General features: G+C 40.2%; 1 protein-coding gene and 2 pseudogenes across 4 annotated transcripts; all 3 read right to left on the bottom strand.

Moving 5' to 3' along the window:
* Window positions 1-7,062: 7,062 nt before the first annotated feature.
* LOC148351272 (U2 spliceosomal RNA) lies at window positions 7,063-7,187 on the bottom strand (annotated as a pseudogene).
* A 20,997-nt stretch (window positions 7,188-28,184) lies between these two features.
* maco1b (macoilin 1b) lies at window positions 28,185-62,339 on the bottom strand. 4 transcript variants are annotated; one of them, XM_088354101.1, is made up of 11 exons: window positions 61,914-62,339; window positions 53,143-53,284; window positions 52,414-52,540; window positions 49,873-49,996; window positions 48,750-48,928; window positions 46,538-47,087; window positions 44,151-44,309; window positions 39,391-39,573; window positions 39,191-39,314; window positions 38,933-39,107; window positions 28,185-30,288 (listed from the first exon to the last, which is right to left on the bottom strand). In XM_088354101.1, exons 1-11 carry the CDS (start codon window positions 61,991-61,993, stop codon window positions 30,086-30,088), a joined length of 2,046 nt encoding a protein of 681 aa, XP_088210227.1. In that variant the 5' UTR covers window positions 61,994-62,339; the 3' UTR covers window positions 28,185-30,085. The 4 variants fall into 4 exon arrangements, with proteins under 4 accessions (XP_088210227.1, XP_088210228.1, XP_088210229.1 ...); XM_088354102.1 differs by having other exon boundaries at window positions 39,191-39,311; XM_088354103.1 differs by having other exon boundaries at window positions 46,538-47,084.
* LOC148351271 (U2 spliceosomal RNA) lies at window positions 60,570-60,706 on the bottom strand (annotated as a pseudogene).
* Window positions 62,340-72,089: the final 9,750 nt, after the last annotated feature.

The following is a 72,089-nucleotide window of genomic DNA, read 5'->3' as shown; positions in this document are numbered from 1 at the left end:
ATAATGGATGGAATGGAGTCTCTATTTTTAAATTAAACTCAATTCCAAGTGTTTATTGTCATATGCACAGTAAAGTTGCAAGCGAAAAAGAAAATAGAAACTAAGTAATGGTTGGCATTTCTTGAATCCCAAGACTTTAACCTTCCGAATGATATTTGGAACAATGCATTTGAGTGACATCGTACGGACACCGCATCCGCACGTGTTCTCGACACGTATTTGCTTCTTTGCAAGCTTTCGGAATGTTAAGGGGGTAATAAGTTTGACTGAACTATCTGACTGTTTTGTCGATGTTCCCATTGTAGCGCCTTATAATCCGGTGTGTCTTATGTATGTCAAATATAGGACCAAAAACCATTTTTTCGGGGTGCGCCCTATAACCCGGTGCGCCTTATAGTGCGGAAAATACGGTATGTATTTGTCGCTGATTTACAATTTCAACCTCGATAAGACTAAATTTTGGGGACCCATAGATCTCTGTTGGGACCCATAGAATCTTGAACATGCGAGTCCCCGGGACCCATCACTTTTCAGAGGTAAAATGAACACTGCATACCATTCATCCATAAAATTGTCACAGACCAGAAACGGACACAGGACTCAATAGCGCTTGTTTTCTCAGTTTTTATTTAAAAACAGAGGGAGAGTAAGGCTTGTTTGCTTGATCCGAGGGTTGGCGGAAAACAGGAGAGAGCAGGGCGGGAGTGACACTTCCGTGTCGGACGAGGAGGAACGGAGACTGGCAGGAATAGCAAGTCGTTGGCCAGGACTGGAGATCAAAGGCGATATCGAGTTCGTAATCAAGGTTGGTAACAGGGGGCAGGCAGAACGGGGTGTAAACAGGTCCAGAAGCAGGTCAGATCAAGATCAAGCAGGAAAAGGCTTAGCAAAAACGGAGTCGGACGAGAAGGCTAACAGTTCGCAACGATCTGACAGCCTCCCAGAGGAAGTCGAGGGTTTTAAAAGGGAGTCTCCACCAATCAGCTGTCCGGGCTTTTGGCGCCAATAAAGCGCCGCAGGTGCTCCAAATCGGCAACCACGACAGAACCCCCCCTCTCAAGGGACGGCTCAGGAAGTCCACACAAAAAAAAGAAACAGTCCACCAGGAGAGAACAAAAAAAAACAATCCAACAGGCAAAACGAAAAAAAGATAATCCAATAGGAAAAAGGAAAAAACAAATCCAACAGGCAAAAGGAAAACGTGATCCAACAGGCAGAAACCCAAAATTCAAAACTCCTCGGAGCGGACAGAAGACGGAGTCGACGAGCGGGTGCCCCTAGGGCAACCTCGGCGAGGAGCAGGCTAGTCAGGATGCTGGTGATGGAACTCCAGGATGAGAGAGCGTTCCAGAATCTGTCGAGTGGGGATCCATAATCGCTTCACCAGACCGTATCCCTCCCAGTCCACCAGGTACTGGAGGCCCCATCCCCTTCGACGAGAACAGAGAAGGCGTCGCACCGTGTAGATACGATCACCATCCAGAAAGCGCGGGGCCGGAGGAGGAGGTGCTTCAGGTCCCAGCAGACTCTGGCGGACAGGCTTGATCCGGGACACGTGAAAGGTTGGGTGGGCCCTCATGGTACTAGGCAGGTGATGTCTGACCGCAGAAGGCTGATGACCTTGTCCACCGGAAAGGGACCCAGGAATCGCAGAGCTAGCTTTTTCGATTCCACCCGAAGTAGAAGGTCCTTGGACGACAGCCATACTTGTTGGCCCACCTGGTACACCGGAGCAGGAGTCCTCCTACGGTTGGCCCCATTGGAGTAGGTGTCGACCGCCTGCAGAAGAGTGGCGCTTGCCCGGACCCAGGTGCGGCGACAGCGCCGGGCATTAGCAAAGGAGACATCACCCTCCTGGCTGGGGACAAGGGGTGGCTGGTAGCCGAAGACGCACTGGAAGGGGGACATGCCAGTGGACGAGCTGATCAGTGAGTTGTGGGCGTACTCCACCCACACCAGCTGTCGTGCCCAAGAGAGAGGCTCCCGGGAGACCATACAGCGAAGCGCCTATTCCAATTGTTGATTTAGCCGTTCGGAATAACCATTGGACTGCGGGTGAAAACCAGTGGAGAGGCTGACCGAGGCCCCCAGAAGACGGCAGAACTCCTTCCAAAAGCTAGAACCAAATTGGGGACCTCGGTCGGAAACGATGTCCAGGGGTATGCCTTGGAGCCGGAAGACGTGCAACTGGACCGCTTGCGCTGTTTCCTTGGCGAGCGCCACAGTGTGGACCATCTTGCTGAAGCAATCCACGATCGTCAGAACAGTCGTCATCCCTTCCGAGGCAGGCAGTCCAGTTACAAATTCCATGAAGATGTGGGACCAGGGGCGATTGGGAACCGGTAAGGGCTGTAGCAAACCAGCAGGGGGTCGATTAGATGACTTGTTCTGGCACAGGTTTGGCAAGCCCCGACATACTCCTGAACGTTTCTTGCCAGGGAGGGCCACCAGAAGTGTCGGGACAGGAAGTTGCTGGTGCGGACTGCTCCCGGGTGGCAGGAAAGGCGGGAGTCGTGCCCCCATTGGAGGACCTCGGAATTTTTAATTCCTCCGAGACAAAAAGACGACCCTCCGGACAGGTACTGGGTACCGCTTGATCCTGGAGCGCTTCACTGATGCGATGTCCCAGGTGAGCGTGGCCACCACCCGGGAAGCAGGAAGGATGGCCGCTGGAATTGGTCCTCCTCCTTCTGAAACTGGCGTGAGAGAGCATCAGGCTTAATGTGACGGGAACCTGTGCGGTAGGAGAGGGTGAAGTCAAACCTGGCGAAGAACAGGGACCAGCGGGACTGTCTTGGGTTCAGGCATTTTGCTGAGCGGATAAATTCCAGATTCTTATGATCGGTCCACACCAGGAACGGAACAGACACTCCCTCCAGCCAGTGACGCCATTCCTCTAGTGCCAGCTTGATGGCTAGTAGTTTACGGTCCCCCACGTCGTAATTGCGTTCAGCGGGGGATAGACGCCGCTAAAAGAAGGCACAGGGGTGCATCTTGTGATCTTCGGCCAACCTCTGGGAAAGGGCCGCCCCAACTCTTACGTCTGAGGCACCCACCTCAACCACCAGTTGACGTTCCGGGTCGGGCACTTGCAGAATAGGAGCCGTCGAGAAGCGGGCTTTGAGGGTGGTAAAGGCATCGTCGGCCGCGGGAGACCATCGGAATGCCCCTTTAGGGCTGGTGAGAGCCGTGAGGGGCGCTCCTGCCGTACTGTAGTTCCGAATAAAGCGACAGTAGAAATTGGCGAAACCCAGGAACTGTTGGAGCTTCTTACGGTCATGGGGAACAGGCCACGAAGTAACCTTCACGAGGTCCATCTGCAGCTTCCCCTCCGCCACGATGTACCCCAGAAAGGCCACGTTCTTGGCATGAAATTCGCATTTCTCCGCCTTCACGAAGAGGGAATTCTCTAGTAGACGGCGAAGGACGAGTTGGACATGCTCTGTGTGTGTTCCTCCAGGGATTTGGAGAAAATTAATATAACATCCAGGTAGACGAACACGAATCGGTTGAGTACATCACGCAGCACGTCATTAATGAGGGACTCCAAGACTGCGGGAGCATTGGTTAGTCCGAAGGGCATGACCAGATCAATAGTGCCCCGTGGGCTTATTTAAAGCCGTCTTCCATTCATCCCCTTCCCGGATACGGACCAGGTGATAGGCGTTTCGGAGATCCTGCTTTGTGAAAACCGTGGCCCCTTGTAGTAGCTCGAAGGCGGAGGAGAGCAACGGTAAGGGGTACCGATTCTTCACCGTTATTTCATTGAGTCCCCGGTAGTCGATGCATGGCCGTAAGGACCCGTCCCTCTTACCCACGAAGAAGAACCCGGCACCTGCCACCGAGGATGACGGTCGTCTTATGCCGGCCGCCAGCGCATCGGAAATGTACTCCTCCATGGATTGTCTCTCAGGTGCTGAGATGAAGTAGAGCCGACCCCTTAGGGGAGTAGAGCGGTCAATAGCGGGAGAGGTCAATAGCACAATCATTAGGGCCATATGGAGGTAATGAGGTGGCTTTGGCTAAATACCTCTCGTGGGTGGTGGTAGTAGGCGGGAACCTTGGACAGATCCGGAGGAGGCTTAGAAGCGATGGGTCGGTCGGGATGAGATGCGGCGCGCAGGCAGGTTAGGTGGCACTCGACGCACCATTCCATCACGGCTCCAAAACGCCAATCGAAGTGGGGGTTGTGCCGTACCAGCCAAGGATGACCCAAAACAAGCGTTTGACCGGGGTCTGGGAGCAGGTGAAAACGAATCTGCTCTTGATGGTTGCCAGATAATTTCATTTCAGCCGGTTCAGTAATCTGAGTGACAGTACCCAAAAGACGACTCTCTAACGCCCGGGCAGTGATCGGGGATGAGAGAGGAACCAATGGTATTCGGGGTTTACGAGCGAGGGTAAGTTCCAGAATGTTCGCTGAAGCGCCGGAATCGACCAACAGGGATAGAGTCTGGGGAAAACCAGAAAATCAGGAGACGAGCCTCGAGGACGGTCGTCGGGGTTCTGGAGGTCGGGATAATGGCTGAGCTCAATCGGATCCCTCCGATGTCCCTTCCCGCTACAATACAAGCAAAGCCCCTCGGAAATCTGTCGCCGGCGTTCCTCCGCTGATAACGACGCGCAATCCACCTCCATGGCTTTGTGGGGACTTAAACTCTTAGGTTGAGTCGTCTGGAAACCACCGGGCTCTTTGGGCAAGCTGGTAGTGAGTCGTCCCGGCCGACCCCTCTCCTGTCGTCGTGCCTGGACTCGCCGGTCAATCCGAGCCGTCAGAGCGATAGCTTCGTCGAGTGTAGTTGGCGGAGCCTGGGACACCAACCCGTCCTTTAAATAATCTGCCAAACTATGGAGGTAAGCGTCGACTAGCGCCTCGGCGTTCCAGTGACTCTGGCTGGCCAGGGTTTGGAAATCAATGGAGTAGTCCGCGATTGAGCGTTTTCCCTAGCGGATGTTCAGGAGGGAGCGGGATGCATCGGCTGAGGAAGATCCCGTGTCAAACACCTTCACGTTCTCCTGGGCCAAGAGATCGAACGAGGAACACGCCACTGAACCACGCTCGAACTCGGCAGTTCCCCAGAGTCGGGCTCTTCTGGACAGGTGATTAATTATGAAAGCCACTTTTGTCTCTTCGGACACGAAGTTGCGAGGTTGCGAGTCAAAAATGAGTGGACAGTTCACCAGAAATGCACGAAAATGTGCCAGGTCTCCACAAAACTTTTCAGGTGCGCCCACCCACTGGCGGCTCTGCCGGTCCGATTGCGTGGGAGGTAGGAAGTGGCATTACCGGCGTCGGCGATCGTGTGCTCGGGGACGGAATGTCGGAAGGCGGAGCCGATGACGTCAGTTGCCTTGTCATCTGTTCTGACAGTCTCGCTACTTGCTGTTGGTGTTGTAGTAGGAGATGTTGCTTATCCAAAAATTGTTGTTGCTTCTGGACTTGCTGCAGAAGGGCGGCGACGTTACTCGTGCTTTGTTGGACGGCGCCCTCAGCCCATCGTAAGCGCAGCAAGGCGGAAGGAGGCTCCACATTACTTCGGTCTCCACGCTGAGTAGCGCGCGTTGAGTCCATTTCGTGGTCAGATCGTTCTGTCACAGGACTCGATAGCGCTCGTTTTCTCAGTTTTCATTTAAAAAGAGAGGGAGAGTAAGGCTTGCTTGTTTGCTTGCTTGCTTGATCCGAGGGTTGGCGTAAAACAAGAGCGAGCACGGCGGGAGTGACACTTCCATGTCGGACGAGGAGGAACGGAGACAGGCGGGAATAGCAAGTCGTTGGCCGGGACTGGAGATCAAAGGCGATATCGAGTTCGCAATCAAGGTCGATGAGAGAATTTACGACACATCATTTTGAATGCACATTTGACCTGAAAAACAACTAATTCTTTGACTCATTTTTCCCCTTGGTGGTTACGCCCCTACAACTGTACAATAATTCATTTGTTTATTTATCCGTATATTTTCTTAAATTATCTTTGTTGACTGTGGTTCTGAATTTGTGCTCCGAATACTAAGAATCTGGCTTTAGGACTAGGACCTTAGCTTGGCCTTTTGGCTGAGAGTAAGTGTCCCGGCTCCTAGGCTTTGTAGCGTATTATGAACTGACCGATAATGGATAATGGATAGTGAATAACGAAGATAGATCAATAACCCTTAAAAACCCCCCCCCTTTAAATTTATTATTAGTGAAGGCAAAATCCCTGCTTTAAGTTGCACTGAAACTCCTGACCACTAGATCCCAAGACTCCGAATCAAATAAACAATTTATTTTTCAAAATTGTTAGTTCTAAATCTCAAATTTGGCTTTGTACTAGTTTCAGTCACTGAATTTGTTTAACTATTATCATCATCAGAATCACTCACCATGATTTGAGTGACATGGTGTTTTCTCGTTTATTGATTGGCCATTGTCCAAAAGTTCTGTGTGCGTGTTTCTATTTTCCCTTCTTATTTTTGACATGGCCACTTTCTGGTGTCCCGTTTCATCTGGAGGGACGAAAGCATGACCAACTTAGGTGCCGAGGTACTTAACTTGTTTGGGAGTTTGGGCGATTGGGTTGGCAATGCTCCAAAAATTAGTGTGTGTTTTCTTGCTATATTTTTCCCTTTTTTTTTTTTTATTGTATGTGTTGTCTTGCTGTCGGTCACCCCTCTTGAGGGATATGACCAAGGTAGATAGATAGATTTTTTATTTTCTTCTTTTGATTTTTTGTATGTGCTATTCTGCTGTTGGTTATCCCTCTCGAGGCATATGACCAGGGTAGATAGATAGTTAAATCATCAACTAGCCAAATAAAATGCTTTTACTGTTCTGATTCACTCTTTGTTTAGCTTTTTGTAAAAATCATAACCGATGCATTATCCTCTCAGGCCAGAATACGTTTGTTTATGATAACAATATTTTACAGGGGGGGGTTAAGGGTTATTGATCTATCTTCGTTATTCATTATCCATTATCCGTTATCGGTCAGTTCATAATACGCTACAAAGCCTAGGAGCCGGGACACTTACTCTCAGCCAAAAGGCCAAGCTAAGGTCCTAGCCCTAAAGCCTTGCTGCGATCATTGCGAATGCACCGTTCCCAGAGGTACTGCAATACCGGGCCGATGCGTGGAGTGGACCGAGCAAGCTCATATTCCATCTCCGAAATGCAAAAATCAAATACCAATTAGATTTCACAATTAAGGGATGCTTTGTTTATAACAGGCAGGTAATTCACGCTCAATGTGAAAGACTCCGCCAAAATGAAAAATGCCACCCAAAAATGTTTTCAATGTGGGCGATACTCTAATGGTGTATGGTCATTCTAATTGATTATTGTTAAGCTATTTGACAAACATTTGGATTGTTTTATTGTTGTATATTATAGCATATTCTTTTTGTGTAATATTTTTCTATCCGTCCAAAACTTCATAATTTGAATTTCAAAAAAACAATAATATGTAGAACTTATTCAGAAGACAATTTTTCATCAATTGTGGACCCTTATTATACTGAAGTCCGACCGAAGACATTTCACGTGTCTCGTTAAATTAACAGAACTTATTGAGCTGAGCACGCAGTCCTTGAAGTTTGGGAGAAGGGTGATAACTAATTTTCCTCCCGAGGGAATGGTATCACTCTCCTCTTCTCGACATGGTGATAAATTCTTGTTTTCTGTGTATAATGGGAGACAAGACACATTCCAAAAATACAGGCTTCCCAAAAACTTCCTCCCAACTGAGTTCAAACTCAGTTCAACTTTTATGAGTATAAGTGAAATAAAACAGTGTACATAATTTTGCAAGATAAATTTATCAATCTTCCTCATGTACGTATACATTTTTTATTAACAAGACTAATGTAACTTCAAGCAGACATATGGCTGAGTCCCATTCTTCGCACTTTCACTCGCTATGTGCCCTAGTCACTCGGTTTTGCGCGTTCACGTGAAAATGGGGTGTGTCCCGATACTTTCAAGACCGAGGCAGAAGTGCCCTCAAACCATGTCATAACCACTTCAGACCTAGGGAGCTCTCTACCTCACTTGGCGGCGAAGTGACTACCCAGAAGGCTTTGCGAATTCTCAATATCAACAAACATGCCTGGAAAGGAACCGCACAAATGTAAGCAGTTTTCCACAACCTCGCATGTATTTGCAACGAAATGTATTGAGATATCTGTTAGACGTAAATGCAATATATAATCGTATTTTCGCGTTAAAACACGAACATTGCAAAATCGCTACTTGACGAAGTGCACAAATCTACCGAGGGAGCTGCCCAAAAAAAAAAATCTTCACGCTACAAACTGTAAAGTAGGATAACTGTGCAGAAACTCACGGTTCAGCCCATCCCTGTTTTTATCTTAAACGAGTCGTGCTTTTACATCTACTGTACATGGCCAGTCGCTAAAGGAGCATAGTCAGAATAACGTTCTGAATATATGCGCTTGTTTACTGCACACAATTTCGGGTGTCGTGTTTTATTTACAATATGATTCTTTCATGTGAGATCAGAATGCATTAGTTTTCATCATGCATCATGAGTAATGTCTCCGAATTTCACGTGGAAATACAGTTGAAACAAATTACTATCACATAGTCCACTGCCTTCTCTGTAAACACATATTAAGTAAACTAATTACCTTCTCAAAATGTTGTCCAAATGTGGAGAATATTCTAAAGCATATGTGATGCTGGCCAATAGAAGGCTCTTACAGCCATAAGAATAACATGTCAATTTTGTGTATCTATTCACTATCAAATAATTATCCAGAACACATCCTATAATTTCTCACATCAACTTGTTGAGCATCCTATAAACAGTTGTTTTTGTACAATACACCAGCATTAAGTAGTTCTTGATTTTTTCCACCCAACCTAAAGGCCACTGTAGAACGTCCCGTGGAAGAGCTGGTCACCATCACAGCTACCACACCATCCACACCACCGGGCACGTCGTTGGCATCTTCTAATCCGGCACCAAACCCCAAATCACCCAGAAAAAAAAGGAAGCACGATACACTCCTTGACTTTTTGAAAGTGGAGTCTGCCGGAGTGAGGAAAAGGCTCGAGGAAACTGTGGCCAAAACTGAGCGGTTCTCATCCTTTTTGGGAAGCTCGTGGACAAATTTCCAGAACAGTGACATCTCTGCAATGTTTCCCTTTGTTTTGTAAAAGGAAAATATTTTATTTTATTAAGAACTCAATGAAGTTCCAGTTTGTGTTTTCCAGCTTTATGGAAGTATTGGTATATTTTTGTTACAATTTGTGACACATTATTTATTTACTATTATGTATTTCGGCCCAATGTGAGTTTGTTTTTCTGAAAGTAAACTATTATTTAAGCTGGAGTGATTTGTAGTTGTTTTCTGTCCAACAGTCACATAGTTCACACACAGTATCTCACATCATTATGAAATAAACCACCAAGGTGTTACTCAAAATAAAGATGTTTATTGAATAGTAAAGCAGAAAAGCACAGAATGCAAATGTGGGTCTGACTTCCAGAGCCTAAAACATGGCTTTTGAGCAATTTATTCCATATTAACTGTGGACAATTCTGTGTACGGTGGACCTGGGAACCCTGAAGACCCGTGACACCACACGGTAGGACAGACCATGGGCCAGCCAGTACACGTAGATCAGGACCTCCAGCCATGGCCCTGTTCCCTCTTTAGCAGCTCCTGCAGGGCCCACATGACCTTCTTGCTCAACCTTAAGTCCTGAATGAGTTCTGACTCCACATCGAGTCATAAGCACAGGATGGGAAAATTCCTGTCCAACCTGTCCACACTTATGGGACGGCCACTCTGGAACACAATAGATAACATAAACAATTTAGACATAAATGTGGGCATAGAAAAGAAAAAGACAGCTTTTACTGTGATGTAAGCATCATGAAAAAATGTTGAAATGACCTTTTTTATATCTAATGACAACTCTTGAATTAAATTCCTTATGAACTAAGGTTTTTGGGTCATACAGGGAAGTTTGGTGACGATATTATGTCAGCTTAAGGGTCAGGTGGACTGTTCTTGTGTTTGTTTACTTTTCGTCATGTCACACATTAAAGACCCCTACTATATGTCATAAAATGGCATTAAGATACTAATAAGCAGATTGCCATTTATGTCTACACAATCATAGGGTATTATGTGAACGTGCGTTGTATGTTAATCCTTACTGTATTTGACCGAACGGGTCATTTTTTTAATGAGTGTACGTACCTTGTAAAGATGAATCAGCGCTACATAGCGCAGAAGCCGTCTTCAGTATAGCACATTTGTCCTCCGTTGATTGCAGACACGGAAAAGATGATGAGCTTTCAGGCAATCGGTAATAACACAGCTGTAGCGGGCATTTTTAACGTTGCACAAACTCTCCAACTGCCACACCACAGGTTGAGACTCGAGTTGTTGACATGTGACTTAGAACAATACGTCACTGAGGTCTACAGCCTATTCGTATTACGGCCATCTACTGGACTGGGGTGGAACCTTGCAAGTGTCGTCCAATTTCCTAGGGGACAATCTCCACTTTGCACTCCACTCACCAAGGGCACTTGCCTATGGAGGGACCTCACTGGAGGGTTCTCAGGGCCAAGTGAGAGGAATGGGATTGGGCCTATTGAATGTCCTTGTGTTCCAGGCCTTGAATTACGTATTCCACAGTACATTCACCGCTATTTTTCCAAAATGTGTCCATTTCAAAAATGAAATGAAATGACTCCATTGTCTTTTGTCAGTTCCACTGCAACTGGCTGACAATCAGTTCAGGGTATCCCCTGTTAGCTGTCCGAAAAGCAGCTGGGGTGTGCTCCATCACCCCCGTAACCTCGCAGTTGATAAGCGGCGCAGACTATGGATGAATGGATGTCTTTGTTAATTTTTCTCAACTGTGTTCCCCATCACAACAAATATTTTGTCCATATTCATTCTGATGTGCCCCCTTTTGACAGACCATTGATTTTCAAACAATGTCTTTTCCTTTTAGTGGAAATCTGGATAAGTCAATCATGCTTACGTACTGGGATGTCTTGGTAAATCAGCTGGACTGTTCAATGGCCTAATTTTTTTTCTCTAAAATAAATTACCATGTAGACATTATCTTAGTTTAATTAGTTTCTATCCATTCATCTCCCGTGCAGTTATATTGTTAAATTATCATGATCTGTCTCAAGATCAATTAATCTGTTATTTTTAAATTCCTGTGCGTCCTTCTTAGGATCGATCAATCTGTTTCTCATTGTCTTCTAAAAATGCTCTTTCCATAGAAATTGTTTCATTTTAATTCAACCAAACTATAAGTCAGCATTTGTTACATATTTATTAATCATTTGTCAATCGTAACACGTTCATACTTAAAAAAATAAGTGTGGCATCAGTTGTCCTCCTAGGGGATCTTGTCCTTAGGGCTAAACTTATCAAAATTCCAAACTATCACACTGCCAAAACATCAAAAATCTCAAAAATGCCAAATGGAACTCAACGTCTAAACTTTTTAATTGTCATTTCCTCTCTCTATAATCATAATCGACTATATTTTCTCATTGATTCAATATAAAACAATGCATACCAGCTCATAGCCTAGATGGTAAGGCGCCCGCTTTGAGACTGGGAGGTCGGTGGTTCGCGCCCCGGCCGAGTCATTCCTAAGACTTAAAAAGTGGTCGGCGGCGCCCTCTGTTGGCTGCGGCTGCATCGGCTCGCTACAACGGGTCAAGGTGCAATCGACATTTCGTTCTGTGTACATTGTTACACAGAATGACAATACAAGGAAATTATTATTATTATTATTATACTTGTCACTTATGAATTGTCTTGTTGACTCGCATTTCATTATTATATTATTATCATAGTCTTTGGTTTGTAATAGTCTTTGTTCTGTGCAGCCGCTCGAGATCCTTTGTGATTAAGGGCTATACAAATAAACATGACCTGGTCTGACTATTAATTCTTGTGTGTCATTTTTTCTTCTTTAAACCAAAAAGCAAATGTCATTCAGTGACTGAAACATATCAGCCACGTTATTAATGATTTCTAGTCTCAATATTTATTTTCTGTGTTAATACATCGTTATTTTCAAACTTATTTCAAAATTTTGGTTATTTGAAACGATTCAGATCACCTGCTCTTTTGTATGCAATATTCTATTGAGTGTAATCTGTTATTGAGTATAGGTAAAAACTAAGGAAATAATAGATTTCCGTACTAAGCCTCCTGCATGTGCCACTGTCAATTAATAGTAGTGAGGTTGAACTGGTCCATTCATCGAACGAACGAGAAAATGGACACTAAAATTATGGACGTTCCCAGTCACCCTGCTCACAGGTACTTTGATTACCCACTGTCAGGTAATTGTTTAAATTAGCCCGCTTTATTGTTTTAATAAACTTATTATATAGAATGCGATCGCTTTTGTCAGCCGAGCAGCAGAATGCGCGTTCACGCGAGGGGCGGAGGATTTTGCAGGGGAGATGGATTGAGGCACTACACCGTAACTGGACACAGTTTTAATGTATCCGCCTTTTCAGACTCGTCCTTGAATTGATGTTCATGTTTCGTCTCGTAATGACGTTTAACACTTGACGTGCGAGGTACAACACTCTTGAGGCATAATGCACAAACAGCACGGTCATCTTTTTGTACAAAGCCCCATTTCTCTGTCCACGCTGGCTAGGAAAGAACGAGATTTTTCTGCTCAAGGAGCCGTCATGATTCGGCTGTCGTGATTCGTTCATTTATCGCGCGCCGGTGTTCCTGTGAGAGGGTTAAAACACAGATTTCTCCTCTTCCGCGAGACACACGCTCGGCGTGAGGCCGCTAAACAACACAGCGCGCAATGAAAATGTCTAAATTTCTGGTAAAAGTGCGCATTTAAAAAAATCATTATTACTTTGCCGTGCGCTCGCGTGCCACTGGTTACCCAACAGTAGGTTGCCGACCCCTGCCATACATCATTTGCTTTTCTTTTTGCTGCTTCCACTACCGTTTTTACCAACCTTTTCTTCACTCAACCTTTAATTAATACCTTTCATACGCATCACCACTCTTATCTTGCAGCCACTCTTCAAAGGCACGTCTCTTCTTCGTCACAGCCTCTGAGACCTCATCATTCCACCATTTACTTCCTTTTCTAATGCCTCAACCAACTTTTCTCATTCCACACATTTATTTCGCACGTCTCAACACTGCCTCCTTAAACCAATTCCATTCCATTTCCACACTCTCCACTTATCTTCTACCAATGTGTTCATACTCTTCCCCTATCCTCTCCTTATACTCTCTCTCCTTTTCTGCCTTATTCAACTCTGAGATTTTCACCTCTTCTCTTACACTCTTCCTATTACTAGCCTTCCATGATCAATCTATTCTCAGTATTCCTTCTACATAAAAAGGATCAGGCATACCACTCATTTCACCTCTGTAAGCATGCACATCCAACACAAATTTTAAAACAACACTCTGTAACCTCTTCCTATCTCAAATATGTGGAGGTGTTAGGTTAGGACCGTGTCGGCGGTTGTTCAGAAACATTCTCCACTTTCAATGTTTTGTCCCTTGATAGTCCAACACAGATGGTCAGTAGGGCCAAACAAACTACTTGCCTGCTTGATCCGTTTCCAGCTTCCCTGGTGAAGGATCTGTTTGGGATCTTAGGACCATCAGTTTTAAATATTATTGATATATCGCTATTGTATTGTTCCTGTAGCCTTCAAGTCTGCCGTCATTAAACCCACGCTTCAACGACCTAACCTTGACCAAGAAAGCTTAGGTATTTATAGGGCAGTGTCAAATCTGCCATTTTTTGCAAAATTACTTGAAAAGGTCTCTGCACAGCAGTTAGATGACTTCATGTCAGAAAATAACCTCTTTGAAACTGTCCAGTCAGCATTTAGGGCAAATCACACTACTGAGACAGCCCTGGCTAAAGTAACCAATGATCTCCTTTTAGCAATAGATTCCGGTGCCTCATCAATGTTACTGCTGCTGGATCTCATTGCTGCCTTTGATACTGTCGACCACAAAATATTACTTGTTCGTCTGGAAAGCATTGGTATCTCAGGAACTGTACTCTCATGGTTTAGGTCCTACCTGTCAGACAGGATGCAATGTGTTAACTATGGCAATCTGACCTCTAAACAATCTAATGTCCCCTGTGGTGCTCCACAGGGCTCTGTACTTGGCCCCCTTCTTTTTAGTATTTATATGATCCCGCTTGGTGATATTGTCCGCTAGTATAATATTACTTTCCATTGCTATGCAGATGACACTCAACTGTATGTGCCACTGGAGACAACTGGACAGTTAAGTCGTAGAAATCTGGAGGCTTGCCTTACTGAGATTCAAAGATGGATGTCACTTAATTTTTTGCGCCTTAACCCAGAAAAAAATGAAATGTTGATTATTGGTCCAGCTCACTGTCGTAAGTTGTTTTCAAACACTACCCTGAACCTTGACAAATGTAATATCACCCATAGTGACTTGGTCAAAAATCTAGGTGTTATATTTGATCCTAATCTGTCGTTTCGGTCACACGTGAAAAATATTACTAGAATAGCTTTTTAACTATATAATTTTGCGAAGATTCGTTCGATGCTGTCCCAATCAGATGCAGAGGTTTTAATTCATGCGTTTATTAATTCTCGGCTTGATCACTGTATTGTATTGCTTTCTGGTCTCCAAATGTCCAGCATAAAGTTTGCAGCTGGTTCAGAATTCAGCAGCTAGACTTTTGACTAAGAACAAAAAGTTTGAGCATATTACTCCTGTATTGGCCAACTTGCACTGGCTCCCAGGCCACTTATGATGTGACTTTAAGGTTTTCTTATTAACATATAAATGTTTGCATGGACTTGCACCCTCTTATCTCTATGATTTGATTTCCCCCTATGTTGCTGTACGGAGTCTGTGCTCGGAAAATGCTGGTCTACTGGTGACTCCGAGAGCCGAGAAGTCTGCAGGCTTGAGAGCGTTCTCCATCCGGGCCCCGGTGCTATGGAATGCCCTGCCTCCTATGATAAGATCAGCAACCTCAATGGAAGTTTTTAAATCAAGGCTTAAGACACACTTCTATTCCAAAGGTTATGATTGATGCCCACCTCATATTCTGTATTGTCCTGTCTTTTTCCGACTGCCTGCCTGGTGGTGATACGATTTGAGATGAGTCAGCGGACCAGCGTTTGACCTGAAGCATGTGAACGCCTGCATGGACCAGCTGGCAGAGATGGGAAGCTGCGTCGTGGCCGTCATAGACTTTCTGGACTAGTTTACAGGCTGGGGGCGTCGCTGCTGTCATGCTCTTTCCGGACAAATTTTCAACATGTTACCGAATGTTTACTATGTTTGTGTACTGTAATGCTAAATGTAATTCACCCTGGTCATCCTGAAAGAGGGATACCACTTGTGAGGTCCCTTCTCAGGCTTTCTCTTTTTCCTCACGCTGAGGTTTTGAGTTGTTCCTTGCCCGCATGTTGGTTTAAGATCAGGTAATTGTGTCATTGTAATCCTGTGCAGTCCTTTGAGACCTTTTTGTGATTAAGGGCTGTATAAATAAATTTGACTTGACTTGACTTGACATTGAATTCTTAATAAAATGAAATATTTTCCTTTTATGGCAGCACGGCGGCGCAGTGGTTAGCGCGTGTGCGGGACAGTTCTTGGGAACCTCCTGTGTGGGTTCAAATCCAGCTACCGGACTTACTGTGTAGAGTTTGTATGTTCTCCCCGTGCTTGCGTGGGTTTCCTCCGGGCACTCCGGTTTCCTCCCACATTCCAAAGACATGCATTTCAGGTGGATTGGCCGGTCCAAATTGTCCCTAGGTGTGAATGAGCGAGCGAGTTGTCTGTCCCTGTGTGCCCTGCGATTGGCTGGCAACCAGTTCAGGGTGTCCCCTGCCCACTGCCCGATGATTGCTGGAATGGGCTCCAGCACCCCCGCGACCCCACTGAGGACAAGCGGTGCAGCTAATGAGATGAGAGATGAGATTTTCCTTTTATAAAACAAAGGAAAACATTGCAAAGATGTCTCTTTTCTGGAAATTTGTCCACGAGCTTCCCAAAAAGGATCAGGAACCGCTCAGTTTTGGCCTCAATTTCCCCGTGCCTTTTCTTCACTCCGGCAGACTCCACTTTCAAAAAGTCAAGGAGTGTATCGTGCTTCCTTTCTTTTCTGGGTGATTTGGGGTTTGGCACCAGATTGGAAGATGCCGACAACGTGCCCGGTGGTGTGGATGGTGTGGTAGCTGTGATGGTGGCCAGCTCTTCCACGGGACGTTCTACATTGGCCTCTAGGTTGGGTGGAAAAAAATAAGAACTACTTAATGCTGGCGTATTGTACAAAAAGAACTGTGTATAGGATGCTGAACAAGTTGATGTGAGACAGGAAATTATAGGATGTGTTCTGGATAATTATTTGATAGTGAATAGATTACAAACCTGACATGTTATTCTTATGGCTGTAAAGAGCCTTCTATTGGCCAGCATCACATATGCTTTAGAATTGTCTCCACATTTGGACAACCTTTTGAGAAGGTAATTATTTTATTTAATATGTGTTTACAGAGAAGGCAGTGGACTATGTGATAGTTATTAGTTTCATCTGTATTTCCACGTGAAATTCGGAGACATTACTCATGATGCATGATGAAAACTAATGCATTCTGATATCACATGAAAGAATCATATTGTAAATAAAACACAACACCCGAAATTGTGTGCAGTAAACAAGCGCATATATCCAGAACATTATTGTGACTATGCTGCTTTAGCGACTGGCCATGTAGATGTAAAAGCACGACTCGTTTAAGATAAAAACAGGGATAGGCTGAACCGTGAGTTTCTGCAGTTATCCAACTCTACGGTTTGGAGTGTGAAGAGTTGTTTGCGGCTCCCTCGGTAAATTTGTGCAGTTTAAAGTAGCAATTTTGCAATGTTCATGTTTTAACGCGAAAATACGATTTTATATTGCATTTACGTCTGACTAAGATATCTCAATATATTTGGTTGCAAATACATGCGTAGTCCTGGAAAACTACTTACATTTGTGCGGTTCCTTTCCAGCCATGTTTGTTGATATTGAGAATTCGCAAAGCCTTCTGGGTAGTCACTTCGCTCGTGAGGTACCAACCTCCTGAGATCTGAAGTGGTTATGTCATGGGTTGAGGGCACTTCCCCCTCGGTCTTGAGAGTATTGGGACACATCCCATTTTCATGTGAACGCGCAAAACGAAGTGCCTAGGGCAAATAGCGAGTGAAAGTGAGAAAGAATGGGACGCAGCCTATATGTCAGGAACCAAAACAGAGACAGGACCCACTTTTGTATGTTTCTCTCAGTTTTATTGGGAAGAAGGGAAAGGATTGCACACACGATCCGGTGGTCGCGGGGAGCAGGTTGCTCTGAACGTGGAAGTGGCACTTCCGTGGCGGGCGATGGCAGTGTCGGGATCGGAAATAACAGGTCAGCAAAAAAACGTGGTCGAGCAAAGAGGAGAGCAAAAAACGTGGTTGAAATCAGCAACGAGTCAAAAGCCAGGAGAGGAGAGTAAACGTGGTCAAGATCAAACGGGTCGAAGCCAGGAAACAGACGGGAGTCAAAACAGGAGTCAGGGTCGAAAAGCTTGCCTAGAGTAAACTGAGGTTCGCAGACGGACTGACATATAGCAGACAAACAGTGATATCTGAGAAGTGAAATTAAGTTTATAAGACTTAGAGAAAATGTGCAATAATTGCTTAAACAAAAGTAGGCAGGTGCATAAATTTGGGCACCCCAACAGAAAAATTACATCAATATTTAGTAGATCCTCCTTTTGCAGAAATATCAGCCTCTAAACGCTTCCAATAGCGTCCAATGAGGGTCTGGATTCTGGTTGAAGGTATTTTTGACCATTCTTTACAAAACATCTCCACTTCAGTCAGGTTTGATGGTTTCCGAGCATGATTCTAGAACATTGTTCGCAAGAATCTGCTGATAATGACTGGAATCCATGCGACCTTCAACTATTTTTGCCTTACCTGCACTGGCCACACAGCCCCACAGCATGATAGAACCAGCACCAAATTTTACTGTGAGTAGCAAGTGTTTGTCTTAGAATGCTGTGTTCTTCTTCCGCCATGCATACCACCCCTCGTTATGTCCAAATAACTCAATTTTAGTTTCATCAGTTCACAGCACCCTATTCCAAAATGAAGCGGGCTTGTCCAAATGTGCTTTAGCATACCTCAAGCGACTCCGTTTGTGGGCTTCTGCGGCATTACTCTCCCATACAGCATCTCATTGTGCAAAGTCCGCTGACTAGTTGAACGATGCGCAGTGACACAATCTGCAGCAAGATCATGTTGTACGTCTTTGGAGTTGTTCTGTGGGTTGAGTTTGACTGTTCTCACTATCCTTCGCCTCTGCCTATCTGGGATTTTTCTTGGCCTGCCTTAACTACAATTGTGCCTGTGTTACCATTTCCTCACTATGTTCCTCACAGTGGAAAATGACAGCTGAAATCTGTGAGCTAGCTTTTTGTACCCTTCCCCTAAACCATGACGTTGAACATTCTTTGTTTTCAGGTCATTTGACAGTTGTTCTGAGGCTCCCATGTTGCAACTCTTCAGAGAAGATGCAAAGAGGAGAACAACTTGCAGCTTGCCGCCTTAAATACCCTTTCTCATGATTGGCTTCACATGTGTATGTGTCAAGGGTCAATAAGCTTACCAAACAAATTTTGTGTTCCAATAATTAGTGCTAAAGGTATCCAAATCAATAAAACAAGGGTGCCCAAAATTATGCACATGCCTACTTTTGTTTAAGTAATTATTGCACATTTTGTGTAAATCCTATCAACTTAATTTCACTTCTCAGATATCACTGTTTGTCTGCTATATGATATATTAAACTGAAATTGCTCATACTAAAAACCAATGATTTATAAAGGAAAATCTTGAAAATGATAAGGGGTGCCCAGACTTTTGTATACGACTGTATCTCCCCTAGCTTTCTATTTTTTTTTATTTTAAATTCTTTTGTTCTTTATTTTCCCTTTTTTTTTGTTTAATTTGTCCTGCATCCACTTTTCTGCGGGGTGGGCAAAGTGTATCTGTGGGTAGGCACTGTCCACCCCTGTCCCCCTGATACACCCCTGCATGTAGTACATTTATTAAATTATCGTTTGATACAATTTTGAAATCTTTGTTATGGTTGGTCAATACATCATGCTCGTTTAATACACTAGCCAAGGCAGTGTTGATGTCACAATATTCATCCCTAGCCAACCGCCAAAGATTAGAGTGAAGCATATTTTGACATTCATCGTTTTTTCCAACAATGAGCTGTTTTTATTAGCTGTTAGAAATGTTAGCATTTGACAGTGCTGATCGTAGCTTTTTTTTTTTTTTTACAAATTGTATTCCCTTACCACGTCCAAGAGCATTATATGAGTAATCAGATCAAAATCTATGCAGCGCAGTTGTAAGACAGGTTAATAGTGCGTGAAAAACGTTTTGAAATTATAGTTTTTATAAAATACAACAACAGGGACTAGAATATATGAGCAGTGATCAAATACCAGGCAATTAATAGGCCGTATTAAAAATTTCTATCTATCTACGTTGGTCATATCTCTCAAGAGGGGTGACCGACAGCAAGACAAAACATACAATAACAAAGAAAATAAAAAGGGAAAAAATAGCAAATATACACACAAACATTTTTGGACCATGGCCAACCCAAATGCCCAAACACCCAAACAAGTTAAGCACCTCGGCACCTAAGTTGGCCATGCTTTCGTCCCTCCAGATGAAACGGGACACAAGAAAGCGGCCATGTCATTCGGGTCAGGGTGACACAACACACTCTTTTGTTCAACAGCAGGGCCCAACAGCTTTCACTGGTTTACCCCTGCCGCATCATACAGGTGCCCTTGCCCATCCCTTAGAACGCGTCCAAAAATCCCACTATCCTTTTAAATCAAGTCAAGTCATTTTCATTTGTATACCCCTAAATCACGAAGAGTCTCAAAGGGCTTCACAGATTATTACACTATATTACACAGACTATTTTTCAGAATATTATTATACATTCCCCTGCTCTGGAGCAGACGAAAAGAGTAGGTTATTCATATGCTATAGAGTAGAAGTGAGTTTTAAGCTTAGATTTAAACATTTCCACTGAGGTTGCAGATCGGATCTCAGGGGGAAGAGCATTCCATAGCACCGGTGCCCGGATGGAGAACGCTCTCGAACCAGCAGAACACTTCTTTGCTCTTGGGATCACCAGAAGACCGGCACTCTCAGAACGTAGGCTTCAGACCGGGACATAGGGGGAAATCAGATCTAAAAGATAAGAGGGAGCAAGTCCATGTATGATTTTGTATAATACTAAAAGAACCTTGAAATCACACCTAAGGCTAACTGGGAGCCAATGCAGGTTAGCCAAAATCGGTGTGATGTGATCGGACTTTTTTGTCCTAGTTAAAAGCCTCGCTGCGGCATTTTGTACCAGCTGAAGAGACTTGATTCTAGACTTCGAGAGACCAGAGAGTAGTGCATTACAGTAATCGAGACGAGAGGTAACAAACGCATGAGTTATAATTTCCGCATCCGACTGAGACAGTATAGAACGAATTTTAGCAATGTTATGAAGATGGAAGAAAGCGGTTCTAGTAATTTTCTTTACATGCGTTTCAAAGGATAGATCAGGGTCAAATATGACAACTACATTTTTAACTGAGTCACTCTGTGTGATGTGACATTTGTCAATGTTCACAGCAGTTTTTGAGAATAAGTCACGGCATTTAGATGGACCAATGACTAACATTTCGGTCTTTTCAGAGTTAAGATGCAAGAAATTGAGTGACATCCACTCTTTTATCTCAATGAGGCAGGCCTCCAAATTTCCACAGTTTAGTGTGGCAGATTCCTCCAACGGAAGATATAGTTGAGTGTCGTCTGCGTAGCAGTGGAAACTGATTTTGTACTTGCGAATAATATCACCTAATGGAAGCATGTAAATGCTGAAAAGAAGGGGGCCAAGCACTGAACCCTGCGGAACACCACAGGTAACATTAAAGGGCTCAGATGTCATTTCGCCATATTTAACACAGTGCGTCCTATCTGAGAGGTAGGATCTGAACCATGAGAGGACGGTTCCTGAGAGACCAATCCATTTTTCCAACCGTTCTAGTAGGAAATTGTGGTGCACTGTGTCAAAAGCAGCACTAAGATCCAGCAGCAGCAAAAGTGATGAAGCGCCAGAATCCATTGCCAGTAGGAGATCATTTGTTACCTTAATCAGAGCTGTCTCAGTAGAGTGGTTAGCCCTGAATCCTGATTGCATAGATTCAAAAAGGTTATTCTCGGATATGAAATCATTCAGCTGCTGTGCCACTACTCTTTCAAGTACTTTAGAAAGGAAAGGTAGGTTTGACACAGGTCTATAATTACATAAGATTTCTGGATCAAGGTTGGGTCGTTTCAGTGTGGGTTTAATAACGGCGGACTTAAAAGCAGCTGGAACTACACCTGAGGAGAGTGATATGTTTATAATATTTAGAACTGAAGGTCCAAGGACGCCAAAAAGACTTTTAATAAGTGAACCTGGGAGCGGGTCGAACTGGCAAGTTGTCGGTTTGGCCGCATTCACCACCTGTTCGAGATCAAGTGACAGTTCACTACAACTGGACAAATTCCCTGGACAGCCACCCTGTCGTGCATCTGTAGATTTCAGCCCTTTAATATGTGTGGTATTAATGATGTCTTTAGCAATTTCTTCCTGTATGCATTGAATCTTCTTAGTAAAGAAGACCATTAAGTCATGAGCAGAGTGGGTCGAAACTATCTGCGATAGTCTGTTGCCTTGTAAGCGATGCTACAGTGTCAAAAAGGACTTTGGGATTGTTCTTTTGTGAAGCAATCACCTTCGAAAGGTAGGCCGATTTTGCAGAGGCAAGGGCCGCTTTATACTTTAACAAGCTGTCACACCAGGTTGGATGGAAAACCTCAAGCTTGGTAGCGCGCCATTTTTTTTCCAATTTCCTGCATTCTTGTTTAAGGGTTCTAGTTTCATCAGTAAACCAAGGCGTGCGTCTTTTAGGATGTGATTTAAGCTTTATGGGCGCTATTGAATTCAGGACACTAGCCAGGGTAGTATTAAACTCATTCGTGAGTGAGTCAATAGAGCCATTGTATGAAGGAAAGGACACAACTGCTCCAGGAAGGAGTTCAAAGAGCTCTAAAACTGTGCCAGTGCTTATATTGCGTCCGCTAAATCCTTCAGCTTTTTTAGCACTACATTTAGCTAGCACCTCAAATGTAACTAAATAATGGTCCGAGATAACGGTAGTACACGGTAACACCATAATGTTTGAGGTTAAAACTCCTCGAGTCAGAACCAAGTCTAGCGTGTTTCCATCTTTATGGGTTGGCAAATCAACCAGTTGATTAAAACCAAATGCTCCAGAGCAGGGGAATGTATATCAATTAGAGACCGAAACGCAACAGTAAGTGAACTGAGTGGGGAGTTCATATGAATCTTAAAGTACCCCATAATTCTAATTTTGTCTGCATAGGTTACTAGTTCAGACAAAAGTTCAGCAAATTTGTCTAAGAAAGTTATGTATGGCCCAGGTGCGCGATAGATAGTTATTACATAAATTGACAATAGAGAGGACCGCATCACAAGAGCCTAAAACGCCTTGTAATTATTAGTGGTACGAGGATTAAATTTGAGCGTTTTTTCAGAAATGAGCGCGACACCGCCACCCTTCTTCAACGTGCGTGCTACATGGCTACTCACGTAGTCTGGGAGAGAAGCATAATTTAGCGGTAACCAAGTTTCACAAAGACCGATAGAGTTAAGTTTATAATCACGAATAATGTTATCAACAAGTAAAGCTTTAGGAGCAATCGATCTAATATTTAAAAGACCAAATTTTAGCTTTGCTGAATCATTTGACTTAGCTGAAGTCTTTGTAGTCTTTGTAGAGATCGTCACAAGATGTCGCCGATCGTGAGCGTTGAGTTTAAAGCGTTGGTTGTTCGGCGAGGAATGAATGGTGGAATTAGTCACATCTTCGCGTCCTTCTTGCTACTTCAACTTCGCACGCTTCAAACATTTACCCGCAGGGCCACCACGCTTCTATTTCCTGTCTTTACGGCGCCTTTGTCGTCGTTTAGTGGGAGGAATAGTTGTCCACAAAGATGCCGGATCTCTTTGAAGCTCGCTCGGGATATCATAGGCGGTGTAAAAAGTGCCCGAAAAGTCGATATTTAGACGCCCACCCAATCGAAAAAGTTCGTCCCTACTGTAAGTATTTTTGGCCACGCATGTGTCCAAAAAAGAAAGCAAAAAAGACCAGAGAACGGTAGTAAATAGAAGACGTCTACACTCATTCCTATCACCAAGAGCTCTAGCTTCCACTAGATTTAGACCTCTTTCCTGCACTGCACTCATAACACCATCCATACACGACAATTGCAGCCATTCTCTTGGTCTCCTTCCATTTACTTTAAAAATTACCCTGGTTTAATTTGGAAAGGCAGATCTCCTTAAATCCAGCGCCATTGTGCAGCTGGAAGATTTTTTTTAGTAAACTTTATGTACTTGAGCTCTGTGATTTTTGATTTGGTGAGGTTATTTTCTGGCTGGTCTAAATAGGACAGTGTGCATTATTGCATTTTTGGTTTATGCAATTACTCGTAGCAGAGATATATAGTATAATACTATGTCTGCTCTAGACCTAAGATTTATGGCCCGAGCCCGAACCCGAACCCGAACCCGAGGCAATTTCGGGCCGGGTCGGGCCTGAAATGTCAGTCATACGGTCGGGTCGGGTCGGGTTCGGTCCTGCTTTTTTTTTTTTCTTTTTTTTTTTTTTTTTAAATTAATTAATAATTATAAATATATGTTCATTAAAAATATGTATGGATACTAGACCAAGGAATACTTGTTATAAAATAAATAATTTGGATAAAACGGAGAAGGAGCTGTAATTGCTTTTAACGGAGCCAGAGCATGCTCTGCTCTGTGCACGTGACGTGACGTGAATGCTGTCCTCTTAATAATCTTCCCCTCCGCAAATTCGCGTGATTTTGGCCTGGTATCCCCGATATGGAGTCGGACCAACAAAAAGTTAAGGATAAACTCAAGAGAGGAGAACTGACGAGGAAAACGCACTCTGGTAAGAGTGAAGTGTGGAGCAATTTCAAATTGATAGTAGAAAATGATACAGAGACTTGCGTTGGCTTCGCTGAGTGTCAATGTGGCAATTTGCTCGCATACGATAGCAAAAAGACTGGGACCTCGACGCTGATCAGACATTTAAAAAGCTGTCCTGGCAAAAGTAATGAACGTCAGACATCTATATTATCATTCGTCCCAAAGACAGTCCCTCTTCGCGCTAAGCAAGCCATCACAGACAAGTGTGTAGACTTTTGCTGTCGAGACCTCAGACCCTTCTCAGTAGTTAGTGGCGAAGGTTTCAAATGTCTGGCCCAAGAATTAATCAATGTTGGGTCAACTTTTGGCCGTGCACCTGTCGACTCAGTTCTGCCCCACTACACCACGGTGTCAAAGGCGTGCACCGAGAAGGCTGAGGTGAAAAGGAGCGTGTTAATTGAGCGCGTAAAGAAAGCTCTGGCAAGTGGGTGTGGCGTTGCCATGAGTACCGACATGTGGACGGATGACTTCAGAAAGATGAGTTATCTTGCTATAACGTGTCACTTTGTTGGAACGGACTTCAACTTGGTTGGAAAAACCCTCACCACTGCTTTATTTCCAGCAGAAGACGCCAAAACGGGCAAGAACATACGGAGAGAACTGGTCCGGCTTCTGGTCACTAAATTTGGTTTGAAACCGTCATATTTAGCCAGAATAGTGTGGGTTACAGATCAGGGCAGCAACATGGTGAAAGCGTTGGAGGACCCCTACAAACGCCTCGCGTGCCTTGACCATGTGTTAAACACTGTACTCAAACATGGGCTGGACAAGGACGCACTGTCTGAAAACGCACCCGAGATTGGGGAGACCATAAGCGCAGCCAAGAGTGTTGTCCGGTTCACCAAACAGTCTGGTTTGGCAGCACAGCTGTCAAAAACAGTGCTGCAGATGGGCGACACCAGATTTAGCACCGTTTATTTGACCCTCAAGTCTGTGCAGGAGATCTATACTGAGCTGTGTGAGAAGCTGCAGTTACGTGGAGAGGAGGGGCGCATGGACAACATTGCGCCAGACGTGTTGGATTTTCTGATCTCCTTTCTAGAGCCTTTTTATACAGCACAACGTGAGCTGGGAGGAGATAAATATACCACACTGAATTTAGTTTGCCTCTGGAATGAGAAGCTGAGAAAGCACTGCCAACCCAGTTCTACAGATAATCCCGAGCAGGCGTTTGTGCGCCACAGGCATTCTGAATTTTTGGATCAAAAAATCAAAATACATATTTTGCACAAAGTTGCACTGTTCCTGTGGCCGACCTTCAACAAACTCAAAATGATGACACCGACAGAAGTGTCAGAGGTGCATCAACATGTCCGCACACTCCTGGAAGAAGATGAAGGATCTTCATCTTCAGAAGCCAACCCTATGCCTATGGAAAACGAGGAGGAGGAGGAGGCTCACACCACAAGCACCCCTTCTCCGCCTGCAGCAAAACGAAAAAGTTCTTTTTTCGCTGAGTGGGAAAATGCGGATGACGATGATGATGCTTCTGTTCGAGATGAGGTTAACCAGTACATTAGTCAAAGGCATGTCATGGCTGATGATCGAGATTTGCTTGGCTGGTGGAGAATAAACTCCAGTGTATACCCGAAGCTTGCAAAGTTAGCCAGATCGGTGTTGTGCATACCCGCAAGCAGCAGCAGCAGCGAGCGAGTGTTTAGCGCAGCTGGACGCACCATAAGCGGAGAACTACATTGAAACCTAACACAGTGGACGCGAATCGCGATCTTGTTCCTGCACGATGACCACTGAATATAGGCTAAACAGCGTAAGTAATATCCTGCTGTTCAAATCACAATTTTAATTATTTTCTGAGGCTCTAATTATTTCCCTTATTTATTTTACAGGAGAGCAAGAGACACGAGGCCGAAATTTGCCGACTATGACCAGGCAGAAGCTTAAAGACTTTTATTATATTCATGTTTTACACAATTTGTAAGGTTTATTTGTTTGTTAATGTTTTATTGTAGTTTTTTTATTGTATTACATATTCACTAAGTTTTTGCTTTACATTTAAACACCATAGTGTTTTTCTTAAATTTTTCCCCTTGGCTGATTTATTTATTTAAATTGGTAACATTCTATTTTATAGCGTGCTTCTTATGTTAAATTATTCTGAAAGCGTGTTCCTGAAATTCGTCCTATTTAGACCTATTTTGTTTCAATGCTCCTTAAAGCAGGTTGTTTTGTGTGTTCCGATGCAAATAATTAAAATAAAAAATGTTTATCATAAATCAAGGAGGACCTCGTAGTCTAAATCGCTAACTAATACACATTTAAACCACGTCAGTTGATAATCCAGCAGCAGTGTCTGCTGCCAGAATGCGTGCGCTCTACTCCTATCAGACAATTCAAAGAACTTCTTCATTCCTGTCTCTGTCTAATATATTATACACATGCCATTGTTCTTTGTCGCTCTGCCGCTGTTGTGCCCTTTTCCGACTCCTATGCAAATTCCTCCCCCCCTCCGATTTTAAATGAAAAAAACAACAATTTGTTTACACCGCGGGATCCAATGCAACCAGGGTTTCATTCACAATAAAAAAGACATTACATACGGATATTATAGTAAATCAAATAAATATTATTTGTGTACAATTAGTTGTGATTGCGGAAATCATAGCGTACAGTGACGTTGGTGACTTTTCCATCCGCATTAACAAACACATTTTGTAAAATACGATCGCGCTTTATTGTTTAAATAAACGCATTATATAGACTAGGATCTCCCAATTGTTATAATTAGCTCGCTTTATTGTTTTAATAAGCGTTTTATATAGAATACGATCGCTTTTGTCGGAAGCGTACATTGACGTTGGTGACATTTTCATCCGCGTTAAAAAACGCAATTTGCAGAATAAAATCACGCTTTATTGTTTAAATAAACGCGTTATATAGACTAGGATCTCCCAATTATTATAATTAGCTCGCTTTATTGTTTTAATAAGCGTTTTATATAGAATACGATCGGGGGGGGATTTGCATAGGAGTCGGAAAAGGGCACAACACGTCAACACCCCCTCAATGAAAGTGCTGCGCTAAAATCTTAAGGACGTACTACTACTGCTGCTGTGGATTATGGCCCAATGATCAAGTCGTCAAAATGACGGACGCCCTTAAATGTTTTCGCTACCTCAAAAAAAAAAACCCCGTCAATGACAGATTGTCGCTTAATGTAACATCTGCAGTGCAGACACAGAAATATAAAAGATGTAAATGTTTATACAGTTTTATTTAACTTAGGCCTAGATGTAGTAACAAAAGGCAGAGTTTAATTTGTTATCATAAATCACCCCTCCTTATAAATAAAATATGTAATTTCGGGCCCCTTTCGGGCCGGGCCAGCAAATCCAGTTAATTAGTCGGGCTCGGTCCGGGTCGGGTTTAATACCCCTCGGGCCTGCGTCGGGCTCGGGTGCTTTTTTTTGGCCCGATCTTACCTCTAGTCTGCTCTCTCGGTCTGAGGCTCATGTTATGTATAATAGAATGTCTTCCATGTTTATATTAGATGAAGTATTTTTGCTTATGTTTTAAAGATGAAGTGCGTAGTTTGAGGTGTCTTTAAAATGTTCAAAGTTTAAAATTGTCTCTGTTAAGGATGTGTTGACAATGCCCTTCGCTTTATTTTCCGTTGCGTCTATCTGCTCTTATTTTACTTATATCAGGCCTGTTTGGGGTGGAGCAAACCCCTAAAAAAATGTTTTAAGTGATACTCTGCTGTCATCTCCTGGTGTAAATCCGTGATTACAGGGTGACGTTTTTAGATCACGCACCCCCCCTTTCAATATTTTGTTTGTTTTAATGAATATTTTTTACTACTAGGAGGCGCTAAATATCACACTGTCCCTTTATATCCACAGAGGTGCTCAAAAAACAATCGTTGTTATAACATTGTTTGACTTACCCATTGGTCAGTGAAAAGTGAATAAAGAAAACCATTCAGTCAATTTAACTTTTGAATACTGACTCCCATTACAAAAAAAAGCAAATATTGGAGACAATCCCTATGCAAGAAAAAACACATTTATTCCTTGTAAACCTCACGGAGTTAGAGTGCAGCCAAGGTCAGACCTGGATCGGGGAGAGCTGTGACTGGGCATAGAAAAACAAAAAACTTTTGGATACTTTCAACAATCAGTTGGCCAACAACTGTCTAAACTTAGTCTCACAACTTTTTTTCCCAAGAGCCATTGAAAAAAAAATCCTCCACACACTGAAAGTGAAAACCACATATACAATAATGACAATTCCAAATGATGATAACCTTTATCTGAATTAAGCAGTTTCATTGCTGCAGGGAATAAGAACAAGAAGTAAAGAAAACTGCTTTGAAAAACTGTTGTTAATACGGCTGACATTCATGAAAAGAAAATCTGATGTTTGGATTCCCATGCTGGCTACTATTCGGACAATTCCTAACAAGTCAGGAATCCCGGTACCTCCGCAAAAGAAATATTTTTTGCAATATTTGACAAACATGTCAGCAAAAGTATTAGCAGTACATTCTTGAATGCACAGAGGAATTAGAATTGTATTCTTGGCACACAAACTCAAGCTTAGGGAGGATCTATTAAATAATAAATCAAGTGCAATATTGGGATTTGGCAATTTAAAGCTCAGTTATTGTTATTGCACAGTCTGTTTTAGTTTGTCCATTTCAAATTTGTGTGGAAGAATTGGAAGTTTGAAAAGACATGCTAGAGGTAGCAAAATCACTGGAGCTTTACTAACCATCAGTATGGTGACCAGGATGCTTGTTGTTTTAAAACTGAAATCACAACTTAAGATAAAAAGGATTCGCTGGCGTATTCAATTTTGTTAGCACATGGACTACAAAATTCATGAATTCCACCTGGATGACAATATTTATGCAATTTTCTTATTCTGGCCAGTTTAGCCAGATGCTCTCAAGTCATGTAATGAAATCCTCCATCTGTAGTTTAGTTTCCAAAGGTATTTTAAACACTGATTATGTCACCTTTTCTGCACCCATGACTTGACCTTCTTTTTTAACTGAAAAGGAGAAATAGCTTTCGAATCCTAAAAGCAATTTCCCACCAAAGTATACAGCATCGTTTCTCACAGATTGTTGATTAAAATAATAAATATAACTGACTACATCTGTACTTATGTTGCACTACATTCCTGAATTTTTCCTGCTTACTTTAAAGTGGATCTTTGAGGTACAATTTGGGATTTGTTTGAGGGATTTTTTTGATAATTGATGAGATGGTAAATCGTTTTCATTTGACTTCAATAGTGCAATTTTTATAGTGCACAATGAAAGCAGATTATTCTGATTTTCTATACTTTTGCCCTAATTCAAATTTTTTTTAAAAAGCAATCTTATCGTTTTTAAGAAAACAGACTTCACAACACATGTCACATGTTTCTGATCTGTCAATTTGAAATAATGGCTTGACTTTGAATTGAAATATTGCTAAAAATATTTGGAATTAGATTGATCGATTAACAAAAACATCAAGATAATTATCCCTTTTCTGCCCTACTTCCCAAATCATAAATTTAGCATTCTCTAGGGCCTAATGGTATTTAAATCTGAAAATGGATGAGAAGGGAAAGCAAATTCTTTGAGATGTACCTTAAGTACATCCCTTTTTCTGTGAGGTTTCACTAGACACTGATGAGCCCTTTCCAAGAAAAAACAAAACTGGATTTCCTATGGTTGCTGTGATTTCTGCTTTGATGGTTTTCCAATCTTTTGTTCTAAATCCACACAATAAAAAATCCTTGCGACCTGGCATGGAGAAAAAAAAAATGACCCAAGAAGAACATTCTCAGCCGCTGACATGACGAGCAGATTGATAGTTGCTGGGTTGGGGAATCAAAACTGGAGGGAAAAACAAAGGAGAGTGAAGTGAATGAAGTGGTAGAACAAAGCGGTCACTTTTTGAGTGGCTGGTAAACTGAGGCATTGGGGTCCAAGCCGGAGGGATTGGTGTCCATAAACTTGGAGGAATAGTGGGGGGCCACGGGGGTCATGCTGCTGGTGTCGCCCGTGTATGAGATGCTGGGCATTACAGCCATCACTTCAGCTATCTTTTGTTTCAGATCTTTTATTTCTTGGTCTTTCTGAAGAATTTGACCTAAAGACAGACATTAATTGTCAAAAATTAGATCATTTTAAGTTACCAATGGCTGAATTCACATAAATCATCGTCTTATGTTAATGTTAGTAGCAATGGTAGGTAGCACCTTCTCAATGTTGGGACCAATGCATTACAAGGGAATGCGTTCCTGGACCGCAATCACCGATCTTGGAAAAGGGTAATGTAATGTGTTATATATAACGGCATTATGTAACAGCGTTATTTTTTTCAGTAACGATGTAATCCAACCAATTACTTATCCCGCCGTTAGAACATTTGTCGTTATCTACGGTCAAAAGCAGTACAGTAATTTGGCTGCAGAACGCCAAGTTTCCCCATTGGCACACCTGACACTGCTTTTAGCGGCGGCAGTTTCTGCTTTCCTCAGAACAGTTTACGTCACGTCTTTTCCGTTCATGTCACTATTCAAAATAGCGACTACCGTAATCATGTCACCATTCAAAATAGTAACTACCATATAATCAGATAGCTATTACGAATATACAGACGCTCCCCTACTTACGAACATTCGAAATACGCAAAACGGTTGATACGAACATTTTTTGGGGATGTCGAAAAATATCCAGACATTGCTGTAAGTTCTGTAGTGCTTCTTTCCGCCGCGTGGCACTGTGAGAGGTCACCCAGCATCCACCCCGAGAGGAAATACAGCTTCTACTTCTTAGTTCGTGTGTAATGAAAACACACTGCAATGTATCTCTAGCACGCATTTTTATTGTTTAATATTTCGTGCATTCATTCAATATGGTTGTTATAAGGTGTGAAGAAGAGGCGAGCAGTTTCTTTTGAAATGAAAGTGGAATAAGAAAGCTTGATGCGGTTCAGAAAATGATTGGATCGCTTTTTTTACGCCCACTTTTCACCACGGATGAAGTCGCCTAACTCTTCCAAAAGTAAGTTAAACTTAACTTAATTTATCTTCTAGTCAGGTCATGTTTATTTGTATAGCCCTTAACCACAAGGAGTCTCAAAGGGCTTCACAGAACACAGACTGTCAACGTCTAATGGGTAGCTATGTTTTTCAGGACTATGCTTTATCATTCAGCCTGCTTTGTAACGTTATAGAGCATATTATTTCATTAAATGTTTATTTTTCGCTTCACAATAGTGGTTACTTATACAAGCCTTAAACATACTTATACAAACTTTAAAAATACATTCCATACAAAATATAGCACTTATGAACAAATTCGACTTAACGATTGTTCTTAAGTAGGGCAGCGTCTGTAGTATTTACTAAGCGCTGAAAGAAAAAGCAAATGAGGTCTGAGTTTTGACAGCACCCAACTCGTGTTATTTGCGAACAAAACGTCTCTACAAGCTGGCTTTAGGAAGTGAACGAAGGAGCTGAATCCCCACAAATCAACAGGTGGTTCCCTCAGAGACCTTTTTTCTGTGATGTTGACTTTAAATTTAATGAGCATAAAAAGGTTACATTATTTTGTGTTTTATCTTTTTTTGTAGATTTATAGATATTTTAATAATATTTCCTGTGTTTTTCAGTGTTAAGGTGTTTGTAATAAAAAATGTAAAAATGTTTTTCTTCTTTTATGACCCTCTCTTTTATTATTGCACTTTTCTTTCTAATTTTCCACAATATCCCCCCCTTTTTTTCTTAAGTCATTTAATTCATAATGATACAAAAAAAAATTGGAAACGTGGCAATAAAAGCCACAAAAAAATCCAAAGAACCGCGTGGGACCTAAAAGAGTCTTTTTAGTGAGCCAAAAAAATAAAAAAATAAAAAATAGTCAGAATTCCCATCTCTTAAAGTAAACTCCAGTCAAAGACGTCACCACGGTTTTCGTTTCTCAGACAATGTCAAATTGTTTTACAAAAAACTTTTTAAAGGAACAGAAATAGTTACTTTCCCTGGTAACTAGGTACCATTACTATGTATTACTTTAGTTACCAACTCAGTTATTTTTTGGGAAGAAGTAGTGAGTAACTATAATTAATTACTTTTTTTAAAATTACTGGTTAGTTATAAAATTTAGTAACTATTGTTGTTACTACATTGTGTGTTTAGTGTTATTTTAGCTACCTTACGTATTTGTGCATGAGGCGCACTCATGTAGAACGTTCTCCTGGGACTTTTATGCCTACTCCTGTGTTCACCCTAAGTTTACCACAAGCAGAAAAAGGACACGTGACGTCACACGCAATGCATTGCCTGTGGAAGTACTCACTGATCATAGTGTCGTTGCGTATTTAGCAATTTGAAAGTTATTGTTTATCGTCTCGGTGTTTTCATTTCATGAAACAGTGTTTTTTTTCCATCCGGACCAGGACTATGGTGGTGCAGAAACTTCCAGCAGATTATAATGAAAACAATGGATTGTCCACACTTGGGCGGGAGTGTTGCTTGAGCTTTCAAAAAGTTACTCTGAACGTGACTCTGAAAGTACAGAATACAAACCTTTTAAGAGATTTAGTGAAGCTGTTCCGATTTTGATGGTTATGTTATGGATTACCTATAAAAAAAGTGTTGGAGCCAAACGATTTTGCACCAGCTCTTATTTTAAACTTTGTTCTATCAGTGTGTTTTATTTTTTAATCAATGCTTAAATAAACCACCACAAAACTCAGTTTTGCCTCTGTTGTAATATAAATACGCGGACTTGAAAGCATGTCTGTGTTGTTGTAACGCTGCCTCAAGCAGAGGGCTCCCACGCCCTAGAGGGCGGTGTGTTACAGACACAGGTGTATGTGTTAACTACAGGAAAAGAACCAGCTACAGAGACTGCACTTTTTAACACGGTGCGCCCTATGGTCGTGAAAATTCGGTACCCACATCTGGCCTAATTTAGAACTATAAAATAAATTACTGAAATCGGGAAGGGGGGCATGGCTTATAGAGAAACTACAGACTAACGAAAAAAAACGTCGGCGAAAACGAGAGAATGCAACCACGTAATGTACGATAAAAGTTTGCTGAATTTGTATTCTTTTTATTTGTAAAAATTAGTTTCGCAGCAATCTATGCCTCTAGAAATATAAATATCTGTACTGCACTCTTGACTTTAAGCTAAACATGGTAAAGGCCGCTGAAGAAACAAGCAGTGTAGATGCACGATTAACCGAAATCGGATAGACATCGCGATGTGTCGTAGTGCGGTTGTGAAACTGCAAAGCACTGCGTTTTTTTCAAGCTTTTGTAGTAAGTGATGGAGTTTTGTCCAACCACAATTGTTATTGTTCGAAATCTAAAAACGCCGGCCAATTAGAGACAAGTTTTACGAACCAATAAAAGCGATTCAAAGATGGGAATCACCACCCTATGTCACACCCACCGTGTGAGCTCATTGAGGCGTCATGGCAGAATCCGTAAACATAGTCCCAGAAACAACAAACGAGAACGCAACAAAGCTTGCAGCGAAGAAGGGCGGTACATCACTTGTTTGGACCTATCATGGTTTTGACGAAGCGGACGTGGAACAGAAGAAAAACGCCCGTTGCAGTATTTGCTTTTGTGTAGTCGCTAGGTCCAGAGGAAACAAAAGTAATTTGTCTCACCACCTAAAAAATGATCACCAATTACAAAAGACGGCATGTTAAAAGGATAACAAGTAAAAGACGAAGAAGGTGCATCTCTAAGTGGACAGAGAGATAAACAAACCTCCATCAAAACGGCATTTGCGCCATTCACGCTGTATGAAAAAAGTTTGCAAAGGCACAAAGGCATAAACAATGCTGTGACTGGCTAAAAATGTCTAATAGTGTCCAACCCCAAATCTGCATTATAGATTAGAGGTAACACTTTTTATTTATGCAAGTTAATAAGTGAAATGTTATGAGTAATAAATAGTAGTAGCAGTAGTGTTAACAAGTTGGCAGAAATAGTGGGTTTGAATTAATACTTGAATACCTTTCTTGCACTAATGAACATGCAGCGGTAGCACATAGTAAATTTTATATTACACTAAATGCAGACATGTCATGTTTACAGCCTTAAAAGTATGTGGATTATTTTTAGTGTTCAATGTTTGCCTTTTTATAGTGTGCACAATTTATTTTTGTTTACTTTGTTTGGTGTGGGTTATTTTAAGTGCGTACATTTTATCTTTTATACGGCGCAAATGCTCTTGATTTTTTTTTTTTAGAGTAAATACTTTTTTTCAAATGTTATTTATCTTAGAGGTTCACTTTGTTTGGTTATGTCATTTGGACATGTCAAAATTGGAATGTGATTTTGTGATTTTTTTATTTTGAAAATTGTCTAGATATCTATTTTAATGAAGTGCTATTTACTGCATTTCATAGGTGGGTGGGTACTACTACCGATTGAGGAATTGAAAAGTAAAAAAATGGTGAGCAGAAAGCAACCCTAACAAAGTTCGCCAGAAGATGGTTCTGTTTTCTCAATAGGGTTGAGTATTAACAAAAACAAAACTACCACAGAAAATGTACTTGAGAAAAAAAATCGAAAATCGCAACAAAATCGCAATAATGGTCTGAAAAATCAAAACCCCCACCCCACATCTGGTTAGCTACTCCTCTTGCACTATTTGCGCTACTGTAAAATACTATACATAGCCATAATTATTTAGTATATTATAAGCACTCAATACTTCAACTCAATACAACATTTTATTTATATCTGTACATTCAAAGAAACTGTGTGGGTCAGATGTATCGACATTTCGTTCTGTATACACGTGTACTAGAATGACAATAAAGTAGATCTGAATCTGAATTTTACAGGTTGGTGTACACATTTCCTTGTGTTTTGTTGATTATGTGGCTTTATTAAAGTGGTTTGGGGGGTCAACTTATATGCGATGCAGGCTTATACAGTGAAGAGAATAAGTATTTGAACACCGTGCCATTTTGCTTTTTCTCCCACTTAAACATCATGGAGGGGTCTGAAATTCTCATAGGTGGATGTTGACTGTGAGATATAAACTAAAAAGAAAAATCCAGAAATCACAATGCATGATTTTTATTTATGTATTATTATTTAATATTTATAATTTATTTGTGGGATACTACTGCAAATAAGTATTTGAACACCTGTGTATCAGCTAGCATTCTGACCCTAAAAGTCCCGTTAGACCGCCCATTAGAAGTCCATCTGCACTCAATGTATCATCCTGAATCAGGTGCACCGGTTTGAGATAACTATCTGTATAAAGACACCTGTCTACACCATACAATCAGTAAGACTTTCACTTGTAACATGGAAAAGACCAAAGAGCTGTCCAAATAAACTAGAGACAAAATTGTACACCTCCAAAAGGCTAGAAAGAACTACAGAGCAATTGCCAAGCAGCTTGGTGAAAAAATGTCCACTGTCGGAGGAATCATTAGAAAATGGAAGAAGCTAAACGTGATGGTCAATCTCAATCGAAGAGGAGCCCAATGCAAGATATCACCCACATGGGGCCTCAATGATTCTAAGAAAGGTGAGGAATCAGCCTGGAACTGCACGACCGGAGTTGGTCAATGACCTGAAAAGAGCTGGGACCACTGTTTCCAGTAAAACACAAAGACATCTTGGTCTGAAAATATGCATGGCTCAAAAGGTTCCCCTGCTTAAACCAGCACATGTCAAGGCCCTTCTTAAGTTTGCATATTACCATTTGGATGATACAAGGGAGTCATGAGCAAAGGTTTTGTGGTCAGTTGAGACCAAAATATAACTTTTTGGTCATAATTCACTAAGCGTGTTTGGAGGAAGAAGAATGAAGAGTACAATCCGGAGAACACCATCCCTATTGTGAAGCATGCGGGTGGTAGTATCATGCGTTGGGTTTTTTTTCTGCACGTGGGACAGGACGAGTGCACTGCATTAAAGCGGCATTGTGATATTTTGAGGAACAACCTCCTTCCCTCAGTCAGAGCACTGAAGATGGGTCGTGGCTGGGTCTTCCAACATGACAACGACCCGAAGCACAGAGCGAGGAAAAACAAGGAGTGGCTCCGTAAGAAAAATATCAAGGTTCTAGCATGGCCCAGACAGTCTTCAGACCTGAACCCAATCGACAATCTTTGGAGGGAGCTCAAACTCAGCAACAGCCCAGAAACCTGACTAATCTAAAGAAGATCTATGTGGAGGAGTCGGCCAAGATCCTCCTGCAGTGTGTGCAAACCTGGTCAAGAACTGCAGGAAACGTTTGACCTCTGTAATAGCAAACAAAGGCTACTGTACCAAATATTAACATTTATTTTCTCAGGGGTTCAAATAATTATTTGCAGCTATATCACACAGATGAATCGTTAAAAAAATCATGCATTGTTTTTTTTGGATTTTTCTTTTTAGTTTGTCTGACAGTGGACATGTACCTTAGGGTGGAGCTTATGTGACCAATTTTTTTTTTCATGTCTTTTTTTTATCTTACCCCACAAAAATGTTCTACCTCCACCAAAAACTACACAGCAGAAGTTTCAGTCATGTAAGTTGATATTTACAGGTAGCTCAATCACTGTATAAATTTGAATTAGCTCCCATGAAGCCGATTACAACACCGCGGTGAAGTGGTTAGCGCGTGTGCGGCACAGTTCTAAGGTCTTGGGAACCTCCTGAGTGGGTTCAAATCCAGCTACCGGACTTCCTGTGTGGAGTTTGTATGTTTTCCCCGTGCTTGCGTGGGTTTCCTCCGGGCACTCCGGTTTCCTCCCACATTCCAAAGTCCTGCATTTCAGGTGGATTGGCCGGTCCAAATTGTCCCCAGGTGTAAATGAGCGAGAAAGTTGTCTGTCACTGTGTGCCCTGCGATTGGCTGGCAACCAGTTCGGGGTCTCCCCTGCCCACTGCCCGATGATTGCTGGGATGGGCTCCAGCACACCCGCGACCCTACTGAGGATAAGCGGTGCAGCTAATGAGATGAGATGAGAAGCCGGTTACGCACACAAAATAATGATGGCTTAGGTAGATAATACAAACAAGAAGAAAAACCCAGTCCTTTATGAGGGTCTTTTTACGGCTGTCAGGAATAGTTTTGCGGTGTTTTTCAGCAATTTGCAGCAGATGCTGCAGATCAGTATCATCTTTTGTCATATGACCACAGTATTCCTGAATCAGCGCCACACCTCGTTCTGCAAGATCATTGACCACACAGATTGCCTGAAGTTTGCAAAGCGTGTTTGAAGTCATCCCGTGATTCCCATTCCTGTGGTTCAACATCAAGATAGCCAACAGGAAGGTCCATGATTTTAAAGAAAGTGCTAGATCTAGAGGAAAGTTTCTAGACATTTTCTAGTAACAGTGTCTAAATCTACAAATTTCCTCTTTTGAAAATCCTGTTCAGCAGTTTCATCTATGTGGTCCTCATTTTTCATTGCAGCCACTATGATCTGTTTTGTTGATGCACTGACTTGATTGTCAAACAAATCGAGTGTAACCGTTTCTGATGTTAGATACCACAGGTAATTGGAAAATTTCTAAAGGGCAGCCTTAGATATTGCAGCATTTATGTTTGAACATTCCACCAAAGACTTTAAAAGCTGCAAATCAGTGCGAAGGGCACTTGCAACAAGAGATGCCATAATCCAGGCCTTCACGTAGATCCTTACTGTGAAGACACACACGCCAAGGAGTGCTTGTTCTTGCCTTCCAATCAAATGGAGCTGGGATCAAAACATCCATATTTTTAAAGAATAAATCTGATATGTCATGACTTGTTCCTGGTTTATCATCTTCCTAACTACTGCTGCTTCATGAAAATTCTTTGCTCAGCTTGAGATTCTAGGCGTCGTTTAAGTCTTTTTCTTTCTCTGCTAATTTTTTGGTCAACACCTGTCATTGACCCCTTTCTTCCCTTTGCTCTTTGAGCCAACAAAAACTCGTCTTCTGGAATTGTTATAATGTTGACCATTAGCATGAGCAATGTCAAACAAGTCATCAAGTTCTTCTTCAAACTCACTTTACTTGAATTTTTGTGTTGCCGTTTGTTGTCCTTTGCTCTTTTTCTTAGCAAACACCATGCTTGAAAATGTTTTTTAAGTTTAGTCTGACAATTTTGTGGATCTCAAATTGGAATTGTTTGAACGTACTGAATATTTACCTGATGCTGATCTTTGAATGTCAATCGCTTCTTGGAGAACAAAGAAGGTCTGGCCATGTCTTCAAAAGTAGGTCAAGGGAAATAATGCTAGCTGAATTAGACTGATCTTGCTGAGCAATGATTTGTGGTTAATAATTGTTTGAGATATAAACTTACACATCTGTGGCTTATCCCAGCCTCTCTAGAACTCCCATTTAGGAAAACTGATAGAAAACGCCAAACTTCTCAGCAATTGAGCTACCTCTAAAATGTATTTTATTCAGACCAAACTGCACAGCAATTGTTCTTTTGTGTAATGGAACACAATTAGGGGGTAAGACAGTGACTTTTTGCAACTATGAAAATAAGTTCCACCCTAATGTACCTACAATAAAAATTTCAGACTCCTCCATGTTATCTAAGTGGGATAAATAGCAAAATAGTAGTGTGTTTAAATGTATGCGATATACATTTGTAACCAGTAAGTTACTTCGAGTAGGGCACTACCTTTTGGTGTAAATACTCCGGGATTAGTGACTGAATTACTTTTTAAATGAAGTAGCTATTAAGTGTACTTAATTACTGTTGTTTAGTAACGCGCCCAACACTGTACCTAGTGCCCTCTAAAGACAGACCTTGCACAATTTCTTGCTGTCTCTTGGCGTCTCCCAATGCAGAAAAGAGGTCCAGTTTGATCCTGGTCTCTGCGCTCAGACTATTCTCCAAGTGTTGGGTCTTGTCTTGCATGGCGGACAGCGCTGACATGAGCACTTCTGTGTCCTTTTCATTCTCCTTGTATTTATGAAGCTCCTGGAAGATTGGAGACATCCATAAACTTAATCTAATTGTTGAATATACACACCAAGTACTTAAAAGCAAAACTACTGGATTACCTGGACCTTCAGGTCAAGCTCCCGGATCTGATCTTCCTTAAGCTTGTTGTCCAGGGTTAGTTTCTTACACTCTGTTTCTAATTCTGTGATCCGCCGTCGCAGCGTGTCTGTGCACTCCCCTCTGCTAAGCAGGAAGACATCATTTGAGTACCCCCAAAAAAGTGTAGTGAGCAGATGAAGACTGGTGTGGACTAAACTACCTGGAAGCTGCCGCCAGAGCTACTGCCCTCGCGGCCGTGGCCTCTTCCAGCTTTTTGCGCTTCTTTTCCTCTGCGAGATGTTTCTCGGCAGTGGTGCGGGCTTCTTGCTCAGCTTTGAGCCTCTTCTCTAGTTGACCCACAGCCTGCTTATCCTTTTGCTTTGCCTGTACAGCAGTATGGAGCCTAGAATTCCACAGAACACACATTCAAATTGACTAAGAACAATTTAAGCTTCATGTTCAATTATATAGTTTGCCAATGCTTCATAATTTGGAGGACCAATCCAGCCATATGTAGAAATAAATGTATAAATAAATTAATACCTACACAAACCACGTAAATGACCAAATAAATAAAATCACTTAATTAAGGCTGCAACGATTAGTCAATAAGAGTCAACAATCAATTATATCATCAACTATTGTCACCAGAAACAATTTTTCAACCGAGTGAGGCATCTCTAAATGAATATAATCTCTGCTGAGAGTCGCTTTAGCGCAAAAAGGTCTCCGTCCCGAGTCATATTATACAGAAGTGATGGCGTCAACATCAAATACACAGCAAAACTTTCAACGCATTTTAGCCTGGATATGGAATATAAAAAGAATATTTGCAAAGTTTTCAAAGCATAATACAGTTTTGAAGAACTTCAATGTACATTTCATACGCATTATATTTTGCTATAAAATAGAGCTAGAGTTTTATGCTGGAATGTGCCTGACAAGTATATTTGAACTTAAATGAATGCAGTCCAAAGAATGGATAGCAGTTTATTCATGGATTTATCTCCACTGGCTGAGTACTGTGCCTAACTGGTTTTCGATAAGGCATTTTCATTCAATTTTTGTACGTACCTACAGAGTATTCAAAAATAAATGTTTTTTACTGTATCATTTTTTCTTGTGATTATTACCATTTGCCATATAATTGAATAAATGTCATGCCCCCACCCAAAAAAAAAAAAAATCCGATACTTGTCTTATCATTTAAATAAGGGATGTCCAAACTTTTCAGAAAGTGGGCCGAATATGGTCAACTGAAAATGTGTGAGGGCCGACTATTTAGCTTGACGTTCTTTGAACAGTCTGTAATGAATTCACCTTCCAAGAAACGTTTGCCGTGCTTGGCGATGTGCCTTTGTAGCACTTTAAATAGATTCGCAGGGTCTCGTGAAAAAGGCTGCTGTGCCGTTAAAACAGCTTCCAGTTGGTTCACCTTTTCACAGCATTGGTTTCCAGTTGTCTTTTTGTAGTCAGCATGTTGGGTCTTGCAGTGCTTCCTGATATTATATTCTTTGAAAACAGCCAGTCTCTTGGCAAATTTGGCAGCAAAGTTGTTTTTTGTTTTTTGGCGAAAGCGGCGTCCCTACTTTGTTCTTTTCAATTATTAATTATTGAGTGTCTACTAAAGTATACACTTATCTGCAATAAAGCCAATTATATGGGCTAAAATCCTCACAGAAAGCCAAGGCAAGGTGACCAAAGGGCTACTGCCATTATCTGGTGAAACGGTGACTATATTTGTACTGTGGTCAATATTATTGGCAGGCCACATATTATTAATCTTGTGACGGAGGCCGTGGGCCAGTAAAAATTTGATCACGGGCTGCAACTGGCCCGCAGACTACAATTTGGCCATGCCTGGTTTAAATAGTCTGTGGCTAGAAGACTAATAAAGTACCGTAAATTCCGGACTATAGAGTCGCATGCGCCCACAATGAAATTATTGCAACACAAAACACAAAATACCCGACACAGTCCAAATATCACAGCCGACAAAGTGAAGGGAAAATGATACCGTACTTAACGTTTGATGCAGACCGGCAGAGTCCGGGTGCCCATTGAAAGTAATCCAAGGAAAAGTGTATATTTCCAAAGGTAAAGGTGGGAAAAATATAAATCCACTATTGTCGGCCGCGTCCACAAACACGTCTCACCTTTACTCTACTCCCAGTCACCCCACGTTTGCCCCGCCCCTTCTTTCTCATTTGCTCGTACAAAACATATCAGAATAAGTTTCTAAAATAAATACATTACAAAAATATACAGTTGCAAATACATATTATAAATGGTTACACATATTTACAAAGAAAGACGATACACCGAGAGTTTTCAAAGCTTTAATGATAATATTATAACTTTCATCCCAAACCGTGCATGTGAAGGGTAGCAAAACGCTACTAGCAACACGCTCGCGACACAGTAAACGGCTCTGTTAAGTAAACATACCATAGTTGTTCAAACCACGTCACACCGGCCGCATCATCTTTCTTATAACGACGCCTTCAATGTTGTCTTCCTCAGTAGGGGAAAAAGACTTTGTCATAGACGTCGTCCCACGCTCCCTTATTCAAAAACACGCTAACAACACGCTCGCAAAGCAAAATTTACGTGCAGTAGCTCGGTTTACTTCTTAATAGGACTGCTCGATTGCATTTAGCTTGAAAGCTGTACCATGTGCCTTTCCTTTTGCAATTTGCATGATGAAGGTATGTTGTTGCAGTCTTCCTCGGCGCATATATTCCACCGGTCTAAATCTTACCTTTTGCACTTGAGCGCCGCTGGCGGCTGTTAGAAAAATTACATAAATTGGCCGCATCACTGAATAAGCCGCAGGGTTGAAAGTTTGGGAAAAAAGTAGCGGCTTATAGTCTGGAATTTACGGTATGTTTTAGATCAGCAGATAGTGTAGTAATATACTGTGGTTTGTAATAATCTGGTCTGTCCAGCCCTTTGAAACTCATTGTGATTAAGGGCTACACAAATATGATTGACTTAATTTGTTGCAGCCCTACATTTACCTAATGCAGAGGTTTTGGGTTCTTTCTTGCCCTCATGTAAGGTTCAGATCACGGGATGGTGTAATAATAGTCTGTGCAGCCCTTTGTGACTTCTTGTGATAAAGGGCTATACAAATAAACATGAGTTTACTTGAATACATGTCTCTTGAAAATCTTAAAGTCAAGTCAAATTTATTTATATAGCCCTTAATCACAAAAATGTCTCAAAGGACTGCACAGGATTACAGTTACAAAATTACACAATTACCTGATCTTAAACCAGCATGGTGGTAAACTGGTGGTGAATATGGCCTAACAGACTACTTGCCTGTTTGACCCGCTTCCGGGTTCGCTGATTAAAAGGTCTTGTCGGGGTCCTTGGACCTTCAGTTCTAAATATAACACTCTCCTTGGGTGTAGTTCAAGCGGGTTTCAAGTCCGCTGTTATTAAACACACTGAAACAACCCAACCTTGATCCAGAAAGCTTATGTAATTATAGACCTGTGTCAAACCTACTGTTTATTTCTAAAGTATTTGAAAACAATGTGGCACAGCAGCTGAATAATTTTATGTCCGAGAACAATCTTTTTGAATCTATGCAATCAGGATTCAGGGCTAACCACTCTACTGAGACAGCCCTGATTAAGGTAACCAATGATTTTTTACTGGCAATGGACTCCGGCGCTTCATCACTCATGCTGCTGCTGGACCTTAGTGCTGCTTTTGACACTGTGGACCATAATATCTTACTAAAACGGTTGGAAAAATGGATTGGTCTCTCAGGACCCGTCCCCTTATGGTTCAGATTCTACCTCTCAGATAGGACACACTGTGTTAAATATGGTGAAATGACATCTGAGCACTTTCGTGTTACTTGTGGTGTTCCGCAGGGTTCAGTACTTGTTCCCCTTCTTTTCAGCATTTACATGCTTCCATTAGGTGATATTATTTGCAAGTATAACATCAGTTTCTGTTGCTACGTAGATAACACACAACTATATCTTCCGATGGAAGAATCTGCCATACCCAACTGTGGAAATCTGGAGGCCTGCCTCACTGAGATAAAAGAATGTATGTCACTCAACTTCTTGCGCCTTAACTCTGAAAAGACCAAAATGTTAGTTATTGGTCCATCTGAATGTTGTGACTTGTTCTCAAAAACTGCTCTGAACATTGACAAATTTAATAGGTTTAAATTTAGGTGTAATATTTGACCCCAATCTGTCCTTTCAAACACACGTTATGAATATTACTACAGTAGAACAGCTTTTTTCCATCTTCGCTATATTGCTAAAATTCGCCCTGTGCTGTCTCAGTCGGATGCGGAGATTATAATTCATGCATTTGTTACCTTCCTTTTGATTACTGTAATGCACTACTCTGCAGTCTCCCGAAGTCCACAATCAAGAGCCTTCAGCTGGTACAAAATGCTGCAACGAGGCTTCAAACTAAGACATGAAAGTTTGATCACATTACCCTGATTTTAGCTAACCTGCATTGGCTTCCTGTGAGCTTAAAATGTGATTTTAAGGTTCTGTTGGTAGCATACAAAATCATGCATGGACTTGCTCTCTCATATCTTTCAGACTTAATTTCCCCCTATGTTCCGGTCCGGAGCCTTCGCTCTGAAAATGCTATTCTATAGCATATGAATAACCTATATTTTATGTTGACAATATCTGTGTATTATTTGCCCTCATGTAGGTTTTAGTTCAGGTGATGGTGTCATAATAGTCTGTGGTTTGCAATAATCTGAGGTCTGTGCAGCCCTTTGAGGCTCTTTGTGATTAAGGGTTATACAAAAAACATGACTTGGCTTCAATTTATTCATATATTTATGAATACATGCAATTTATTCATATATCTATAAATACATGCAATTTATTCATATATTTATAAATACATGCAACTTATTTATATATTTATGGCTGTTGTCATTTATTAGGAGCTGAAATTTGGAATGACTTTTGCTCCACTCACTTGGTCTGCAGCAGCTCATTCTCCTGACGGAGTTGACCCAACTCAGTACGTATGGAGCGCTCGGCACTGCCAAGTGAGCCGATCTGGCTGCGCAGGTCCTGTTCCATCTGCCGGCTTGCCTGCAGGTCTGCCTTCAACTTCTTAACGTCCTGCTCCAATCTGTCCCACATTAAAGTATAAGCAAGCTTGCAAACATAGAACCAACTATCAAAGACCACAGCCGCATTAGTACACAATTTTATGCAAAGATTTAATCTGCATATTACTTAAAAAAAGAAACTGTCATGACGACATTCAGAATATAGACACCCCCCCACTACTTTGTGCTTCGGATATCGCTCGTTCACTGTTTTGCAGATTTTAAATGGATGGCTATACAGCTGAGCTAATATTTTAGCATTTCATTACAGTGAAAAGAAAATGTCAATCAAATCGGACTCTGAGAAAAGTCAGAAGACAGCAAAGAAAGGGTGATTATCAGCGGGTGCTCCATCGATTTTGTTAATGCATTTCTATAATGACAATAAAAAACTGCAGTTCTGTGTTTTTATCTGTAATTCTACAGTTGTTATTTTGTTACAGTCGTGTACTCTCAGTCAGTAAGGACGTCAAGGGAAACTTTGACCCTTGTGGGCTTTTATGGAGGTGCGACGCTACTTTGCAAATTCAGTTTTTGTGGCGGGATTCTGGTCCCCATTACCAGCAATAACAGAGGAATTACTGCAATCATTTGTTGTATTTTGTGACACAAGAATTATAATTTTTTTTCAGTTATCTGTTGAAGACAAACATGCACTAGCTGGTAAACTAAGTCATGCGCTTACCGGTTATTTTCTAAATCAAGTTCTGCTAAAAATGTTTATGAAAATCATGGTACACACATAAGCGCCCATGATGTAACCAAAATATGTACTATATGTATATTAATTCCAAAAATAAGAGGTCGACCAATGGAGTAACCCTTCTGCAAATACCTACTAATAATATTTTTGGATATTAATTTAATTGCATCAGTGCGGAATAATTATTTGATCACACCATGCATATTTATTTGCACATCCCTGGTTTCCTTTATCATTTGAGTTTTATTTCAGGAAAAATACCGTAGATCAACAAATTAAAGTCAGGGTTGATGACATTCCTGCATACTTGCTCGACCGGAGTGTAATGGATTTGTTTTCCTCTTTTAGAGAAATAATTAGATATCTGAGTAAAAAAATAAAACAGTTTATAATCCAAACATTAATCTGAACGGTAATTACCAAGACCAAGTCGTTTTTGAGTTTTTCCAAGTTATGAGAAAATTGCAGGCATACTTTGACATAACGGACCTTACTGTTTTCTTTGCACTGCTTTTAGTGAAGTCATTTGAGTACCTGCAAGGAGATTAAGTGAATTGCGCACGTTTAGAATTCCATCAGCGAACCAATAATCTGTGTATGCACAGGAGCTTGAGACGTATTTCCACTAACATGTGTTTAATCTAATGCAACGGAAGATTTTGTAATGTAGTCAAGATAGTGGCCTGTAATGTAAAATATTGAATATTTTGCAATTCTACAGCATTATATCACATCACACTGAAATGACATTGAAAATGTTTGCATTGAAAAAAAAGGACCCAACGCAATAGATGAGTAAATTATTCATATTCAATCATACAGTAATTAAAAGTTATATAATGTCATAATGTAATAATTATCCATAGGTTACAAAAAGCATAATCAAATACAATCATTTTAAAACATTTATCCTGGAGTAACATGCCTTATCTCATCGTAATAAATTTACACTAGGTTGTTATTTATGACAATTGATGAGGTTTTTTTTTTTTTTAAATATTGGACACCTGCAAAATAAATTGCATGGCATGCCAGTTAGTTCTTTTGACTGAATGGTGCACTGCTGTACGTTGTTTGACTACGTTACCAATCATGTTTGCTGTTGTTTGATTTCCATACCCTTTAGGGCGGAACTGCTTTTGTAACCAAGGAGATTTAATAAAAGGCTCGGGGAGGGAGTTCAGAACTGGATATTTTTTTTATCTGAGGTTTTCTTCTGGCAAGTTTAAAATCCACTGATGCCTCTCCTTTTGAGTGCCTACTAAACTATAAACTTCTCAGCAATAAAGCCAATTTGAAATTCTACAGTTTTGCCAACATTTGGGTCATAAGCAGTTTATAAAACAATGCAGTTTAAAAACATTGATGGGATTTAAGGTTTTAGAGCAGCAAAGGAAGGATATAACCCTTACCAGTTGTGAAGACAGAAGCAATGCATGCATTCCATACAGTGCTTACTTTGAAATTCATACATTTGTATTTTTTTCTGAAGGAACTAAGCAGGGGACCAAATTCTCCAATCACATATATTGCAAGCTCGCTTACCTAACAAGTGCTTCCGGCTTGCTCAACTGATTGTTGGGAATACAGTTGTCCATCGGGTCCTTGTTGGAGCCACTGGTCGTCCCCTTCCCCACTGCTAACTTGTGCTTCTTCTCATTCTTCCCTGTGGAAGAGGAGGATTGCGTAGAAGATGGCACGCTACCGTTGGAGGCACTGTGACCACGGGGTGAAGAGTTGAGCGTTGTGGCGTTGCTGTTTTTGTAGTTCTTGGAGCAGGAGGATGAAGATGAGGAGCAAGATGAATTATTGTCCTCTTTAAGCAACAAGTTTTCTGTGCTTCCCAGTTCAGTGGTCAGTCTCTTGCTGTTCACATGATTCTCCATATACTCCATTTCTTGGAGTTTAGTGTCCACTGACGATGGCAGGATGCTGTTGCTGTTGTGCTGCTTTTTTGCCTCCCCGCCGCCTTTTCCTTCTTTCCCCTTTTCTCTATATTCTAACTCCGCCAAAGGCGCAGAGGGTTTTTTATTGGCGGGGCCGCCATTCTGTGAAACTGGGGGGGTGTCCACTTCGGATATCCCTTTAGCTGCTGCTGTAAGAATAATTGGATTATTAGATATGTCTGATATAATAAAATCCGCATTCTGTTAGTCAAACAGTCCAGGACCAAACTACATTATTTCCCGGAGTACATGGCGCACATGAAATTTGCTAGCGATTTGAAAAGTGCACTTTGTAATCGGGCTTTCCGTTTAGACTGAAAGTATGGTAAATAATATCAGAAATGCATAAGTAGAGTTAGATCTTTGTACATAAAGTAACATTTTATAAATAAAGCACTTTAATTTAGTTGTGGAACCAGAATTCCTAATATTTATGCAGATTTTTTTTCTCGACGTTTTAAATGCCGACTTGCTAGTTTTAATTTCTTGCGCCTTATAGTCTGGTGCACCTTATATATGGAAAAATATCTCATATGGGAATATTTTTGATAAACTTGCATTCTGTGAGTCAAACAATCTATCACTAAAGGTTTGCCAGAAGTTTGAAAGTGCGCATTGGAGTGCGAACAATATGGTAATTGATAATTGATGAATTGCTAGCTAAATTTACATTTTACAAGATCTTTGAGATTTTCGTCTTTCAACTATGTAAATTCAAAACCTCAAATGCAAATATTTGTAGCTGCTACAGCATGAAAACAGTGCATCCGTCAAACATTGATGCGCGCAAAACATTACATCACGTTTATGAAAGTAAATATGGCCCCACGGGGATGGCCTCATCCTATGACCACAGGAAAGACAAAAGAATATTCTAGAAGGTAAAAAACTGTTAAAAAAAACAAAGTGACAATTAACTTACAAAAAATACATTCAAATGTATGCTATACACATGCAAATGTGATACAAACTCTTTTCCTACCACCTTACCCAAAGATTATAATAGAATTATCACATAGAACAAAAACGAAGTGCAAAAAAAATTACATTTTTACGTGTAGCGAAATTTGTATCCGCCCAAAAATATTTTAAAAAAACCCACTTTTAAAACTTGTCAACAATTCATTTTGTTAAATCTTTGAATAAGTTTATCATTCCCAATGTGCAAATACTATACAATATGCATAAATATCTGCCCCTTGTGTTGAGATCAACATGTCATTACATCATTCTTTTTACATGATGTATTTTATTAATTTATTTTAATATATTTTTCTCTGTACTCCTGCATAACTTTCTGTTCCCTTGAAAATTGTAAACCTAATTGTTTGACTGTTTCATGACAATTATATTTGTAATGATGCAATGCTCAAAAAAAAAAAAAGATGTTCTAAAGAAAAAGTAGGATACTTTCATAAAAAAAGGTGTCAGGGCGTCTTCTTCCGGACCAATGTGGTACTACAACTGTACAACTTCACAACGAGATCCCATGTACTTATTTCCATTGATTTAACGTGCTTGGTGGCTCTAGATCGTGCAACATGACGAATCGGGGAAGTAATTAGTTTCCAACGTGTTTATGTAAATCGATTTTATTGATTTGTTGTTGAAGCCCTACAATGCACCACCAACCTGTAGCGACAGGGACACTGCTTCAGGTGTGCCACTTCAGAGCAAGGTTGCTCTGAGCAGTCCCTGTTATACAGGACTGTTCATTAAATAAACGCCAACCTTTTCTTTGTCACGCACAACAAAGACTTGCGATATCACAGTGCATCTGAAATGCAGAAAAACGTGCATTGTTAAGTTACCTTCTTCTGCTTCTCTTTCTTGCCTTTGGATCATTTTTTGCTCTGCTGGCAGGGCCTGCTGAAGGAGCTGCATGTAAAACTCATTCTCCTTCTGCACCTCTTTCTGCTTGCGAAGGCGCATCTTATAGCTTACATAGCTTTTAAATCCAAAGCCCAGTGTCACAACCGGGTAGCCAATGCTGCAAATTAAAAATTAAAAATTTTGAGTCATGTCTTGTTTGAAATAGTCACAGAACGGGTTCATAATAAATGTTAACACATTTAAATCGTATAAAATGCTATATAACCTTTATTAAACTATATAAGAATTATACACAAAGCAAGATACTGTGATCAGACAAACATTTTATTACTGCAGTCCAAACTGTTAAAACTCTTTGATCAAGTGGAGTTTTCCAAATTCACAAGTACTATTTAAAGTGAACAAAGATGTACTGCCAGATAACATCCAAAAATTATTCACACGAAAAGAAGGAAGCTATATAGTATTTTCAAGATCCAACCAGTGAGAACCACCAGGAAAAGTATGTGTGTGTCTGTATGTAAAGTGAAACTTTGGAAAAAATTACAGGATGAGCTCAGACAATTGTGGCCCTTTGAGATTTGTATTTGAGGACCCCTGTTATACAGTGTGCTGGAGACAGCAATGATAATGATGACGTTTAAAATAGTGATAGCGATGATAATGCTGATGCTAAAGTTACTGTGCATCCACACAACTTAGTAAATATGTATATTCATGAGGTGTTTGAAACACAGGAGATCTAGCAGTAAAACACAATTATTGAGGAAGTTGAGCGGGAAGGATAAAATAAGCATATGCTTCTTCCTTTTACTTTTCGGACATGTTACCTTATCATCGTTTTTGTTTTGTTTTGTTTTTTATCTTGTTCTTTTTTTTCAAAATAAAGTTTCATTCATTAATTCATATAAACACAAATTATTTTTGTTCAAGCATTTAGATGAGCAACAAATGGTCACAAATGTTAAAAGATGGCAACTAACCAGTGTATCCATTGTGACATTTTTTTCTTTTATGTAGTGCAATTAGAATTAAACTAAACCTATATTGGTGCATTAATAATGTATCTGCAAAAACGCAAATATGAAACTACCAGCTCACCAATGTGCAGCAAAAGGGCGACACAAGTCTACATGGAAGTTCTTCAGGTCTTTAAATCTGATGGCTACCTCTATATACACGAAGAGTATCCATAGAGACACGGTAGGTAGACAGACTCCCCTTTCTGAGAAGAAGAAGCATATGAGCACAAATCCAGCATTAACACAGAAGGAAGTTCATAGTTCAAATTTGACACTTTGTCATAGTCCATACTAGAAATCAATGCCTCACAAAAATGACATTTACATAACAGTACAGTTCAATCATTAGTCATAGTAGTCATCCTGAGTAACACCCAAGACACACTACAAAATAGAAAAGCCACATATTGGCTCAATCGATGTCTCACAGAGAAATGTGGCATGCTATTAGAGTTGCACTACACTTCTCATGTAGTGTGACACACTCAAAGCTTTGTAGACTAGCCTCTACGAGGTTTCCCGACCTCCAGGACAAAATACTGGCATGTCAAAATTTGTGGTTGTTTTTCATGATGTCACATGTCCTAAAACTTTTCTCAGAGTTGACCAATCAGAGGACATTAGGTCAAGTCATGTTTATTTGTATATCCCTTAATCACAAAGAGTCTCAACGGGCTGAATGGACCACAGATTATTGCAATCCACAGACTATTATTACACCAGCCCCTGATCTAAAACCTACATTACACTAAGAGTCTGCACAAATTAATAAATAAATTTAAGTCCATGCAAATACAGTAGATCACAAAAGTAAGTACACCCCTCAAATTTCTGCAGAGATTTCATTATAATGGTTAATAGAACAACACTGAAGAACCATTGCTTGGACACAATGAAAATAGGCGTTTAAACATAGTTCATGGCTTCTTAGAAAGATATCCTTGGGTCTGATGATACAGGGTTAGAATGGATTTATTAAAGACTGTTCGAAGAATGTCAGGATGAATAGTTGGCCCTCACAAAAGTTCAGTTTACCAAATCCGGTCCGCGTTCTGAAAAGTATGAACACCCCTGACATACGTATTTATTCATCTTCTTTCTTTTGCATATTTATACATTTGAAGTGTTTTTATCCTGTCAATGTTCAATAAAGTATTAACTCTCGATGCTGTGTTCTTGGCACGAAGGTGGGTAGGAACGGGTAGTTTTGTATGTCTCAGACTTGTAGTACAACTAGATGTAAGGTTAGCGACAGTCGGGTTATCATGAAGAGTGTTCCACGCATTCAATATTTTAATTCAAAGTGTTCAACTTTTGTTGTCAAAAAGTCCCAAGTCATTTTCCTTGTAGACAGAACTAATAACTGGATCATAATCTGTGTGTGTGTGTTAATTTTGTCTGAAATCATATTCTGTTTATGGGGAGGGGGAAATATATTAAACTTCTTACAATCAAATAAGAGGAAATATTTGTTTTCAAATACAACCCTCCTGAAGATCTCTAGTAAACACACTACAATTGATCCTTGTGCTTGCGGTCATAGAAACCAACAGACTACACATGACAGTTTGTTAGACTGTCTTTTGTCTAAAGTATGAGGATTTTTTAAGAATCGTGATGTGATGACTTTTTTCTGCATTAAAAAAATAGTTTTAACCTTGCTGATATCTGATTTGCAAGATGCTCCCTAGATCATGGGTCTCAAACTCAAGGCCAAGGGGCTCCCCTTGATGACAGTTTGAGGCCCCTGTCTAAATATTAAAGGTAAAGGGACAGTGTGAATTATTTTCCCACTATATGTTGCTGTCTTCTGTCGTGCCACCAAAACGAGCGCTAAAGGCACATTGGAAGAAAAACACACAAACACTTAAAGTGAACAAAAGGCAATTCGTTTTGAAAAGATGATAAAAGGAAACTATAAAAAAAGAAAAACAGGACACAAGAGATAAGTTTGAAAAAAAGAAATACGACAAAAAGAAAAACTCAAGAATAAAAAAAAAAAAGAAAAAAATTGGTTTAGTGTGGTGTACCTTGTCAACATTCTAATTTCTTAAATGTGTGTAAATATTGCACTTCAGCATTTGTCTCTCTTAATGTATAGATGGTTTTTGTATTCTCTTTAATTCAATTTATTATATATTTTTCTGCATTTGCCTTTTTTTTGGTTTCTTTTTTCTTATTCCATTTTCCTTTTTTTGCCATTTTTTTCTTATTTTCTTGTCCCAAATTTTTGTACCTTTAAAAAAAAAAAAAAGAAGCTCCTCGTTTTTGTCTTTTTATAAAAAGGCTGGGTAAATATTGGAAGAAAAGGGTGCTTTTGCTCACTTTGAGTCCCTGCAGTTTGTTATCTTCCTTGGACTCACTTTTGGTTGCACTGCACATTACAGTAACATTTAATGGACAAATACAAAAAACAGTCCCTTTCAGAACAGTGGAATGTTTTTATCGTCAGTTTTTGTGGAAAAACCCATGTAGCCCAACCTCACCCACATCCTAGCTTCAGCGGCCCCCCCATCTCAATTGAGTTGAGAACCTTGCACTAGATCATCATAAATTGTGTAGACATCGGCCATTTACAATGACTATGATGTATAAGTATTAAAACAAGAGGGGCAAATACCTGTGTGCCAGACATACTGCACCCACACATAAGTACTGGCAGCAAAGAAAAGCCATTGCACTGGGATGAAGAGGAGGCAAATGAAGTCTGACGTAAGCGCCACAAAAACAAAAAATACTGAGAAGGCCTGTTGAGGAAAGTAAAATGGATTAGGTTAAAATTTTAGGTGGCAAGAAAATCACACCTTAACATTAGATATAGCATAAGTTTCTGACTTATAACCCCTGAAAACAGGAAGGGAAAGATAGTATTGTTTCTTTGTTTTTTATTGTCATTAAAGATGAAGTTTCATCTGGAGGGACGAAAGCATGACCAACTTAGTGCCGAGGTGCCTAACTTGTTTGGGTGTTTGGGCATTTGAGTTGCCCAGGTCCAAAAAGTTTGGGTGTGTTTTTTGCTATTTTTTTTCCCCCTTTTATTTTCTTTGTTATTGTATGTGTTTGTCTTGCTGTCCGTCACCCCTCTTGAGGGATATGACCAAGGTAGATAGATAGATAGTCATTAAATGTTTGCAATTTATTTTTTGAACAATGTGTTTTCTTTTGGTGTGTCACTTGTATTCATCCACCTACAGAACAAATGCTCATTTGATGTTCACAAGCCATTAAATGAGGAGCTTGAGATTTGCTCCTGACATTTTCAGAACATGTTTCTCTTTCAGGTAGATTTTTCTAACACCACATTTTGAAAGATTAGCTAAGCAAAAAGGTTAAGTAAATAATGACTCACCAGCCCCTGGTATCTAAAGGAATCATATACACTGCGGAGGAAGAGCCAAAATGGCCAGAGGTACTCGAACCTGAACTCCAAAACAAAGTCAGCCAGTAGCACTAATGCCCACACCACCAGGAACTTCAGGTACAGGAAAGTACTGCAAAGATGGGAGAGACTATGAAATACAAATACACACTTTAACAAAACAACTTTACTCCTACAAATGTGACGATTGTTCACACCTATGCCTCGTGAGCAATATATGGATGGCTCTTTTTATGAGTACATATGGCTCAGAGGTAAGATGGAAAGAGCACAATTACTTAATTTATTGTTACTTTCCGAGCCGTTTGTCACACATGCAAAGCCGAGACAAAACTGTCTAATGACAGAGTTCAGTCCAGTATATATAGGACAAATTTCTAACTACAGTTTACAGTCAGGGTGTCACAGCAACAGACCCTGTTTTGGCTGTAAATCGCTTAATATTCCTTTACATGGAAGCTCATTAACAATCTACATTCATTGATGAGACACTTTATGTTGAAAAACCAGAGGATAAACGTTAAACCTAAAAGAAACTTTTTACCGAGAAACTCTTGCAAAGCACCTGGAACAGTTTGCTTGGGTAAGCCTTAGGGTGAACTATACTCAGTCAGGACTCACGCACGCACTCCTTACTGGTCAGCGCCGTCTGCACTAAAGGTAAATAAGTTGGTATCCTCGTTCGCAGTTTTTGCAAAATTTTTACAGAATAACTTTGCTTGTACCTTGTTTTTAAACCATTATTTCAGGCAAAAATGACAGTCTAAGGAGCCAACACTTTCAAGTTACTGAAGGAGATTGATTTTTAAGTGGTTTACAGTGTTCATTTTACCTCTGAAAAGTGATGAGTCCCTGGGACTCGCATGCTCAAAAATCTATGGGTCCCAACAGAGATCTATGGGTCCCCAAAATTTAGTGTTATCGAGGTTGAAATTGTAAATCGGTGACAAATATATAATAAAAATCTTTATATTCATTCAGTTTTAATAATCAAATTATTAATTCATTTTCTGCATCAAATTATTGTTGGTAATATACAGATTAAAGGGATAACCACAAACCTGTCTTTTTTCATTTTCTCCTTTTGTACTTCCTTTTTTTCTTAACTTCTTTACATAACATAATAATTCGTAATATAATGCATCAAAGCAAGTGAGCCGTTTGAGATTGAAAGAGTTGAGCCGAAAAAGCCAGTTCTCTAAAAAGAGACGGACTTTTCACCACACAACTAGAGATCGGCGTGCAGGGAAAAACTCGAACCGCGAGACCAAAACAACATCTGCCGGTGTTATGCTGAGAATTGTATCCCCGCCGAGAATTGCATCCCCTGTCGCGGGAACGCGCACACGTCACTCCTGTTGCTACAACCACTTTTACCTCATTTTATCTCACTTTTACATCACTTTTCGGGTATGTAAGGACGAACATATATCCAAGACCACTTCGTCTTGCATTTGTTGGGAATGTAATACAACTTAAACCATTTCTTCTTTGTATTTGTTGTGAACATAATCGAACGGTAATGCACACCGTATATAAACCACTTTTGAGCAGGTAACGTGTTTATTTTGCCTTTTCCGACTCAAATCGCTCGTATTTAAACTGTTATGCACGCTACCATAAAGCTTATTTTGCTGAAACGAAGTGTCAAACCAGGATAAGCGGTGTAGCTAACGACATGAGAACTGTCAAACCATCAACAGATAAACGGGAGACGAACGTGTTTGATTTCTTCTCATAGTCAAACGAAGACGTAACACGTCGATAATTGTATTTTGTGTTTGACTTTAATAAACAGATCATCGTGTGCCTAATATTGTCACAGCAACGGTGTCATTTTTTTTTTCTAGTACAAATGATCTAACGTCAACCTAACAAATGTAAACAATGCTGGTGGGAGGGACCAGCCTGGCTGCAACAGCCTGGCTGCCGAGAAATGCACCCCCATCTATCTCTGGCTATGAAGGTCACAGGTCCATGAAATTTACCCTGATTACTCGTGGTGGGCCCATATCCTCACAGTGAAAAGCACAGCTCGCTAGATGTAACTGAACCTGTTTTAAGGGGGTGCATTTTTGCCTGCCGAGAAATGCACCCCCATCTATCTCTGGCTATGAAGGTCACAGGTCCATGAAATTTACCCTGGTTAGTAGTGGTGGGCCCATATCCTCACAGTAAAAAGCACACCTTGCTGGATGCAACTAAACCCTTTTTTAAGGGGGGTGCATTTTTGGTCACATAAAACCCCTAAAGCAAGAATTATAATGTTGATTAATCAGGGAGGAAGTTCTTGGGTGCTTTGCTTTATTTAACGCAAACAAACAAAGGTCATCTACCCACATGAGAGAAAAGGTCCCTTTTTTGGATCCAATGGGTGAAACAGAAATTAACATTAAGAGGTCCCTGGTGGCAACAAGGCACATTTGTTCATGAGATATTTTCTGACATACAGTTGGCACAATATTGGCACTATAGCGTCGGACAGAAAGTGATTATGCTTACTGTGAAAAAAAATTATTGAACAATATTTATGACTCAAATTTTTTTTCATATCTAAGGGCATTTATGATGAGAAACAACTGTAATGTTTCACACTGGGCTAGCGTCAAACTTCCTCATAAAGTCCAGAGGGATGGCACATCTTGTGGTGTCTTAGCCTTAAAAGTGAGTACGAAGTATGTCATTTACACAATGAGGACAACCTCAAAGTCATGAACCGTATTTAAATTAAATGTTTACCTGTGGGTCTGTTGTCATGTGATCTAGGATGTTCATGACACGTACCTAAATTGGGATTTTCTAAGGATGCCCTCTGACCATCAAGATGCTCATGAAAAAAAATATGCCATATCAAATTGGTTATGTAATAACATGGATCTTGCTATTTTCATGGGTTGTGTATTTACTTTTAATTCCTAAAATACTAATCAATCTCTTTAGTTTGCAGAGAAGGTATTAAAAGAAGAAGATATCACCATCAAAACCACAAAAAGTGAAGTCAACAAGTTGAGACTAGATATAGCAACTGATCTACTTCAAGAATCAGGTGAGTGTCTTTTTTACAATATCCAAAAATGAAACTGTAGCTATTATTCCAGGTCACTGTGTATGCTGAATGGTTTAAATTAGTGTGCTAGCTTTCTTACTCTTGACTCACAACCCATAGCCTTGGTATTTTCTCCAATGTTATGTATTTTCTCGCTGCTGTCATGCACTTTCCGGAAAACTTTTCAACATAGTGTTTACTATGTTTGTGTACTGTAATGCTAAATGTAATTCACCCTGGTCATCCTGGAAGGGGGATCTCTTTTTCCTCACGCTGAGGTTTTGAGTTGTTCCTTGCCCGCATGTTGGTTTAAGATCAGGTAATTGTGTCACTGTAATCCTGTGCAGTCCTTTCAGACATTTTTGTGATTAAGGGCGTCATAAATAAATGTGACTTGACTGTTATTTGTTGTGTTATGTGTCAGCAAAGGTTTGGACCAGGGTGTGGACATTTCATTATTTTGTAGTCATTCTTGACCCTTCTTTGGAGTGCTTGTTGACTACTTCCTGTTATTGTTATATCAGTCATCACTTTATATTCCAAAAGGCAAAACTTTAGCATACAGCTCTACAGTCTTACATTAAAAATGCTTTGTTCCACATATATAACTGAACTTCCCAAAATGTACCTGGAAACTGTCAATTAACATTCCAGGTCATCCAAGAAAAGCTCGATAAAGTATATCATAGGATAGGCTGTTTGTATTATGGGTAACTTTATTTAATGACATAGATTTAATAATATATATATGTATATTATATTTTTTGTAGACAGTGACATCTGTTTTTCTCCGGATATAAGATCTGCAACCTCAGGGTTGAAATAGTTTTGCACTTATTACATTACATGTACAAATTTTGCATTTTATATTGTAGATATTTTTAAAATTTTTCTTAAGCCTACTTATTTGATGTTGATTTTTTTTTTTTTTTTTTGCCCATTTATTTTGATAGTCTTTTGTCTTTTTTTTCTCTTTGAGGTAATTATTACATGTTTTACCCTGGAGTGCCATGTCCAATCTCATTGCATACCATGTTTCCCAACGTCTATTCTATTGATGTGTGGATATCTACCTGATAGCGACATCTGATGCTTTTTTTTCTCGTGTTCAAGTTTGTGTTTTGGTTCCTTCAGAAAATAGTTGACATAGTTTATTCCTTCAAATAAACATTACTATTCTCACACTGCTTATTCCTTCCTTGCCTATTTGCAGTCTTTTAACGAAGACAATCACATGTTTTTTTGTCGTATAAAATAATTAATTTCATAAAATAATTTAAGTAAAAATGATTGGACCATTCAAAGATATACATATACACATATACATATACATAGCACTATTTAGTTACTCTATATAACACGCTACAGTGGGCATTTGCACGTCACACTGGGTATTTGTATATTGTATTCTTTTGGCTTTATTATTGTACTGTTCTCAGCTCAGGGATGCTGCTGGAAATTTCGGGGATGAATAAAGTATCTATCTATCTATCTATGATTCCTCCCTGATTAATCAACATTATAATTCTTGCTTTAGGGGTTTTATGTGACCAAAAATGCACCCCCCTTAAAACAGGTTCAGTTTCATCCAGCGAGCTGTGCTTTTCACTGTGAGGATATGGGCCCACCACGAGTAATCAGGGTAAATTTCATGGACCTGTGACCTTCATAGCCAGAGATAGATGGGGGGTGCATTTCTCGGCAGCCAGGCTGTTGCAGCCAGGCTGGTCCCTCCCACCAGCATTGTTTACATTTGTTAGGTTGACGTTGGATCATTTGTACTAGAAAAAAAATGACACCGTTGCTGTGATAATATTAGGCACACGATGATCTGTTTATTAAAGTCAAACACAAAATACAATTATCGACGTGTTACGTCTTCATTTGACTATGAGAAGAAATCAAACACGTTCGTCTCCCGTTTATCTGTTGATGGTTTGACTGTTCTCATGTCGTTAGCTACACCGCTTATCCTGGTTTGACACTTCGTTTTAGCATAATAAGCTTTATGGTAGCGTGCATAACAGTTTAAATACGAGCGATTTGAGTCGGAAAAGGCAAAATAAACACGTTACCTGCTCAAAAGTGGTTTATATACGGTGTGCAATACCGTTCGATTACGTTCACAACAAATACAAAGAAGAAATGGTTTAAGTTGTATTACATTCCCAACAAATGCAAGACGAAGTGGTCTTGGTTATATGTTCGCCCTTACATACCCAAAAAGTGATGTAAAAGTGAGATAAAATGAGGTAAAAGTGGTTGTAGCAACAGGAGTGACGTGTGCGCGCTCCCGCGACAGGGGATGCAATTCTCGGCATAACACCGGATCTGCCTGACGAAAAATTTGGAGTGTGGTAAATCTTTGTTTAAAAAAAAATGTAATCGGGTAATAATGACAATTTTGTGTAAAAAAAGTTGCGTCCCGGGGACGCACGTTGATTTGAGACTATGCGTCCCCAGCAAAAATGATGAGTTTAGGACGCAGGGACACGGGCAAACGAGAACACTGGGTTTATTTATATTGATATGGGACACATAATCTAGCATCATTATTTCATAGATGTTATCAAATCATCATACATCACACATTGTTGTAAAATGTGCTAAGAAATTAACTTTTGTCTGGGGAGCAGGTTTGGCGGTTTTGTTGAATTTTGTCTAAAAATACATGGTGTGGCTCTTTGAAAAAAAATAATAAAAAACCTTAATATTTTTTTTAATTTTATGGCTCTTAAGTCCAAAAGGTCCCTGACCCCTAGTTTACAACCTTTTTAAAATTGGGCCAAAAATTGTTATTATCATACATCTTTTTAAACAAGTGTTTTCATTTCCAAAAGATAAACACCACCACAATCCCGTGAAGTTACAATGTTCAGGTGAGCTATTTTTAGAACTGGCCCACAGGAAAAGTTGGTGATCAGGAATATACATAACGGAATATCACAACTGTACTTGTTGTAGTAGTTGGAATGCAAATAATTTTCAGACCAGGCTATATAACTGAGATTAATAAAAAACGATTTGATGAATTTATTGTAATCAGCTTTGTAAGCATCTTATAGAATGATTTCATAAATCATTTGTGAATCCTTATTTTTATGTGAATATGCAGAAAGTCAATTTCTGCACTCCTACTTATAATATGATATAAAAAAAAGTCAAATTTGGAGGTCCATCAGACTGTGTTGAAATTTTTTGTGTTCCATGTTTCTTTCATTGATTCAGATGTGAAGTGTTGGCCAAGTAACAAAATAAATAAAAAAAACATTTAGCAGTGGAGGGGTCTCTAACTGACATGGTGTTTGGTGGTTAACTAAGCCTTTTTATCCTTTAATAATAACAACCTGGTAATAACACATTGTAATAAAAATGCATATCAAATTGGTACCCCTTTGCATTATTAAGTCAAAAAAAAAGCTTCAAAGGGGTTGGAGACCCCTGCAGTAGTGTGGTGTACCTTGTCTACATTTTAATTTCTTAAATGTGTGTAAATATTGCACTTCAGCATTTGTCTCTCTTAATGTATAGATCAGACTTATGAGGTGTAGTTGTCAGGAGCAACTCAATCATTTTCCAGATCGCTTTAACTCAAGTTATCAACCTTGAAACTTTACCATACCTGGTTGCACTGCTGCAGTATATCACCATTATTACTCACCACTTTCTTAACCCCTCTTTCTGAGCAGATGATGATGACAGTCGGAAACAATTGCACTTTAACATGTATTTATTTAATCGTGCTGCTATTAAGCTTTTAAGAGACTATGTCTGCACTTTAATGTTTATATAGGGTTATTTGTGGTTATTGGATTTTATGTATATTTATTCGGGATATTTATTCTGTGAACTTTGAATTTTCTTTAACTTCTGGATGAATGGATACAATGACGTTTTTTTTGTTCCATGAAGACAAGAATAAATATTCTGAATCCAATGTAAAAACTTTGTTTTGCAAATACTTCCAGTTAGTTATATTAAATCCTTAATATCCTAGATTTCAAGTCTTTTTTTTCCAGTCTTTGGCCAGTGACAACCTATTGGGGGCTGTTTAAAAAATGATAGTTCATGGCCAATTTGGCTTCAAAAGTCTTCAGCAAATAGTGACCGATTCAAATGAGGATTGACACATTGGTTGGCCAATGAATTCCCAACATATTTGTGTGTGTGTGTGTGTGGGGGGGGGGGGGGGGGAGATTATTTAAGGGTTATTGTTCTATTTTCTTTATTAATTAACCATTATCCGTTATCGGTCAGTTCATAATACGCTACAAAGCCAAGGAGCCGGGACTCTTACTCTCAGCCAAAAGGCCAAGCTAAGGTCCTAGCCTAAAAGCCTTGCTGCGATCATTGCGAATGCACCGTTCCCGGAGGTACTGCAATACCGGGCCGATGCGTGGAGTGGACAGAGCAAGCTATTATTCCATCTCCGGATTGCAAAAATCAAACAAATTAACAGTGTGTATTCAAATCCGAGTCCGAAGTAAACTTGTGCAAAGCCAATCATGATTAATTCCCACGCACCATTCTTAGGTGCAAGTGTTGAGAATCATTAAATCACTTCTAGAAAGAGTATTCAAATATTTACAACTCTTTCACAATGTCTAGAAATTGGCCATTGTAATAAATAAGTAAAATACATGAATGCAAAGTTTAAAGGTCTGTGAATTGGTTGTCCCCAAATGAACACTTTTGGAAACGCCTAGCCATGGGTGGCCAACCCAATCCTCGAGAGACTCATTCCTGCATTTTTTGGAGTTTCTTTGCTAATCCAGATGATTCCAATATCCTGTATTATAGTCAAACTCCCACAGCGTGATAACAAGCCGAGTTGGCGAAGAGAAAAACTTCAAAGCATGCAGGACATGCGACTCTCTAAAACCAGTGTTGGCCACCACCATTAGAAAAATTTGTAAAATACTATGTTTAATTTTTCAGATCGTGGTCAAATTTGACAAGGTATGGATTCAAGCTATTGTATCACCTGTTTTCCAGCTAAGGTGCCCATGCTACATTATTTTGCATTTGATTGCAAAATAAAATTCAGACGAGAATAAAAGCCTATTTATATGTGTTCCAACTCAGATTACTAAATAATAGTAGCATTTGCAGTGATTATTTCCGTTTGAGACTAAACCACAGTGTTACCTTTCAAAAGAGACAAAATTGTCCCTATTCTTCAACCGGGGTAAGTCTCGGACTGATGGTTTAGTCAGAGTTTTACAGGAACGGCAAGGGGTTAAGAAATACACAACCATGCGACCGTAAAAACGATTCAACAAAGCTGATAAATTACCATTGTCTGATATATGTCAACCTACCTGAGTGTACAGTCGAACGTGTAAATATTGATTACAGCATATGAAAATTACGGCATAGACTAGCACACCAAATAAGGTACCGCGTCAAAATAGGTTTCGTGTGTTGTTGAAAAGACTGTTGTGCGGCCTAGCGCTACATGCTAGCTGTGCTAACTGGTATTTAGTTCTAAAAACCGAGGAGAGCGTACCTAGTGTTAGCAATGGCAGCTAGTTAGCCTTGTAAACAGGCTAGCTAGCATTAACTTTACGTTAATGTGGATAGTTACACCAGGACACATGCTAATTTCACCATAATCAAGCCGCTGTCATTTGTAAAAAGCCCCCTGCATTCGTCGTTCTAAGAACAACAGACAGCCGAGCGTCAAATAATTTACCTGCCGTATATCCCCTCGGTGATTCGATTTCGTTTGACCGGCCGTCGGAGTTTGCTGCAGTCCGCAGTGCGCCGCTTCATCCTCCCCCGCTTGGCTTTGGCCTTCGAGCAGCCACCGTAATCTTATCCAGTTTTCTGACGTCTACGGGCAACGGAAAGGAATTAAGTGCTGTAACGTGGGCCTCTGTAATTCTTTTCGCGACCGGCGAAAAAAGAAATAAATAAAGGTCTCTATTCAGGGTGAGGACCTCCTATTAGGCTTTTTAGCGCAGGTTCACTACTATATTTTTACGTGAATGTCATTGGCAGACGTTTGGGACATCCAATCAATCTTTCCGCCAGGGCTTTTCTTTTTGACGGATACCGACACGAGCCATTTATGTTGCGAGGCGACCACTCGATCACTTCCCCTCCGTCACCACCAGAAATCGGTGCCTTCTGAAACGTCTCCTCGGAAAACCAATAAGGTTGTTTGTGGACAAATTGGGCATTGGCCAATCGCAAATGATCTGAGGCGGGGCTAGTGTAGGCCGTTTCCCATACTGTACTTTTAGTTTAGCGGTCTCAAACTCAGACCTGAGACTGGGACTGAGATTTGTCTTCCAACAAGGCAATGATCAAAAACATAATGCAAAAGCTACAATGGAATGGTTCACCAAAAACATATCAAAGTGTTGGAATGGCCAAGTCAAAGTCGGCGGAGGTCACTCCCGGGCCGCGGGACGGAGCGAGTTCGGCGGACGCGGCGTCAAACGGCGCGACGCGAGAAAAGGCGGCGGGTGTCCGACGACCCCAGTAGCGCGGCGCGACGACAGGCGGCCGTCCGCGTGCGGCGGGGGAAAGGCGGCGGACGTGCGCAGGACCCCCGTAACTGTGTCGGTGTCGTGCGTATTGTTCCCGAAAGTAACCGCTCTGCGGGTTAGGGGCTCGCTCGCGGGAGCGACCGAACGGCACCCGCGGTAAAAACCCTGTCGTGAATTTGTCTCCGATCGTCCCGGGCGGACGTAAAATCGCCCAGCGGTACAACTCTTAGCGGTGGATCATTCGGCTTGTGCGTCGATGAAGAACGCAGCTAGCTGCGAGAACTAATGTGATTTGCAGCTGTGATTGGCCGGCAACCAGTTCAGGGTGTCCCCTGCCCACTGCCCGGAGATGGTTGGGATGGGCTGCAAAGTACTTCACATTTCCATCCTTAACAGTTTTCACTTCTGCCTGACGAACATTTCCATCTTTGTTCAAAATAGTTTTTACAATCCTTCCAACAGACCAGTAATTTCTGTGAGCTAAAAAATCTTCCAACTAAACAATGTCACTCATATTGAAATTGGTTTTACATCAGTCCATTTGGTTAGACTTGGTTGCGGTGTTGCAAGATATTCACTTCTCCATTGCTTCCAAAAAGAGTCCGCAAGGCACTGAACCTGTTTTCACTGCTTGGTCTGGTGGTGCAAATTCTCCTGATGGTGCAGATATTGCAATGATCTTCTGTGTAAGCAGCATTGTGAGAAGAGTTGGCTTGTCTGGATCTGTAGACACAGGCAGTTGCAGCTGTTCTAAGTCTTTAAAAGAGTTTTGATCCAGTGTTCTACTAAGTATTTGAAGGCTCTTGAGTACTTGCTCTTTTATTACTTGAAAGTTTAAGTCTTGATTTGCGGAATGGCAATGGTGCCACCCAATTGTTACTTGTGTTCTGGAACACTTATTTCTTCATGATGTCAATGAAGGCTCTATCTTCTACTAGCTGTGCCGGTTTGTCGTCATCTTTTTTTTTCTCAAAAAGTGAGTGTCCCAAATTATCAATGTCTTTGTTTTCTTTTCCCATTCTGGATGTAGCTATGGTGACGGCTTAACAATAGAAATCCCTTGACTGTTTGAGTTCAAAATAATCATTGCATGGGCTCATGTAAGATGCATGATCATTCTGCAGTACATGGGTTTTTAGGACATTCACGTAGAAGGCTTGTTGGTCTTTTTCAAAGAGGTTTCTCTAACGATTACCCAGCCCAATTTTAATCTTTGGCCGTACCGTGTTCTGTGTGGCCCATTTATTACTTGTCTCACTTTGTGTACCTGTATGACACCTCTACCTAACAGGAAGAGGATAGTTAATTGTCTTCCACTGTAATTTTGTTTGCAATCTTCTGCAAGTGTGGGTACTGCATACTTGCAGAGACCGGATTTCTCTTCTATCATCTGGGATCATATCACATTCATTTAAGTTTGTAAGTGGGAGTTTTAAACTTCAATCCACTGATTCAATCATAAAGTTTAATGCTGTCCTCCTAACAAGCATGTTATAAGCTTGTAAGGGTCAAAGTGCACTTTGACGTTAAAAAGCTCAAAAAAACTTGACTTAGCTAGAGAACGGGTTATAAGCTTGTAAGGGTCAACGTGCACTTTGACGTTAAAAAGCTCAAAAAAACTTGACTTAGCTAGAGAACGGGTTTTTTTTTTCATCAAGCAGTGCATGCCATTTTTTTGCCTGTTCTCTTTTGCCTATTGGGTAGACTAACACAGGGCATATTTTTGCACATGAATTCGGGCTGTTTGCATCTCCACTTATTTCGGTGATTTTTCATACAACTTCTACATCCCGAGTAGGTTGCTTCTCGTCGCCATCATCTTTGTCCGCTTCAAAACTTTCAAAAACTGGAACTAGATCTGAGTGTAACACTGACAAATGTCTTTCACTGCCACATTCATTACACTTTATTTTGACAGTGCAGTCTTTTTCAAAATGTTTTGTTGATCCACAACACTTAAAACAAATCCTGTTTTCTTTTATAAAGGACTTCCGCTCATCTATGGGTTTTACCCGAAAGGTTTTGCATTTTCTGAGTGGATGAGGCTTCTTGTGTATTGTAAATATATTTTCTGGACTCTCAACAGATTTATGATGGAAACTTTTATTTGAATTATCTTCTTGAGGAATGTCTGTTTTGTTCACAGGTTATCACTTGTCTGTTGTTGCCTTTGAAGCTTTTTTCCTGCCTGAAGCTTGTATTGGCAGATGGTGTAATTTCGAAGCTGGGATCCTTCCTTTTTCTTGCTTGTTGTCTCACGAACGCTGAAAAGACACTGAAAGGGGAAAATGTGACTTTATCTTCCTCCTTGTACTTAGAACCTGTTGTTACCCATTTTTCTTGCTGTCCATATGGAAGTTTCACCACAATTGGATTCACTCCACTGGCTGTGTCCAGGTATACAAGGCCTGCAAGATATTCTCCATTTTCTGCACATTCTATTTCCTCAATGATGTCACTTAGCTCTCTTAACTTTGTATTGTCCCTATTGCTGTGATTTGGGAACTCTTCAATTTTTTTCAATAATGCATTTTCGATAATTTCAGGGAAAACGTAAGATTGTTCAAGTCTTTGCCACACAAGTTCAAGAGCTGCAACTGGATTGAAAATGTGTGCTGAATGTATCCTTAGGCTTGTCTCTTTGAATCTCCTCCAAGCCATTTTATCAATAATTGTAGCTCTTCTTAAGCTGTAGTATTTCAATCTGCTATGGTATTTTTGAATGATGCCTTCGAAGCTCAGTAATTTTCTGGGCGATCATCATATTGGCAAAGTCCTGTACTTAGCACTTCCTAGCAAGCCAAATATCTAGCGATGTCATGATGTCTGGCGTATACGGATTCAATTTTGGGAGATTTTGTGTCACATTATTGCTTGATTGTTGTTCTTTTTTTACATTTGTTTTATCCATGCTATGTGTGCTTTTGTTTTCATTATTTGATTGCATAGGGGTTTCACATGCTTCCTGTGCATCTTCATGGCAGCCATGTGGGTCAACTTGTGATGTGAATACCTCATGTTCTAGTACTGCATGTTTTTCAACATATTCGGTTATACATTGCATTGGATCAGCTGGTGGTCCCACTAATGTTTGGCTTGGGATATTATTTGAAAAGCCTTCCATCTCTTCATAAAACAGATTCTGCTTCAGCAACTGCAACATATTATTGGCAACTTAGTAAACGTAAATTGTGTTCCAATTCAGACTTCTGAAAATAGAAATATAATTACAATATCAAGTGTAAAAACGGGAACAGTTTACCTGGAATGAGCGACACAACATACGCACAATGCGTTTCAACGCTGGGTTTCAACATCTATGAGGGAAATTAGCATTTCAGTACAATGTATGGCAAAACTAACGTAAATGACGACAGAAGCAAAACGAAAATACATCAAAACAGCTTGACAACTCCCATTACATAACTGTTTAGGTCGCAATATTTGTCAGTTCAGTTTTAATGTTGTTAATAAACCTTTTGCAGAGCACCAAATGATTACCTTTAGCAACACGCTAAAGACTGCTAACAATACAGAACTGTATCCAGATTTTGGTCGTAAAATCAAAAACTAAACTTAACCCTACCCCATACCAGCAGACGGAACAAACATATTTCAGCAGGAATTTCAACAAAACAAGTTATTATAACTGTTACACACACACACACACATATATATATATATATATATATATATATATATATATATATATATATATATATATATATATATATATATATATATATATATATATATATATATATATATATATATATATATACATACATATATATATATATATATATATATATATATATACATACATATATATATATATATACATATATATATATATATATATATATATATATATATACATATATATATATATACATACATATATATATACATATACATACATATACATATATATATATGTATATATACACATATATATATATATATGTATATATACACATATATATATACATATATATATATATATATACATATATATATACACACACACTTATATATACATACATACATATATATATATATATATATATATATATATATATATATATATATATATATATATATATACATATATACATATATATATATATATATATATATATATATATATATATATATATATATATATATACATACATACATACATATATACTGGACTGTCTCAGAAAATTAGAATATTGTGATAAAGTTCTTTATTTTCTGTAATGCAATTAAAAAAACAAAAATGTCATACATTCTGGATTCATTACACATCAACTGAACTATTTCAAGCCTTTTATTATTTTAATATTGCTGAATTTGGCTTACAGCTTAAGAAAACTCAAAAATCCTATCTCAAAATATTAGAATATCATGAAAAAGTATACAAGTAGGCTATTCAACTAATCACCTGAATCATCTAATTAACTCGAAACACCTTGCGAGGGTTTCCTGAGCCTTAAAAACACTCAGCTTGGTTCAGTAAACTAAATCACAAGTATGGGGAAGACTGCTGATCTGTCTGCTGTCCAGAGGACCATCATTGATACCCTCCATCAGGAGGGTAAGACACAAAAAGAAATTTCTCAAAGAGCAGGCTGTTCACAGAGTGCAGTTTCAAAGCATATCCACAAAAAGTCTGTTGGAAGGGAAAAATGTGGCCGGAAACACTGCACAACCAAGAGAGATGACCGCAGCCTTAACAAAATTGTGAAGAAGAGCCGCTTCCAGAATTTGGGGGAGCTTCAAAGACAGTGGGCTGAAGCTGGAGTCCAGGTATTAAAAGCCACAGTTCACAGACGTGTCCGGGAAATGGGCTACAATAGCCGTATTCCCATGGTCAAGCCACTTCTGAGCTCAAGACAACAGAAGAAGCGTCTGACTTGGGCTATGGAGAAGAAGCACTGGACAGTTTCAGAGTGGTCCAAAGTCCTCTTTTCAGACGAAAGCAAGTTTTGAATTTCATTTGGGAGTCAAGGCGCCAGAGTCTGGAGAAAGGCTGGAGAGGAGCAAAATCCAAGTTGCTTGAAATCCAGTGTGAAATTCCCACAGTCAGCAATGGTTTGGGGAGCCATGTCAGCTGCTGGTGTTGGTCCACTGTGTTTCATCAAGTCCAGAGTAAATGCAACTGTGTACCAAGTGATTTTAGAGCACTACATGCTTCCATCTGCTGAAAAGCTCTATGGAGATGAGGATTTCCTTTTCCAGCATGATCTGGTTCCTGCCCACAGTGCCAAAACCACCAGTAACTGGTGCACTGACCATGGCATCACTGTCCTTGATTGGCCTGCTAATTCCCCTGACCTGAACCCCATCGAGAATTTGTGGGGTATAGTTAAGAAGAAGATGAAAGACACCAGACCTGCAAATGCAAATGAGCTGAAGGCCGCTATCGAAGCATCCTGGGCATCAATAACACCTCAGCAATGCCACAGGCTGATTGCTTCCATGCCACGCCGGATTGATGCAGTAATCCGTGCAAAAGGATTCCCAACCAAGTACTGAGTGCATCAATGGACATTTTCAAATGTTTGATTTAGTTTTGCTGTTATAAAATTATTTTTTTACTTGGTCTGAGGAAGTATTCTAATATTTTGAGATAGGATTTTTGAGTTTTTTTCAGCTGTAAGCCAAAATCAGCAATATTCAAATAATAAAAGGCTTGAAATAGTTCAGTTGATGTGTAATGAATCCAGAATGTATGACATTTTTGTTTTTTTAATTGCATTACAGAAAATAAAGAACTTTATCACAATATTCTAATTTTCTGAGACAGTCCAGTATATATATATATATATATATATATATATATATATATACATATACATACATATATACATATATATATATACATACATATATACATATATATATATACATACATACATACATACATACATACATACATACATACATACATACATACATACATACATACATACATACATACATACATATATATATAATATATATATATATATATATATATATATATATAATCATCTCATTAGCTGCACTGCTTATCCTCAGTAGCGTTGCGGGGGTGCTGGAGCCCATCCCAGCAATCATCGGGCAGTGGGCAGGGGACACCCTGAACTGGTTGCCAGCCAATCGCAGGGCACACAGGGACAGACAACTCGCTCGCTCATTCACACCTAGGGACAATTTGGACCGGCCAATCCACCTGAAATGCATGTCTTTGGAATGTGGGAGGAAACCGGAGTGGCCCGAGGAAACCCACGCAAGCACGGGGAGAACATACAAACTCCGCACAGGAAGTCCGGTAGCTGGATTTGAACCCACTCAGGGGGTTCCCAAGACATATATATATATATATGTATATATATATATATATATATATATATATATGTAACCGTGGTGTACTTGTCCCACCAAAGATCCACAGTCACGCTGGACTGGATGATGAGGTTTTTATTACAGTTACTGCATCTGCAGATGAAATAAGTCACAACATTAGCTTTTCTGCTGGCTTTGATCTCTTTGATCTCGTTAGCAGCTCTCTCTGTAGACTGCCCAACAAAGCATATCAAAGAGCTTTCTTTTCAATTTACACAAAATACATTTTAGAATATCACAATACATTTTTACATCCATTTTAATAAGATACTTTTAACAAGAGATCGTATAGTGGATTTTTAACGTTTACAATGAATTCAACATATTTTTCATTAGTCTGAATTTTAACCAACATCATCCTTTTTAATACATATGAGAAAATATAAATAAGAACAATAATGAGTATAAAAATGGATACAATTTACCTGCAGATGAAATGAGTCACAACATCAGCTTTTCTGCTTGCTTTGATCTCTTTGATCTCTACAAGGGGAATTAACATTTTAGAAAAGCAGAAACAAAACCAAAATAAATCCAAACAGCTTGACAACATCAATCACATTACTGTGCATGTTGAGAGATTTGTCAGCTGTGGTTATAATGTTTAAAATTAACTTATTTTGTGGAGCACCAAAAGATGTGTCTTACCGTTAGCAGCTCTCTCTGTAGACTGCCAACAAACCCCGCCTCCCGGTCACATGTCAGAAGCCAAAACCAAACCCCACCCCATACCAGCAGGTGGCACTGTTGGACTCATCATTGCAGGACACTTACCAAAAACTATACACATATTTAAGCAGGAATTTCAATAAAACAAAAGTTAGTATTACACCCGTTTTATATATATATATATATATATATATATATATATATATATATATATATATATATATATATATATATATATATAACAATTTGTATAGCCCTTCATTACAAAGAGTCTCAAAGGGCTGCACAGATCAAATACCATTGCAATCTACAGACTATTATGACACCATCCCCTCATCTAAAACCTACATGAGGGCAAATAATACACAGATATTGTCAACATAAAATATAGGTTATTCATATACTATAGAGGCAGCACTGTGCGGAGTTTGTATGTTCTCTCGGCTGATGAGATGAGATGAGATATACATATATGTGTGTATGTATGTGTGCCATTGCTGTCCCCATTGTCCCTTTGTGTGTCTGCAACAAAACTACTACAACATTACTACACAACTAAATATCAAATTTTGTGCTTTAAAACACATTAGAAAAAAATACTATAGAAATACTACAAAAATACGACTACAGTAATACTATCCATCCATCCATTTTCTTTGCCGCTTATACTCACTATAATGCAAATGCAATATCACCCAGAGTGACTCAGTCAAAAATGTAGGTGTCATATTCGTACCCGATCTGTCCTTTTTTAAACATACGTTAAGAATATTACTAGAACAGCTTTTTTCCATCTTTGCAACATTGCTAGAATTCGCCCTATGCTGTCTCAGTCGGATGAGGAGATTATAATTCACACGTTTGTTACATCCTGTCTCGATTACTGTAATGCACTACTCTCCGGTCCAAAATCAAGAGCCTTCAGCTCGTACAAAATGCTGCAGCGAGGCTTTTAACTAAGACAAGAAGGTTTGACCACATTACCCCGATTTTAGCTAACCTGCATCGGCTCCCTGTTAGCTTAAGATGTGATTTTAAGGTTCTCTTAGTATTATACAAAATCATGCATGGACTGGCTCCCTCATATCTTTCAGATTTAATTTCTTCCTATGTTGCGGTCCGGAGTCTTCGCTCTGAAAATGCTGGTCTACTATTGATCCCAAGAGCCAAAAAGTTATCCGAAGGTTCGAGAGCGTTCTCCATTCAAGCCCCGGTGCTGTGGAATGCTCTTCCCCCTGAGATTCCATCTGCAACCTCAGTGTAAATGTGTAAATCTAAGCTTAAAACACCCTTCTATTCTATAGTATATGTCTCATCTCATTAGCTACACCGCTTATCCTCAGTAGGGTCGCGGGGGTGCTGGAGCCCGTCCCAGCAATCATCGGGCAGTGGGCAGGGTACACCCTGAACTGGTTGCCAGCCAATCGCAGGGCACAAGTGGACAGACAGTTCACTCGCTCAGTCACACCTAGGGACAATTTGGACCGGCCAATTCACCTGGAATGCATGTTTTTGGAATGTGGGAGGAAACCGGAGCACGGGGAGAACATACAAACTCCGCACAGGAAGTCTGGAGCTGGATTTGAACCCACGCAGGAGGTTCCCAAGACATGAACTGTGCCGCACATGCGCTAACCACTGCGCCGCCGTGCTGCCTCTATAGTATATGAATAACCTATATTTCATGTTGACAATATCTGTGTATTATTTGCCCCGTGCTGCCTCTATAGTATATGAATAACCTATATTTCATGTTGACAATATCTGTGTATTATTTGCCCTCATGTAGGTTTTAGATGAGGGGATGGTGTCATAATAGTCTGTAGATTGCAATGGTATTTGATCTGTGCAGCCCTTTGAGACTCTTTGTAATGAAGGGCTATACAAATAAACATGACTTGACTTGACTAGGGTCATGGAGTACAGTAATTCTTTGATAGAAAAATAATATTACAGATATATTACAACAGAAATATTACAAAAGTACAACTACAGTAATTCTGAAAACACTTAAGAAATACTACAAAGATTGTGGTATGGAAAGACTTCAAAATATTTCTACAGATACTGCAAATATACCACCACAGTAACACTTTAATACAAAAATACAGAAATACTACAAAAATACAACTACAGTAATACTATTGCAATACGACAACTCTAGAACTACAGGAATACCACAAACATACGACTGCAGACATATTGCGATGAGGTGCTTGGAATAAAATGGACTGGACCATTTCAAGGCAGTGGAGTATTTCCGATGCTGCGTGGTTAACATTTTCTTTTTGTTTGTTTTTATAATCTATTGTTTTCCATCACATTTTAGC

Source organism: Urocampus carinirostris, chromosome 15 (assembly GCF_059441175.1).
Source record: "Urocampus carinirostris isolate Australia breed hairy pipefish chromosome 15, RoL_Ucar_1.0, whole genome shotgun sequence".
In the NCBI taxonomy this organism is placed as follows: domain Eukaryota; kingdom Metazoa; phylum Chordata; class Actinopteri; order Syngnathiformes; family Syngnathidae; genus Urocampus; species Urocampus carinirostris.
Note: the sequence above shows the minus strand (reverse complement) of the source record. Positions and strands in the feature narration are given on the sequence as shown.

What these genes read in the sequence shown, in the direction of transcription:
- maco1b (XM_088354101.1), bottom strand. Translation starts at nt 61,993, where the DNA reads ATGAAGCGGCGCACTGCGGACTGCAGCAAACTCCGACGGCCGGTCAAA. An exon ending in GCAGTATGTCTGGCACACAG is followed by an intron (nt 49,997 to 52,413) that starts GTATTTGCCCCT and finishes TCTTCTTCTCAG; the next exon opens with AAAGGGGAGTCTGTCTACCT. An exon ending in AAGCCGGAAGCACTTGTTAG is followed by an intron (nt 44,310 to 46,537) that starts GTAAGCGAGCTT and finishes AATGTGGGACAG; the next exon opens with ATTGGAGCAGGACGTTAAGA.